The following is a 71,406-nucleotide window of genomic DNA, read 5'->3' on the forward strand; positions in this document are numbered from 1 at the left end:
ACTTTTTGTAGTATTAATAGTATTATTGTTTGAACTTCAATTTTTATACATCTAGGTGACATAGTCAGTTCACTAGACAGCTCCTAGCACAGTACGTGCTTCCCTACCGGTGGGTCGCGACCCATTGGTGGGTCGCGAAGCATTTCTTAATGTTACTGAATGTTAAAATTTTTTAAAAAATACTGACATTACTATGGATCTCACAAGCCGCAGTTTGGTCTTGAACAGTACTGCGCCTTCGCCAACGCTAGTACGCTACTTTTATCTTCACTTCATTTGTTGACTTTCTATTTTCATAAATTGTGCACCCTGTTTTCTATTAGATCGGGAAATTATTGCATTATCATTACGTTACGTCGGCTGCATAGCCGAGTGGTGAGAACCCTGGAACGGCAATCGAAAGGGCACTGGTTTGACACCGCTCAAGAGCATGCGGCTGTGTCTTTGGCAGGACACTTAAAGGCATGCCTGAAGGTGGACACGAAGATTGGCTTCCTTGCCTTCCCGTCCACTTAATCTAAATCTTCAACCACCGGGTGTAAGCCTGGATACGACAAACAAAAACAAACATCATTACGTAACAATTATGCAACAATGTAAGAAATATGTAACAATTAGATGTGTTGTGTCGCATTAATTATTTCAGTACGTACGCCAGTAGTAAAGATGCCATAATGAAGATGTCATAACTCATTGTGGGTCGCGCAATAAAACTTGCATTAAAAGTGGGTCACAAACTGAAAAAGGTTGGGAAGCACTGTGACCGAGCATAAACAAGTTTAGTGTTGCATTGAAACGTTTTTAAACCAAAGTTTGGTTCAACAAAAAAATCTTTTGTCTTCTTTCATTTCAAGATCATAGTAATTTGTTTTTCGTTGTGTGCTTGAAAGGAGCCTGAAGCGCTGATGGATCTTACAATGCAGAGAGCGTCAAGAAAAATATGTTCGGACTTACGTCAAAAATCACTCAATTTGTTTGTTTTTTTTACGTGAAAAATTGGACATAAAAGAAATAATGTAACAAATAACTATCGCATATGTTGAATGCGAAGCTTGCAATCTGCAATTGCTGTAGAGCTTTGGCAGTTTTAAAGACTGACTTCTGACTTAAACCAACCTAGCTATTGATGGCTGGTTTCAGTTGTGAAACTTTATTTCCAACTTTATCGTTCTTATCTGAGCGATAAAATAGAAGCTTGTGTCTACCTTTGTTCTGGTTTCTTAATATTATTGAGAATGAAAAGTTATACAAGATTCATTCATTTAGATTTTAGAATACAACAACCGAACAATTAGACATAATAAACAGATCTAAATAAAATCAATCAAATTTGTAAACGGTTAAAACCCTCCTTGAGCTTGATATTTGAAATTGTTGAATTGTTTTATAGATTATTCTATTTTTCTTATATATTTTTTTTGTAAATTCAGTTTAGTAGAAACGTATTTGTGTTATGATAAAGCAATTATAGGCAAGAAATCAACTGCAACGAAACAAAAAATTGAAAAATTGTGTGCCTGGCATCGAAATTTCAAATTTTTTTGCTTGTGTTTGTTCTTGATAAGTTTAGTACAACAGCTGCTAACTGTAGACTATTGTAGACCCAGGCTCACCACCAGCTTGAATAACCGGTCTACTTTTTGGTGGTGGCTAGCTTGTTGTTTAGTCGGCAACAGTTTCCACCGTTCGATTGGACATCTCCTAGGTCCTAGCATGAGCAACTTTAATGTAACGTTAAAACGTTTTTAAAACAATGTTTTGTTTCATTTTGACGTAAAATTCCTTTATCTTCTTTGATTTCGAGATCTCAGCAACTTGGTTTCCTAATGCGCTGAAAAGAAATATGAAATGCCAATGCATAAGAATCGTAGGCTGCAAGGTAGAAAGCGACAAGACGAAAATGCGTGAGATTGCGTAAACAGTGTTCAAGATAAACTGACTACTTTCACTCAGGGGGTTTTCAAACAAGACACAACCCATTTCAAAATTTTGTTTTGTTTGATAAATGAATGATAATTAATCCCAGGTTTGTAGAGATTTTTATCATCTTTAACCAACATTTTTCTGTCCCAAAGTAAAAGCAAAGCACTGCAACGAGTATTTTGTAATTCCTTTTTGCTACAAAATGCGATCATAACGTAACTCAAATGAAAAGCGTCTCAGGAAAGATTGGCCAAGGCAAATTATGAATCGACAGTGGATTGCATTTACGATTTACATCGCATATTTGCATTAACCAACAAATTTTTAACAAAAAAGTTCTTCAAGCTTTCTCGACCATCTCGTAGCCCTGTAGCCCTAATCATCAGTAAATGACAAGTGCACGTTTAGTGACCTGTTTATAACCCACTTTCGTTTCTGCCGTGATCTAAATGTTGGTTAAGGTTAAAATGGTCAACAATTTTTCTAAACCCCTATGAAAAATTTCTGGATACGCCACTGTCGTCACGTCATTACGTGGGTTTACGTCACTTGAAAACGCGAGTGAGGTTTAGCGGAAATGCCGAACTACGGACAATTTCCTTAAACGACCACAAACGATTAAACATTAAAGTTCTGATTCTGAAATGCAACTTCACATCACACGCAATAAACCGATCACTTTGTGAACCAAATAAAAACAGGATCTTCACAAAGCTACATGTGCTGCACGAAAAACATCACGATCACCAAACCTGATATTCCGTCGCAAATTAGAACAACCAGAAATTGAAGAAAACATTTAGCTGCTAACTTGTTGGAATTTCATTCTTTTCAACCAACACTTGTTTGCCTTGATTTCGTTTCGGATTATCATTGCCATGAACGAAAATAAAAAATTAAAAAATTGCGAAATAAATTTGATTGATTGATTGGTTGAACCCACCAATTTGCTTCTGCTTTTGATGTCTTCAGGAAGTTGCCAGCAAACTTACTTTTGTGAGTGAATAATCCACTTTATGTATACAACAAAGGTATCATTTACTAAACAATGTGTGGCAGAGAAAATAATGCACCGCGGATAATAATCAGTTAAAATTTATCGTCGCGTGACTCCTAGGCAGTTACCTCCTGAGGCGCCAGGCGAGGTCTCGCGTATTTGCGCTGTCGGCTCGTTAGGCTGTGAAAGAAATTGAATCACGTGATCTACAAATCTTTTATTTGACTCGTATTGGACAGTTTTTGGACAGTTTTTAATTGACTGGTAAGATATCTTTTCATATCATGAGGACAGTGACGTGTTGCTATTTAGAGACGTGTTGCTATGGAAGTAGTGACGTGTTGCCTGTTATGACGTAAGCTGTTTATCAGTAAAAATACAAAGTCAACCGAGTACCTGTTGACCATGAACCTGCTGACCATGAACGTGCTTGTCAATTGGTGTTTGCGCCCATTGCGACACCGCGATTACAGATGCAACACAACAAACATTTAGTCATCGATCCATCTGCTCCTATAGACCGTGCTCGTGTTGCTTGTGTGTTCTGCAGAAAAATCGAATCGCGTCTTTTCGAACATCCCGCCAATCACTCCGCCACTCATAGCGGCCTTTATATGCAAGCTTAACCCGGTAGATGAGTATTTAGATTAAGTGGACGGAAGGCAAGGAAGCCAGTTTTCGTGTCCACCTTTAGGTATGCCTTTAAGTGTCCTGCCAGAGACACTTCTGCATGCTCTTGAGCGGTGTCGAACCGGCGCCTTTCGAGTACTATATCAATGCTCTCGCCACTCGATTAAGCAGCCGGTGTGTCCTCGTCAAACCAAACTTGACGGTTGACACAAAGATTAGTTCGCTCTTCAAGTGCACGCGACCGTGTGTTTGACCAGGCACTCACATGATGTGCCTGAAGGTAGATACGAAGATTGGCTTTCTTGCCGTTCCGATTTAACATAAACCTCGACAGACCTAACGTGAACTAAAATTAATAAAAAGCAAAGAACTGGTATTAACCTCGACATTTTCACAATAAGATTTATAGTGCACGAGCCACCATGTCTTGTGATTGACCACGATTATTGTTCCCGCTTCGAGTTCCACTCGTTTGCACTTCTAATTATGACGTGCCTCACATTGTCGTGACGTCATCTCCGCAAAGTTGGTTTCAAATATTTCTAAGGAAACATGAGGAACCTCCCTCGTGAAATATTTTTCGCAAGTTCCGCTTTTTACCTTAGAGGTTTCTCTCTGCGCTCGGCACGCCCTAAATGACGTCTCGCTTCCACAATGATGAAACAAAACTGTCAGTGATTCATCATTGCAGCAACGCGCCATTGCTCTTTGTGAGCGAATAATGTTTCTTTTATATTCTGCCCAAACACATGTGAAGAAGTGATAAAGCAACGCAAAATCTTCTTCACTTGTTCATCGCTTCCAACTTCTTGTTCTCTGATGGGTTCTCGCGGGAAATATTCCATGCAAAAGGTCACGTAATTGTTAACAGCGCGAATTTGTTTTATGACGTCACCATTTTCGCTCGACCCTTCTTCTTCGAGGGCATTTTGTGGGCGACACCTTGTGGCCGGTACTTCCTTGCGAAGCCACAACTTAATCTGAAACGATTGAATCTTGGAATTTAATTCCAGAATATCTCAATACGTTGAGTGGCTGGTTAAGGTGAACAACAAGGACAGATCTAGCAGATAGCCTAGTCAGAGGGAGGATTTAGGGCAGATCGAGGCGAACTTTTGTAATGCTGTATGACCTCATAAAGTAGTAGAAGCTTAAATAATAAACCGCGTTTTTTGAAACTAAGTTCATTTCTTTTCATGTTGAGTTGGAAATCTGAAGAAATATTGACACAAACGCTTGATCAGGTACATGTGGTAGCTTGCGCCAACTGGTGGTCAAATAATATTTGAGCTTCACAAACTAAAAAGATACAGCCCACCCAGTGGAAGACTAAGAGGTGTATCAAGCACTCCATGAGTGGCTGGTTGGTAGAGAACTTGGGTAGATTCATATAAAAGGAATGCAAAGTAAGAAAAGTACCAAATTACTGAGCTGAGCAAACAAGTTGGTTGTTCATTATATATAGAATTATAAAGCTTTGCTAGAAAGTTTGCTTTGTTGCACCATAGACAAACAAAGGGAAGTAACTTTAGTGGGTTTAACGTGTTTTATTACAAAGAAATATAACATAATTAAAAATTCAAACGTTTTCGACAGGTACGTGTGTCCTCATCAGGAATTACTTAAATCTGTAATTTTAATTATGTAATATTTCTTTGTAATAAAACGTTAAACCCACCAAAGTTACTTTGTTCTATTTGTCTGTACTTTAAATTACTTACTTTAAGGTTAGCCTATATGTAAACTGCAACTTATTTATTTCAAAATCATTCACGAATTTTTGTGGCGACAAATATCAACATCAAGGTACGGAAATTAGTTTAAACATTTATTTCAAAATTGTTTTGACAATAAACTTCAGTCAGTTTTAGTTTTACAAACGTTCAAATATTCGATTATTTTGCAGCGTTTTTAGTCCTTGCCGAAAACTTCGATGGTCAAATCCCACCTGATAAGAAAGTAACCGCCCGATTGTAAACGAATGAGAGAAGATCGTGTGTTAGTTTGAACAAATACTTGTTTGTTAGTGCGAGGCTTCAATGTTAGGCCTACTTGGCATTTCAAAGGCATGGACTTAAAAGTATGGAAGTTTATTCGAAGAGATTATGCATTTGGAAGATATTTGAGTTATTTGTTTATTCTTCCTTGAAAATTCGTATCCATCAGTGATGCTCTGTGACGTGATAATAATTAATCAGTCAAGCATAATATTTTCCCTTTCATCGGAAGACGAACTGCACCTGAAAAAGATCATGATCAACTATCGGAAAAATATTTCTTTTTTAATTTTGACTTTTTATTTTGAAGCGGTACTTCTAATTGTTATTGGAAAAATTTATTAAATCCTCCTGCACGAAATTGAAATAAAATATTGCACAAATTGCTCCTGAACTTGGAATGCTTTGATTGTGATTGTTGCATCACTGAAGCCAAGAAGCAATCACATTATCGGCTACTTCCAAATCCTTTTATCCATGATGAATTTCTTTTGAAAGCTTTGCTGAAAGGGCTGGGTCAGGGGTCGGAAATTAATGTAACTCAGGGGTGATTGTGAGTACCCAGTGGCTTGATGAGGCCCACGTCTTAAGGAACTTCATTTAAAAATAAATTAGAAAAAACAACAATGGCAGACAACAAAGTCCGTCTGCAGACGTTGAATCAATGTAAAATGACAGATATTGCTATCTGGTATGGTACGGATAAAACTGTGCATTATAATTGTTCTTTTTCAAGTGCACTGACCCAGCGCATGCAAATCATGGAAGAAATGTATTTTTCTTCACTTCCCAACAAATAAATTTCACTAAGTTTGCTTGCAGAGATCTTCGTCAATTTCTTCAGCTTATGTCAGGCGCAGTTCATAGGTGCAGTTCATAGGTGCAATTAACAATGTGGCCATCGAGCGCTGGCATTAGTGGAGGACGAGGTGGTCTATGGCCTTGGTGATGCTACCGAGGCCAGACCAAAGGCTGAAAGACATAATGTCTATCGCTATTCTTTGCGTACTCGCTGATTTGCACAACACAAAGATATGTTTTGAGCCAACGTAATGGTTTACTAAACTCTTAAAATCTAGAATATTTTTAATTGTTTCAATGTACTGTACTTCAGATGCTTCGACATAAAATATGAAACAAGTTGAAATAACTTTATAAAGCTTTCAATGCAGACTCCCTAACCCAAACAACAAATAAACCTTTTTTCCATTGATTCTACGTCTACAGAAATTGAGGGCGAAATTCAGATTTGCGCCTCAAAATAAGTCAGGCTTATGCTTAAGTCAGACTTATATAGGCCAGGCTTATACGAGAAGCTTATTTGCGATGCAGAAACTCGACTTACGCATGACTTATTTAAGACCATATTAAGCCTCTGTATTTTCGCGAGAAAAGAAACTGCTATAGCAACTCTTTGGTTGAGGTAATGAAGCGCGAAACTGAAGGCTGTAAAGCTGAGCTACATTCCTGTTGAAGCACCAAATAAGGCAATGTTGTGCTTTAAACTCACAACTAGAAAAAAGTACTTTTTTATGATGTTGAATTACGTTATAGTTGCATCAGTAAGTCGTTCGTTAACTAACGTAAATGCCAAGTAATCCATGACGCAACAGATCTAACACATGAAGTACATTCACAAGCAAGGAATACTCATGTAATATTGAAACAACGTAAAACAACGTTATGCCAATATGCACATGGCTTTCGTTTACAATAATTCATAAATTTGAAAGAATCAGGTAACTCAAGTTATTTTTGATGCCTAAATAGGAAAGTTTTGACTTTGCTTGCACAATTTTATATTTACAAAAGTGATGTTACAAGCAATATTAACCTGAAACTTCCTGAAGTCCAAACAATATCATGTTGAGGCAAAAATGAAAGATTATAATTAGGCTAAAAGCGAATAGCAGAAATTGTTATATTGCAAAATGTACAGTATAGCTTACATGACCTTAAAAAGGCACCATTACCCCCTGCCTCCCCCCCTATCCACACAAAAATTGAAGGCAGGGGGCATCCATCCCATAGGCGCCGACTTTTTAAAAAAATTTAAGGGCGAGAAAGGTGATGACGTCATAACCATAACCCTATTTTACTCAATTAAAATAGTCTTTGATTAAGCTTACTGTCTTGTTTATATTGACACCTGGCCTAGGTCGCAAACCGGATTTTATTAGAACCGCTGCTCGATTGGGTTTAGGTATGCAGTACGTTTAGTCGTAAAAATTTTGATATTGTTAGCTCATAATTGGAACAGTTGGAAAACAAGCCGATTCATTTCCTTTTCGTGCGAGTGAATAACAACGATCAAGACAGTAAAGTCATCCAAATAAAGCGCAAAAATCATGATCTCAAGCAGATTGGAAACTCGCTATCAGTTTTATTAACCTCGTTTCGCTCGTTTTGCTAATTACTTACCTTCAAAGCGTTAACAACGGCGAAGTGCTTTCTCTTCTGTTTTTTATCGAAAGTCTTTAAGTCTTTTAATCGAATACCGTATACCCGAGTATAGGTCGAGATGTTCGCTAGTGATTTTCACCTCAACACAGCTTCAACTTATACACGGGACAAGCTGTTGTCTCCAGCTCGCAGTTTTCTAAATGAACGCATTGCATTTTTGGTGTGGCTAAACCATTGCCGTCTGCCGACGTAGATTACGGAGTGTGAAATGGCGTCGGCCGAAATAAAAGTTTTGAATACGTTTATTTAATAATTTTTTGTCACTTCTAAACTTTATGCACTTGTTGAGCAATATACAAAGCTCACGAGACAAAACAGCAGAAAGAGCTGTTTTAAGAGATCAATTTTTTTATTTTTGCGTGTAGGATATAATTTGTTCTTGTTACGTAACATGCGATGATCGTTGAAGTCGATGTCAAACCTTAGCGGCCGCATGAAACAATGATGTCAGGTTGGCTGGGTGATAATAGTGGTAAGAGACGTCGTTAATGCAAGCAATATCTGCCACCTTTTCTTTTATGGGTTTTCGATTTAATCCTCACACATTGCAAACAAAACAATGCGTTCTGTTGTTAATCTCACAGAGGGAAGACCTCGTTGAAAATAACGCGTCTAATTTAGCTGGTTTACTTATTATTGCCGTGAATAGTTATTACGTAACTATTCCAGCAGCGTAAGTTAGAGAGATTTTTGTTTATTTGCCTTTCTAATACGAGTCGAGAAAAAGAAACACAATTACATACAAATCAAAATATAGCAATAGAAAGGTCTGGCAGCACCGAACAACCTTGCGGTTAACCAGTCAAGGTGCTGCCTGACTTCAGTCATCATACATTGCAGCGTCAGACATTACAACTGAATCAATAAACAGTTACGTTTCTACGATCTACTTACGTCTCTACGATCTACTTTGCAATTTCCAAACCGTATGTCAATGCCAATACTTAGATGAACTATCGAATGGTAGTGTTGGGAGTAAGCTATTCGATTTATACACCGGAGAAGGAAATATCGCTGATTTATGGTAGAGAATGGAAGGGATGGTATGGAAGTATCACTGATTCAGTATATGGTAGCGCAGGAGCGTATATAGATAAGTGTATATTGATGAGTGTATACATCAATACAGTAAAAACAATCAAAAACGTCTCCAACTTCTGCACCAGATGGTCTATTTAGAAAAAAAACATGTAACAAAACTCCTACTTTTAATACCTCCTGAATTAGCCAGACACTTTTTCCTTCAGCAGAGGCTTAAACCACCTCCGCAGGTGGCTTATATCTTTCGGCTTTTAAGCCGAGTATAAGCCTTGCTAAAGTGTAAGTCTGCTTTCTGAATCGCAAAATCGACGCTTGAGACAGACTTTCGTTCAGACAGACTTAAGCCGCTTAAGTCTGGTTTCTAAATTCCGCCCTGAGTCAATGTAAAAAAGGACTGATTTGCTGTCTGGGTAGAGATCAAATAAAATATAGTTTAGATAGGCTACCTTAAGTTTATCTTTCTTATCACACACTATGACATCACAGTCGTCACCTTTATTCGTTGGCTGCACTGAAAGCGATAGCCCCACCAGCCATCCCGTGGAATGCAGACACCCAGGCAAACCAAAAACTGAAGCTGAAAGGCGCACGAGTAAAAATCCCAGCAAAGACAGCTACTCCAATAAGAACTGCAACTCCTTAAACACAACATTGATTGATTGAGAAAATCTTAATCCTTGGACTAAAAAAGATTTTGATGGATTATTCCAGGTAAGTTTAGCATTGGCAACTAGTAGAGGCTTTAAACCATTGACCGAGGCTCTATCACCACGTTTGACAGAGTGAAGTTTCCTTTTGTTGTTCAAGTGCAGTCGTCAGTGAATTATTCCATCTAAATGCCGTTGAATGGAAATCAGTCTTTGTTGCTCAAGCGCACACCCCGAGAATCGAACCAGCGTTACTTGATGTGAGCTACCAGGGCAAAGCGTCCGAGTTTTCAAATATTTATTTTGAGTTCAAAAGATTTTTATACACACTTTTATGTTCGGAAAAATACAGTCACAAAATTTAACAACATTTTTTTTTTTTTATAATTATAATTGAAGTTTGATTGTTTAACTATTTTTGCTTTATGACGTCGCCTTTCTTTTTGTTGTTAATCGCTCAAGGGAGCATCTGAAGGTAGTGAGCTTTCTCATTTTGTGGCTACCTCCAATCACGGTGACTATTCCTCCATTTTTAAGCTTGGAGGAATCTGAGTCCTTTGCTCCCAACAAGATGAGGATGAATCCAGCGAGAAGAACAAAAGTTCCGATGATCATGAAAGCGCCACTGGCTTTTGTTCCACTAGACAAAGTCGAAAAATCATTTGCTGGAAAGAAACATTCCGATTTGAATAGGAAGAAATTTTAAAACCATGATACGTTCTTCCTATGTTAATAAGCAAATGCATCACAAGATGTTGCAAATAGACCATGATATGAAGACAGTGCACTGGAAGTAGCTGGTTGTTGATTTATTGTTGATTGATGGTGATCTGTGGTTATTTATTGATCCATTTTTTTCTTTTTATAAACAATTTTGTGTCTGTTATCTCGTGCTCGTTTGGTGCGTTCTGATGATCAGTTGTTTCAGAAAGAAATCAAGGAATTGAAAAACATGTTTTATTTAAATGGATATCCTTCCCACTTTTTCAATAAAGTCTTAAACACCTTCATGGCTGATGAACCAAAAGACACGCCTGAAGAAGTAGATTTTAGTTATATTATTAGTATACCTTTTCTAGGAAAAGATTCAACAAGTTTTGCGAAAAACCTAGCTAAACTTATAAAAAAGAAATTTTCATGTGACATTCATCCTGTGTATAAAACATTTAAAGTGCACCAATATTTTCAACTGAAGTCGCCTACCCCCTTCGCTCTTTTTTTGAATGTTGTGTATAAATTTAGTTGTTTGCCTGACGCAAACTAGACATACATTGGTATGTCAACCAGACCTTTGTTGACAAGGGCCGGGAGCATTTAAACCCAAACCTATAACAATTAAAAGTGCAATTAAAAAGCACATCGCCTCTTGTGAAACGTGCACTGACAATGTCTCGATCGACCAATTTAAAATCATCTCTCGAGGCAGATCTGAATTTCAGACTAAGATCATGGAAGCCTTAAGAATCAAACGTAACAATCCATCTCTCAACCGGCAGTTATTCGCCTGTGGCTCATCGTTGCTTTTGTGTGTGTTCTAATTGTTTGACACATGCCTGTACTTTACACCTCATGTGATGTTTCCGCCGTATAATTTACTTGTAATCATTCTTGTATCACTTGGTCAGTTTATGCTTTTCAGTCCGGAGTGTCGTTAGTATACAGTTACAATAGTGCAAAGTCAAATTTATCTTAAAATTTTCATTTTATGTACAGTATATTACATATATGTAATTCCTGATGAGGACACACGTACGTGTCGAAAATGTTAGAGTTTATTTTTAATTGTGTTATATTTTTGTATGTAATACATCATGTTAAACCAGGGGTCACCAACCTTTTTTGCATGCGGGCCACTTTGGCACTAAGGAGAGCTGTGGCGGGCCGCACTAATAAAATGTTAGGTAGGTTGACTCTTATGCTAGAAAAGAACGCATTTCGTACCCAGTATCCAGCGTTACATGTTGTTCATATTTATGTTAGAATACCACAGCAACAAAATTAATCGAACAATTAACGCTACTGCCAGGCCAAGCTCCTTTAACAACACTTTTGACTTCTTTAACAATGCCTAATAAACGAGGCCACTTGTTTTACGCACTTATAGCGAGGCGAGCGGTTTCATCAGAATATTCATCGCCAAGCAAGAGTGGTGTTGTTACTTCGCTTCGTAAAAGATATATTGCAATTAACAGTTTCAGTAAACAAGGAAATGTTTGACGCAACAATAGTGACCTGCAAACATATCAGCGAAAAATAGGCTCTAATAACAGGGAAAAAGAAACCAGGTACCATGAAACAAACGCTTGTGGAAATCACCGAAAAATCCTAATTCTAACGGAACTTATGAACAGTCTTCCCTCTAAAGAAGCAATGAGTTGGTGTTTCATCCTTTTTGTGAGAGTCTATAAAACCGTCTTTCTTTTATTATAGACAACTGTCACTTGCGATGCTCTTCAACGTGGCAAGAATTTGTTGATTAACTACGTTTTGCAGTACATGCTTCGGCAGTACATATGAAGAGCTTGTTTCCAAAACCGCTTACATCCACTTTCGGTGATTTCGAGAAAACCACGAAAAACGTTTATGACAGTTTCGCTTGGTAAATGTAATGCGTTTTTGATTTCTAACGATGTATAACTACCTACTGAATTGAGCCATGACGTTTGTCCAGATCTAAGGAATATTAGAGGGCTTAGAATCGCCTTTTTATAAAATTAAAAATGTGGATATAAGCGGTTTTGGAAATAAACTGGAGAATAAAAATTGCCAGAATGAAAGAAACCAATTTTTGAAACCATTTTTCCAAGCTGACCACCACTAATTCATCACCACAATCCAAATCCACTTTAAACAAAGCAAAAAAACACAGTTATAAAGCTCAAATAGGCTACTAAGCACCGTTGGTAACTGCAACAATAGGCTACAAGCCTACAACAGTGCTTATCAGTGTTGCCAGATAGTAGATGCTTCAAACTACCAAACACATTTCAAATTTTGCCAAACTGACCAGAGACTGACTGTCAACTCACCAAAAATGTTGGCCAAAATTCTGCCAACTCAAAATTTTACTGCTAAACAACGTAAAATTCTGCCAAATCTCGAATTTGGTAGTGAAATTTGCCAAATGGTAACACTGCTGCTTATCACGAAACGATGACGAAAACGGTTTAACAATCAGCGATATGTCACGTGATACAATGGCTTAATATGATTGGTTAATTGTGGATACAAGTGGTTTTGGAAACAAAGTGTGATGGCGCGTAAGCGGTTTTGGAAGAAAACGCAATTTTTAGTGTCGAATTTGAAGCAGAAAAAGAAGGTTTTGGAAAAAAAGGAATGGATAGTAGGTACCTATGGTAATACTCTACCTAATGACACTCTAAACTCAATTTTGGTAAAAGTGGCGCCTAAGCGGTTTTGGAACTGGGCTCTTCATATACTATAATTGGAACGATACAGAGAGTATTAGCATGGCCCTGCGCAAAGATGACACGCAAAATCGTGAAGCGTTTCATATTTTTTAAAAAATACGTTTTGCAGTACTAAGCTAAATATTTTCATAATACAATCAGAAAAAGTCTCTAAATTTATATGTAATATTTTGCCAATTTATTATAAATTGAGTTGACACGCCGACCCATTTTGCCAACAATAACTTGCATAAAGGGAACACTGCTCGTGAAACACAATAACGGTGAAAGTCGCACTAGTGTTTACATGACATTTGCAAACTTAAAATCAGCAACCCTGTGCTCACAGACAATTTCGAAATTCGAAAACAAACGTTTTAATCAACCACTGGGACAGTGTGGCTGGACATCGCATTGGAATAACTTTAAGCAACCCCCACCTAGAACTATAATCTGATTGGTCGGAATCGTATGCAATGCGAAAATATGCTTCCCGGAAAGTATTTTTTGCTTTCGTGCTCTTTCATTTCTCAAGAAAAGTATTTTTGGTTGTACTTGTACGCTGATACCTTCCGCGGGCCGCAGCGATACAGCGTGGCGGGCCGCATGCGGCCCGCGGGCCGCCATTTGGTGACCCCTGTGTTAAACCATAGAGAAATAAAACATAGTAACTTTAGTAGGTTTAGCATACTTCATGACACACAAAAATAACATAATTAAAATAAAATAAACTCAAACGTTTTCGACACGTACGTGTGTCCTCATCAGGAATTAAATTTGTAATACATAAAATGAAAAATCGTAAGATGAATTTGACTTTGCACTGTAACTGTAACGACATTCTGGACTGAAAAGCACAAACTTAACAAATGACACAAGAATCATTGCGAGTAAATTATGCGGTAGGAAACAGATCACGTGAGGCATTGGACAAACAATTAGATCACACACAAAAGAAACGATGAGCCATAGGCGAATAACTGTCAGTTGAGAGATGGATTGTTACGTTTGATTCTTAAAGGGATACTAAAGGAAAAACTTGACTTGGCGATTTTCCACGTTCTTTGTGTTTAACATGCTACCATAAAACGATTTTCAATAAAATTTTGCCCCATTGCGGTCTGACCACCATAGCGCGCGTGGTTTTGTCAGAGCTTTCAAAGCCAGAATCGGCCTGAGCAGCGAAGCGTGCGTCTATACAGTCTACGTAACAAAAAACGAGCAATCAACCGATCACGCAATAATTGTTACTGCGGGCGATTTGACTATAGGCTATGTATGTATGTACATCAAAAAATCAGATTTCAACATCAAAACAGCAGAAAGTTTGCTCAAAACATCAGATGTGGTAACGTGGTTTTTGTTATTGCTGGCTTTTATTACGTATTCTCGAGCAGTGTTTGCAAGTTTTGGTCATTTTGAAAAAAATGAAAATAAATGAAACATTAGACTTTGGGCCTTGCCAGCGCCATTGAAAACAATTTTTTTTTCGGTAATTGTTTTTGAAATGTATTCTTGAATGTTCAGTTTACTCATTTTAATGCTTAATTTCGATTTGAAATTTTTATTTAGTATGCTTTTAAGGCTTCCATGATCTTAGTCTGAAAATCAGATCTGCCTCGAGAGATGATTTTAAATTGGTCGATGAGACATTGTCAGTGCGCGTTTCACAAGAGGCGATGTGCTCTTTAATGCACTTTTAATTGTTTATAGGTTTGGGTTTAAATGCTCCCGGCCCTTGTCAACAAACGTCTGGTTGACATACCAATGTATGTGTTGTTTGCGTCAGGCAAACAACTAAATTTATACACATCATTCGAAGAAAGAGCGAAGGGGGTAGGCGACTTCAGTTGAAAATATTGGTGCACTTTAAATGTTTTATACACAGGATTTCTTGGACTGAAAAGAAGAGTAATGACGAAGTTATGAAATTGGCAAATGCAGAAAGGAGAATAATAACAACAGTTAGAAGGCGTCAGATGCCATTTGTAGGTCATATTCACAGACATAGAGATTTGGAAAAATTAGCACTATTGGGGATGATACAGGGAAAAAGAAGCAGAGGTCGACAAAGATTAACTTATTTAAACAGCTTGAATCAATGGGCCACAAACACAACAGTCAAAACGAATGATTTTATACGAATGGCAAATGACAGAGAAGTTTGGAAGACCATGATCGCCAACGTCTGTATCAGATCAGGCACATAATCATCATCATACACAGGATGAATGTCGCATGAAAATTTCTTTTTTATAAGTTTAGCTAGGTTTTTCGCAAAACTTGTTGAATCTTTTCCTAGAAAAGGTATACTAACAATATAAATAAAATCTACTTCTTCAGGCGTGTCTTTTGGTTCATCAGCCATGAAGGTGTTTAAGACTTTATTGAAAAAGTGAAAAGGATATCCATTTAAATAAAACATGTTTTTCAATTCCTTGATTTCTTTCTGAAACAACTGATTGTCAGAACGCACCAAACGAGCACGAGATAACAGACACAAAATTAAACCAGATTTCCATTTGCTAGGGCATAAAATGTTATAATTTAAATTTTTAAAGCAAGCCTGTGTTGATAGGTTTTCGCCAAATCTATGCATTGTTCAACCCGTTGAAGTTACTTTGTTTTATTTCTGTATGGTTCAACAAAGCAAACTCTCTACCAAAGCTTTATCATTTTTTATTAACATTAGGCAAAAAACGAGCATCGACAAATTGGAATGGTGTGCGACTGTACATCGTGCAGTCTCCGGCTTAAAAACCCTAGAGTCTAGAGCAGTGGTTCTTAACCGGTGTTGGGGGGGGGGGGGCGTGAAGCATCTCTCAGGGGGGCGCGAGCTCTACAACAATTTCAACCTTTTTTAATTACTTTTAACGATAGACAAACAAAACAAAGCAACTTTAACGCTTTTAACATAATATATTACCCGAAAAAGTATAACATATTAAAGTAAAATAAGCTCAAACGTTTTCGACACGTACGTGTGTCCTCATCAGGAATTACAAATTTGCAGTAGACATAAAATGAAAATTATAAGATAAATCTGACTATCCACTATAACTGTAACGACACTTCGGACTGAAAAGCACAAACTCAACAAGTGATACAAGAATGATTACAAGTAAATAACATGGCGGGTAACAGATTACGTTAGGTGTAGACTACACGCATGGGACAACAACACAGAAGTACACAGAAGTTAGAACACACACAGAAGGAAAGAAAGAAAAAATAAAAGAAAAATATTTGAAGTTTATCGTGATATTTATCCCAAACTATATTTTCACCATTTTTGTTGATGATGAGTCTTGTTCAACATTTTATAACTTCCTAAACTCGCAGCATGAAAATATCAAGTTTACCATTGAAACATCCAGTGATACCATCGCTTTTTTAGATGTTGAAATGGAAATTAAACACAATTCTTTTGACACCTGGATTTGGCGATAACTTATACCAGCACTGGCTTGCTTTTAAATTATAATGCTCTGTGCCCTAGCAAATGAAAATCTGGTTTAGTCTTGTGTCTGTTATCTCGTGCTCGTTTAGTGTGTTCTGATGATCAGTTGTTTCAGAAAGAAATCCAGTAGGCTAATTGAAAAACATGTTTTATTTAAATGGATATCTTTCTAATTTTTTAACACCTTTATGGCGGATAAATCAAAGGACACGCCTGAAGAAGTAGATTTCAGTTATTTTATTAGTATATCCATTTTAGGAAAAGATTCAACAAGTTTTGCGAAAAATCTAGCTGAACTTGTAAAACAAAATTCGTGTGACATTCATCCTGTATATAAAACATTTAAATTGCACCAATGTTTTCAACTGAAGTCGCCTACTCCCTTTGCTCTTTCTTCGAATGTTGTTTATAAATTTAGTTGTTTGCCAGACGCCGCAAACCAGACATTCATTGGTGTCTTCACAATGTAGATATTATCGACCTGTTATAGCCTGATGCTTCGAGTTCGCTATGATAGTAGCGGTTTGCACTAGCTTTCGAAACACAGTTGCCTGGTCATGTGCTATGACGAATGGTATTGAAATCAGTGATTCGTTGTTTGATGTTTAATTTGGCTGGAGGCTGCTGTCTGTTGAGTATGACCCAGCGCATCAAAATGTAACTGAAGATGTTGAAATTTAGTATTTTGGCCTCTCTATGTGCATTTGTGTAACATGTGGGATCTGTAGCGATGACAGATGGGTTGGTCTATCATACAATCTGGCTTGGCAACATCTGGACTCCAGGTCGCACAGATGTGATGCTTTCACTTGTGATTTAAGATGAGATATCCTTTGATGTGATCTTGTGATCATTAATGAAAGGGCAGCTATTGAAGGATAGTGGGAGGAAAGAGGTGCAAGGTAAAAAGGAGACGAACTTGGAGAGATGATAAAAAACAGAAGGCTGACTTGCAATGCATCGGAGAAGCAAAAAGCGTAGCGGAAGAACGTGACGCGTGGAAGCAAATGACAACCATCCTTCGGCTCGGAGACGGCACATGATGGTGATGATGATGATGATAATGAAGATGATGATGATGATGATGATGATGATGATGATGATGATGATGATGATGATGATGATGATGACGATGACGTCGACGACGACGACGACGATGACGACGGCGACGATGAACTGTTATCTTAATTATCATGATATTTTTAGGGTATGTTTGACTTGAAATTATTATTATATCAACCTAGTCTTTAACACCAGTTAAGGTCACACCGCCATGCAAGGGATCAAATCAAAGACGTTTAGTTTGTTTTTCTTTGACATCGTCTTACTTGATACGCATGAGCCGTTAAAGCATCCTCCAAAGAATCCTTGGAATGCACCGCCACCTCCAATCCATCCAGGAGCGAAGGTACCCACCAGCGCAAGTAGGAATGCCAGGAAGGAAAGAACAATGGCAGCTTTCTTCTTGAAATCCATCGCGTTTCACTTCAACACAATTGTCACAAACTATTCTGTGAAGATTAACGTTGTGGCAGTTAGTTACAAAAGTCTCTAAGAAACAATCAGTTCGAGAACTCAATTCAATTTTTGACAGTCGACACGACAGGACCACGACAATACCACGCGGTTGTGTCTTTGGCAAGACACTTAAAGGCATCCCTGAATGTGGACACGATTGGCTTCCTTGCCTTCCCATCTACTTCATTTAAGGGAACACTCCTGATAGAAATACTTTTTCATCAAAACAATAAATTTTTTGTATCTAAAAAGCAGTAGGCTTAATTTCATCAGGGTTCTGAATACGGTAAAATTTTGACTTCATTCTATGTCTTTGTGTGTCAATACTTGCAGTGATAATTGTGAGTAATAGCTTGTGTTTAATGGGTGTTTTTCAAATGCTGTTTTCTTTGAAAGTCACTTTTTGATGTTTTCAACTAATTTACTCATTTATTTCTTCTCAGAATGGTATGAAATTTTGCAGCCATAATCAATATTTACTTGAGAAGTCATCTATGAAAGGATTTTGCTATTTCCGTGTAGTTGCACGCAAAATTGAAATTATCAAAGTTAAAAGTTAAGTTAAAAATTACAAGTATATCAAGTTTTTCCAGTACCTTAATTCAAAATTCATTCATTGTTTAACCCTATCTTAATACGAGCTGTTTTCGTACGCGGAAAGTCCGACACGGGCTATTTTAGCCCCGTGCTAATTAATCGCTAATAACGGGAGCTATGAAAATCACAGAGCCACAATATTTTGCAAGATAATAGCCATGTGTATTGTGCGTACAGAAATTAAAATTTTACCCCACAAAATTATTGAAATAAAGTGTTTGAGATGAAAAAACGATAGAAAGTCGGTTTTTATTCTAATTTCCCGAAAATAGCTTCAAAATTGACCGTTCGAACGCATATTTTTGAATTGCAACATGGAGTAATGCTAAAATAAACAAAAATTTACTTTTCCTCATAAATATACAGCATTTTTGGGCGTTTTTACATTACAAAGCAATTGCACTAATATTTATAATCTACCATATAATTTGTTTGCTCAAATATCAAGCTGCGAAAGGTCAACTCTGGTTTACCGCTCTTGTCCTGACCCAATTCTCATCGTAGAGAAATAAGCACAGCTTGATATGTCCTATCGTGTGATTGTGAGTGCTAACAGCTTACAGATACTTTGCTTATGTCGATACAACGTTCAGCGGTGTTGCGATACAACCTAAGAAAGTCATGCGTTTGTTTCAAATTGCATTCCTCTTGAATGAATGCTTTTTTGTTACGCAAAACTTTCGCAGGAAATATGGGCCGCTTTACAGCGATTCACCGTCGTTAGACGTTGAAACAGTACAAACATTTGATCTGTGAAAGTAATGCCTATCAGCGAAAATGGAAACACATAATGTCATCCAGGCACTGTTTATTGAAAATGAAGACATGCAGCTCGTCATTGCATTGAGAAAAACTGACTTATCAAAATTCTTCGAAGACAAGAAATTTCAGTCACAAAAAAAAATATGACTTGTGCGAAATGCTGTACAAAACAGACCGTATTGCAAGTGTAGTAAATTAGCATCGTCAAGTATAATGGTAATGAAATTGAACCGCACAGCTTTATAAGTAATATTTCGATCAATTTATAGATAGAAAAATACCCTGCTTTTGAATACAACGGTGATGACCAAATACTGTGATTAAAATATCTAATCCCATAATCAACGATAACATGATAAGAACAAATCTTATGATAGCCCGCTATTTCATTATGAAAACCACTGGTAATAGCAAATTTGAGTTTGCTGTTAATCTATGGTTTCGTCCCAAAAATATCGACATTGTATGGCGGAGTGACCCACTTAGAATAGGTACATCATCCAATCGTCTAGACATGTGTGGTTTGACTAATGACATGGCTGGCTGCCACTCCTCCACAAAACTTTCGTCTCTACTGGCTTGTGAAAAGGACAACTCGCGGTTCAAGTAACTAATGGTCATCGCATTGACCCGCGTAACGTCTAAAATGTAAGAAAATGCAGACACAGTCCATTTTGCTGACTTCGGCTTGGCGCTATAATATGGCATCTTCTGGTCGACGACATCAGTCCCACCCTTGGTAAAATCGTAGAGCTTGATTATTGCAGGTTTTTTCTTTCCGTCATCTTTGGTTACTCCAAGGATTGGCTGCATAGTTGATAAGACCAGAACATTGCGTTTACCGGTAGATTTTGGTTTGACTGCGTACGACGTAACGGTAATGTGGTTTCTCGACTCCTCCCAGTAAATTTTGGTACTGAAGGCTTCCCAATCAGTGAGAGATTTTAACTCGCTAACCCCTTTTCTCTTGCTTTGCCATTTTCCAACTAAAGTTATGTTTTTGTTCCAAAGCCATTCTGCCTAATCAAGTGAAGTGTAAAATCGATCAAGGGATATGTTTCGTCCTTGAAGCGAAGAAACTCTGTTCAAATTGTGTACCAACGTTTCCACATATTCCATAGTGGAAGTCAGATAGTGTGGTCCTGGTACACCTACTGGCTTACCCGCATAAGCTATGGCGGTATAGGTGAATGACATACGCGCACTATTTATGCTTCTTAGTAACAAATCATATTTAGCAGGCTTATTTTTTGCCTGAAGCTTATTGCCTGAAGGACACACCAACGCGAGATGGAAACAGTCTCATCCAGTGAAAGGAAGTCTTCTGGTACTATTAAAATCTTTTCACAATTTCCAGTAAATTATTGGAAAAGTTCTCTGATTGCTGTAGATCGGTCACTTTGCCAGCGATTGGCCCTTGTGCTTTTATCATCAAAACGAATATTTGCAGACAGAAATTTGAATCGGTTCAATGACATTGTCGCACTAAAGGATGTCCATATAAATGTGAAAAGCAATGTTAATTCTGTGAAATGTTCGCTTGAGTAGTCCACTAATACACCACAATCCAATGAATGCTTCTAGTTCCGTGGCATCAGTTTGCTGAAAATGTGAAGCATGCCAAGAAGTTCGTTGAGCCTCCGATATTCGCGATAGCCTCTCTCGTATACATGTGCTGGTGCTTGAAACAATGATGTAGATCATCTCTGCTGTAAATAAGAAATGCCATGCATCATACGACGTCGTTGCATATTGATAATCGCGCTTTACTCCTGGTAAACTGTGCACCACATTAGCAGAGTTTTGTCTTCCTCTTATTGATGGTTGCTTGGTACTCCAAACAACTTTCTCTCTACTTCTTTGGTCAACAACCACCGAGATTCCCTCCTCTTCCCGGTCAGGCAATGTATGGTAATTTTCCTCATCCAAGGCGCTATCTAATGATTTGACGGCATGGCTCCTACGACGTTGGGACTGCCTATGTCTGACGGTTACGACCTCATCTTCGTTACTCTTGTCAGATGTTAGCGGACTACCTTTACCATCAGATAAAGGCAAATCAACATCACTTTGCATCTCTTTCATCTTCGGTTGCTAATAAATCTGCCGTTTGCCTTGTATCATGATACACATTCGAAACCATAATTTTGATCTGTGGTATAAGGTACACACGGGCCACTTGCTGAAACAAAATGACTTCATTTTGCAAGAAAAATAAATCCAACATAGGGTGTGAGAAGATTGTTTTCTTCAACTGTTCGTGTTTTGAGCAATTAAGAAGTTAAATTTAATAATACAATAATTGGAGGAAAGAGCACACATTCGTTACAATTATTATTCAGACGCTATACTATCCCTTGCTGGCAGAGCCAGCCATTTGCATTGATTCAACGTTGGCAGATGTTGAATCGTTGTTGAGTGACTGATTTTGATAGCCGAGGTGACTCAACTACTATATCGCATTTTTCGCTCGATTTTGCCATTGTAAAAACATAGCTTCATTCTTACTTTTGACTGACGATGAAAACAGCAGTTTTCGAAACGTTTGAATAAAATGTTCGCTAATGTGTTAGCTTTGATATTTATAGTCCGAATTTCCTCTAAATCCTACGGTTATGCTCCGAAGTTTATTACTTTACTTCTGGCCTTTTCAATATCAAATTAATTGGGCCATAAAACATATTTTTTTCATGTAGCCTAATGACTACCTGACTTGTAATATCGCCATGGTATTATGTGCATTTCTACATTACTTATGTACGCAACGTTGGTCTTTAGCATACTAACATATCGTAGATGTCGTTTTATTTGGACAGTTGCTCATAGTACTCTCAGAGCTAAATATACTGTCGGATAATCTATATCGCACCTTTAGAGGAATTCATCAGTACGATTTTACATAATTCAAGAGTTTGCCGCAATAATCAGGAATGCTTTGTGTCTTATTCAAAGTATTCTTCATCTCATAAATAACAAAGTGCCATGAGACATCAAAATGACGTAGAATAGCTGTAAAGTTTATAAGTTTTGCGCAAAGAAATTAAAATTAGCCAGGATACTTTGTTTTTTGTCCGATATAAACTCATCTATATTTGTCTAAATAGGTTGAATGACAGTAAATTGGCATAATTTGACGGTTACAACCGATTACACAAATATGTGAAACGTATAATGATTTTTAGCATTGATGGGACCGCTTGAAGTACCTCTCATTCTTCATTGTAGGGACGCTATGAACTCATAACATAAATCAATGACCTAGAATTCATTACACCGTGGTGCTGACAAAACACGTTATGCATGTAGCATGACAGGTGTTATATTATATTGTATCGACGCTCTACGAGATAAATATAAGTGAATATACTTACAAGAATCTAAAGTACGATAAGGCGTTGTGAAATCAATAATCGGGTAATTTTGTTATGATTATGGGAATACAACATGCATCAAAAAGAATCAAATCAAAAATAATTAAATTTGGGCTTCAGCATCTTCTAAGAAACAAGCGTATTTATGACTTCGGCAATGTCGTCGAACAAGGGTAGAGCACATAAAAAGAAAAATCGTAATGTTTGATTTGTAGTTTGTGCGATAGGCTACAACCAAAGTAAGCAACATATTGTTACAATAATGATCAAGCATTTTACGTTGATTCAACGTAGAAATGTGTTGACGAAATATCAGGGACAGACTTTCTGTAACGGAATAGAACTTGTTTATTCTATCTGGAAAGCAGCGAAATGTGGAAAGCAGTCGCAATTCTAAGGGCATTGTTCGAACACACACAAGATTGTAATTAAAACCCCACAATCCTATTTTACGCTTTTGCGGCAAAGCAATGCCTCGGGGTAGGATTAGAACGAATGTCCTGAAACGATATATTGGATAATTGGATCACACAGCGGGAGAAAAACTTCCCACGACAATTAACTGCTGTAATGTAGGCAGTTGCATGAAAATGTCTAGCCACCTGGGACAAAATGCTTATTGTGAAGGGCAGGAAGGTAGAAAAACGACCAGTGTAGGTTTAAAAAATTCGCAAAGAATAAAAACTAAAAGTCAAGAAATTTCACATTTCTAGCACATTTCCTTCTGTGAAATATTTCACTACTAGAGAGGGGCGTCCTCATTTGACCCCGTGTCGTATTAAGATAGGGTTAAATATACACATGTTGCAGAAAATAGCGACAATGCCAGCAAAAGTTAGGAATAATATAAGTTCTCCCTTGAGACTTATTAAATTGTTTACTGGTGGTAAAACTTAAAAAAAAAATGGAAAAAAACATTTGCATTTGTTTGTCAAGAAATGAGATATCTTCTGGCAGGTGTCAAACCCACAACAACAATGCTTGATATGAACGACTCGGTTACATGTATTGTAATGTAAACAAGTTTATTTTCACACGAGTCAGTTCAATCATAAACAGCTAAAAATCGATTTCGATCAGCTAGGGGCTAAATCATCTTCAGTTAACTTGATTACAAATAGATATTTATTTGTAATCAAGCTTAACTGAAGATGATCTAGCTTCTAACTGATCGAAATCGATTTTAGCTATGTATGATTGAACTGACCCTTTTGAAAATAAATTTCTTTGCATGTTATTGGCATTTTTTAACAGAAACCTTTTTCATCTATTTAAGTGCCATCTTTTAATTGCGATTTTCCCTTTATATTTTCAACCACAGGGTATGAGCGTGGTCACAGGAAAAACATAAATTGTATCGCACCATTCTCACAACAGACCGTATAAAAGTTTTATCTCTCTTATCTATCTTCTCTTATCTCTCAAAAGCTTTTCAAACAAGACTTCTCTTTGTGTACTGTGCTGTATTGCCTCATTCTAGCAACAGCCAGTTTATTGTTGTGTATACGACATAACATATATGCGACATAGCTTTGTATACGACATAATTGGTCTATGATTGCTTAGTTTAATATCTTTATGACATCATATAAGCTCTCGAACAACCTCTGTTTAACCTTGAACCAGGAAATGCTGCTGAGCTTTAATTAGTTTCTTATGTGAAAACATCGACAAATTCAATCATCCACGTGGCCACCTTCGCAAGTACCAACTTGCTACGACTGCCGCAATAAAATTATAAGCAATTGAAAACATAATCAAACAACAATTCAACTTCATCAAAACCTATCTTCATCAGTTGATGGAAGACCTACAATGCTTGTAAGCTAAACGACAGATCTTTGCGCATTCTCTTCAACGCAACAACGTCTTCTTGCTTTGGCTCATTGGGGCGTGGGGCGGCTCTGGAGATGATATGCGCTGTTTGTGTTACGTCATAAACATTCCTTGAATGTCAGTAACTCAATCAAGAGTGAAGAAAAACTCCATCAACTTCTTCCACCAGTTTATACTATAGGCCTAACCTTCAAACAGTTTCTCTTGCATTCTTTGAAATTGAGTTGTTCTATTGAGCAGTCATGCCTAACAAAGGATGTTGTTGCTTCTTTACAACGATGGAGTTGCACACTGACAGGTCATAATGATCCTCGATTTAACTCGAATTTTACACTCCACTGCCTTTGTTCAGATTCATCCTGTCCCCTCATACGCAGCCAACAAAATCTATTGGAGATTTGTATCGGGCTATGAGCGAAAGGCGGCGATATTAATTCATTCTTTTGTGCTTAATCCCTTTCCATTCGTTTGTTTACAATTGACTAGATATGAATGTGGATGCTGTCGAATAAAACTTTATTACTTGGTTTTGATATAATCGATTTTTCTCGAATGAAGATTTTCCATTTTACAACATAACCTCATTATTATTCGTCGCTCACTTAGCAAAAGGGCCCACTCAGCATTGGGGCTTGCCTCTTTCAAGAAAGGGCGCTGAACGCTTTTCACATTGACTTTTTTTACAAAGATCATTCAGATCATTGACTTTTTTCACAGAACTTGTTTTTAAAGACTTCATGGCGAGCAACTGAACTTCATTACGTCATCTTTCCTTGTCTGTTTAATGCTTTTAAACCTATGCGAGCTCCCGATGTTGGGTTAAGTCATCCTTGCTATTCGTGCTGCCACCTAGCGGTTTTTCATGTCAGAAACTTAAACCATATTTCCATCATTGTACGTAAAAGTCTTGTGACTTCTTGCGAAAGTACAGTCTTTATTTCTTTGACATACCTGTCGTGTTTCCACAATGCCCAACGCTTCAACAAGGCCAAAAGAATCTCTTGCTTTTATGAAGCTGAACATGACTCTCCCGTATAGACAACGTCCACTCTTTCTCACCAACCGCTCTCTTCGTGGCTGCGTTTGCTATGCTGGCCTTGCTCAGGTAACATACTGGAATTAGCGTAGATTGTGATGACCTAGGTGTAACGAATAGAATTAAGTAACAAAAGTAGATGACACCATTTAATGGCTTTAATAAACTAAATAGGCACTGCGTCTGTAAAACATAGCAGAACATAAATATACCTTCACGTAACAGCAACAGAAAACTATACTAGCACCACCCTACTTCAACCCAAGCAGCGTGTTAATGGTAACTCAACAAAGGTGTAAAGGAAGACGCGACCTTACACGTCAGCGGCGCCGCTGCAATCAACACAAAGCTTTAAGCAACAGAACAGAACTTCACGACATTCACCCCCGGTTAAATGGAAAACTCGACACTACATAAATTACATCACGGCATTATAACAAGTACAAGGATTCAAGCCAAACCCAGTAAATAAATACATAAATTGCAAAAACTAAGTCACGTATCAAAGCCATAGCGCACAACAGGACGGCGTGTTCGTGTGGAGCGACGTAACGATGAGTTTTGTTCAGGATTGGTAGGACCAGCTTCTGAAGATTCGACATTTTGTAAAATTGGAGCAGGATCCAAGCGAGGTTGAGCTGATTCCAACATTCCAAAATCAATTTCTAATGGCTCCGTTAGCGTTTCGTCGTCATGAGTGGTGGTAATCTGTTTAGGATTAGGTGCTAAGTCACGCAATGATACAGTAGTTTCACGTCCATCATTGAGGCGTACGTGAGCGTATTGGGGGTTAGCTTCAATAAGCTCGGCATCTTCAACAAATAAGTCGCTCTTGTTTCGTACATGACGTTTTACATACACCGGTCCTGGTTTTAGCCAGGCAGGCATCGATACCCCACTTGAAGACTTACGAGAATGATAAAACATACGCTCGTGGGGAGTGCAGTTTGTAGCAGTACATAAAAGTGAACGTAACGAATGTAATACATCGGGTAACACGTTTTCCCACAAAGTCTCGGGTAGTTTTTTGACTCGCAGTCCCAAAAGAATAGCTTTCCACACTATGCCGTTGTATCGTTCCACTTGGCTATTGCCTCGAGGGTTGTATCTAGTAGACCGACTGGTCGGAATACCCTTTCCATGCAGCCACTCTTTCAGTTCGCTCGACATAAAATTTGCACCCTGGTCGGTGTGGACATACGACGGAAATCCAAACACGGAAAATAAATCACATAATTTTTCGATAACAGTAGATGCCTTCATGTCGGCACACGGATATACAAAGGGAAATCTAGAAAATTCGTCCACGATCACCAACAAGTATCTGTTCTTAGTGGCAGATGCTACAGGACCTTTAAAATCCATACTGATTCTTTCGAAAGGTTGGGTTGCTTTGATGAGGTGTTGTTGCTCTTTGGGCTTATAAAAAGCTGCTTTAATTTCGGCGCAGTCTTTGCATTGCATTGCGACGGCTTTCACGGCTTCCAAGGAATAAGGAAGGTTTTTCGTTTTTATATAATGCCACAATCGTGTAATACCAGGATGGCAAAGTGATTCATGTAGCAATTTTAAAGCGGCTTCTGATGTTGTTGTCACAGATGCCGATGTTGCTCTAGAGAAGGTGTCAGGTGCAGTGTTTTTATTTCCTGGTCTGTAAACGGTCGAGAAGTTATAAGGGGAAAGTTCCAAACGCCAACGTTGTATTTTATCATTTTTTACCTTGGAAGGATGTTTTAAATCGAACATAAAGGAAACGCTTCTTTGGTCCGTAATTAAGTTAAAGTGTCTTCCCAGCAGTAAATGCTTCCACTTTCTTAATGCTTCTACAATTGCGTAGGCTTCCTTTTCAATTGCTGAATGCATTTGCTCCGAAGTTGATAAGGTTCGCGCGTGAAATGCTACAGGACGGCCGTTTTGATTTAATGTTGCGGCAATGGCAAAGTCTGAAGCATCTGTTTCTACAGTAAAAGGAATAGATTCGTCGATTGGTTGTAAAGAAGCATGGGTTAACTTCGTTTTCAGTTTGTTCAAGGCAGCCAAAGCCTCACAGCTTAAAGGCAATTTTTCTGTTTGTACGAGTGGCCTAACTGTTGCAGAGAAGTTAGAGATCCATTTGGCGTAGTAGGCGAACAATCCCATGATTCGCTGCAATTCTTTCTTTGTTGTTGGTACCGGCAAATCTTGCAATGCTTTGATACGTTGGGGATCTGGTTTTATAATTCCAGCTCCAACTTGGTAACCCAACAAACAAACTTCAGTGCGGTTGTACAAACTTTTTGCTTCATTAAATGTAAAGTGATCTTCTTTAGCAGCTTTGAGTAGTGCTGCGAGATTGTTATCATGCTCTTGTTGTGTCATTCCTCCCACGGTGATATTATCCAAGTAGGCATTCACGCATTTTAATTTGTGTTTTGCGATAAAGTTGTTAATTACTCGTTGAAACGCGGGTACCGCGTTTGTCAATCCAAATGGTAAGTATTTCCATTGGTACAGCTCGTGTGACGACTGAAATGCGGTATAACGGCGATCTTTGGGGCAAATTGGTATTTGATGGTACGCAGATTTTAAGTCTAATGTGGATATATACTTCCACTTGGCAACTTCATTTACTATGGATTCAATGGATGGCAAAGGGTAAGCGTCCAGCAAGGTATACAAGTTGATTGTCTGGCTGTAATCAATGCACATCCTCTTCTTTCCATTACCATTGTCGACGATCAAGGGCTGGGCCCTCCATGGGGAATTGCTTTTCTCTATGCGGCCTTCGCGTAATAATCGTTCCGTTTCGATTCGAATTAGTTCTTGGTCAGCCGCTGAGAATTTACGAGTTTTAACAGCCATTGATTTGCATGTAGGTAGCAAGTGTGAAAACAACTCAGGATGTTCGACTTGTGCGCAGGCATAACAGATGACACAAAAAGTTCAGGCAAATTACCATTAAATTGAAAAGTTACACTTTTATGGCGTTCGAGTAAATCATCGCCTATGATTGCGTCAGAAACCAATTCCGGCATAATAAGAAATTCTGCCTGTTCATAAAAGTGATTGGCAAATTTCAGTTTAACATTACAAATACCATAAATGTCGGTTTTTAACGAAGTGTTAGCCATGTTTGCAACGAAACGAAGAGACGTATATTTAATGTGGTTTTTGTCCACAAAGGTCTTGCTTAAATAACTGTTTGTACTTCCAGTATCGATTAAAGCGTTAGCGAAGGCATCGTTAATTTTCACTTCACTTACAACATGTTTAGAAAATGTAGAATGCAGTGTAGACATTGAAGCTAGACGAGGTGAGTTTATGCAATTGCTTGTAACAACACCCTTGAGTTACCATTAACACGCTGCTTGGGTTGAAGTAGGGTGGTGCTAGTATAGTTTTCTGTTGCTGTTACGTGAAGGTATATTTATGTTCTGCTATGTTTTACAGACGCAGTGCCTATTTAGTTTATTAAAGCCATTAAATGGTGTCATCTACTTTTGTTACTTAATTCTATTCGTTACAATTTAATAAACTACATAGAAATCGAAGCTAGAAGAGTTGATAGAAAGTGCAAGTCCTGAAAGCAATCGGAGATGGCCAATAATAACTGGAAATGTCTTCAACCAGAAAAGCTATCCGTAGATCCAAATTCACCAACAGCAGAAGACGATTGGAAGTTTTGGTTCAAGACTTTTACAAACTTTGTGGAAGCCATGCCTCGTGCTGAAGGAGAGGAACCAGTCAACAAGCTCAACATATTGACAGCTTTCCTTACTGCAAACACTTACAAAACTGTGTCTGAAGCCGACAATTTTGACGATGCAATTACAGCTCTCAAAAACTTGTACGTCAAGCCAAGGAACGAGATCTATTTGCGACATCTGCTTGCTACTGCACAACAAAAAGACGGTGAGTCAATTGACGAATTTGTTTCACGTCTAAATAATCTGAGCCGAAATTGCAACTTTGTCCCCGTCAATGCAGTAGCTTATAGAGACGACATGAAGAGAGACTCCTTAATCAGTGGGATTTCGTCCACACTCATAAGACAGCGTCTTCTCGAAAATCAGACTTTAACTTTTGATCAAGCTTACGCCAAGGCTCGAGCTCTAGAATTGGCAAAAAGCACGTCCGAAACGTATTCTCACCACAACATGTGTGCTGTGCAAAGTTGTTCAACTGAGCTGCCGACAGTTCGACATGAGTACACTCAAAGTAAACGCGAAGATTCGTCCAGCCAGGATCGCACAACCGCAGCAATAAGACAAACTAAATAGGCACTGCGTCTGTAAAACATAGCAGAACATAAATATACCTTCACGTAACAGCAACAGAAAACTATACTAGCACCACCCTACTTCAACCCAAGCAGCGTGTTAATGGTAACTCAACAAAGGTGTAAAGGAAGACGCGACCTTACACGTCAGCGGCGCCGCTGCAATCAACACAAAGCTTTAAGCAACAGAACAGAACTTCACGACACTAGGTATTTTGTTTGTTGTATCCAGGCCTACCTTAGCAGTTCAAGATTTAGATTATGTGGACGGGAAGGCAAGGAAGCCAATCTTCGTGTTTGTTTGTTTGTTTGTTTATTGGCCGCTGCGAAAAAATATGAACAATAAATCAAAACACAATGTACAGTAAAACTGTTGAAAAGTTTACAATAAAAAAAAAACGAGTAAAAAAAATGATGGTAGCATCACAGCAGCGGGAGGCTGCAAAGTGACCGTTCAAGGTCTTCAAGTCAAGCAGCCACCCTTAACTCATCAATGATAATTATAATTGAATAATTGAGACAAAGACATAATAGTACATAAATAACGGTGAAGATGTCCAAGATGATAAGAAATCAAAAAACTGATTAGTAGGTTAATTTAGCATTTGTTTAATATGAGTCAATAATTTTCTTTTTGTACATTCTTTTAAAAGTTGAGAATGAGGATTTGCGAATTTCATCTGATATATTGTTCCAAATTTTTGCGCCAGAGTATTTTATTGAGCGTTGTAGTTTTGTGGTTGTGTATCGATAATAATAGTAATCTAGGTTGGTCGAGTTTCGAGTAGAAAAGTTGTGAATTTGGTTACATTTTTTAAAGTAGTTTTGAAAAGTGTCGGGTAATAAATTAAAACTAAACTGATACATAAACTTAGCAATTTCAAAGTTGTACAGATCTTTTAACTTTAGGATATTTAGTTGTTTATAAAAGGGTGTGACATGGTCAGCCCATTTGCCTTTCACAACAGCTTTGACTGCCTTATTTTGCAAAACACCAAGCTTTCCAATATGTGTTTTGTATGACGACCCCCAAATTGTCAGTCCGTATATGAGGTAAGGCTGCACAAGAGAATAGTAAAGCTGAAGCATAGCTTTGGTAGATAAACAATGTTTTAATTTAGAGAGTATGCCAATAGATTTGGAGAGTTTGGAAGATATAGCATCAATATGAGGAAGAAAAGATAGATTTTTGTCAATTAAGATACCAAGGTATTTAGCAGTTTGAACATCTTTTAGTTGGGTATTGCCGTAAAATACTTCAACATTAGTTGATTTTTGGTTGGTCTTGGGTGCAATTATTAAAAAGTTAGACTTAGAAGCATTTATCGTAAGTGAATTGGCTGTGATCCAACGTTTGATTCCTTTCAGTTCAAGATTAATTAAACTTTGAAGACTTAATAAATTATCGTCTTTAATAACAAGACAAGTGTCATCAGCAAATAATCTAGGAACAGAAGAAACACAGTTAGATATATCATTTATATAAAGTAAAAAGAGAAGCGGTCCTAATATGGACCCTTGAGGGACACCAAATTTTATTTCTTTTAATGAAGAATTTTCTTGACCAATAGACACAAATTGTTTACGATTTTTCAAGTAGGAAGTAAGTAAGACATTGGCAACTCCTCGAATTCCATAATGATCAAGTTTATGCAAAAGTTTTTCATGATGAACTGTGTCAAAGGCTTTTTTAAGATCTAGTAAAACAAGTCCAGTCAGTTCATTGTTCTGCATTTGCTCGTATAAGGAGGTAATAATGTCTAAAGCAGCATGACTTGTTGAATGGTTGGCACGAAAGCCATACTGAGTAGGCGAGATCGAATGCTTATTTATAAACGACGTCAAACGTTTGAACATTAACTTTTCTAGAATCTTTGAAAAGCATGAGAGTAGAGAAATTGGTCTATAATTATTTGTTTCGAGTTTGCTTCCAGATTTATAAATTGGAATGACTTTAGTAATTTTGAGAACATCTGGAAATATGCCATTCGAAAATGCGTGGTCGAAAAGGATGGATAGAGGCAAGGCTATAATAGTCGAAGAGATTCGAAGGAAATAAGGCGAGATACCATCACTCCCTGCTGATTTATTTAACTTTAGCTGATGTATTTCTTCTATTATTTCGTACACGTCTGGTGGTTCAAGGAAAATAGAAGAGGAAACACGGTTGCTTAAAAAGTCTTTAAAATTATTTGTTTTATCAGTTTCGACTTGTTCTGCGAGGTGGCTTCCGATATTGGCAAAAAAGGAATTAAAACTCTCAGCTATTATTTTTGGATCGCTTTCCAGTTTATCATCAACGCGAACACAATCAACATTTTGGGTTGTTTTCTTTTTATTGGGCAAAAGAGAATTTATAATACTCCAGATTTTTTTTGGTTCATTACTATTAATGTTCAGTTGGTTTTGAAAGTACTGCTTTTTTGCTATACTTTTAATCTTTGTTAATTTATTTGAGTATTTTTTGTAAATGTATTTTCCTGTTTCGCCTCCTGTTAGAAAGTGAGTTTTGTACATTTTTTGTTTGTTTCGTATGGAAACATGCAATCCTCGAGTCAGCCAGGGTTTACTTTTTAATTTAGTTTGTCTACGAGAGAGTTGTTTAAGTGGAGCATGTTTATCAATTACGCTAGTGATTATTTTCACAAAGCGAGCAAACTTCAAGTTTAAATTATCAGATGTCAATTCAGACAATACTGGTAGTAATTCAGACATATGATTACTAAGGTGTCCACCTTCAGGCGTGTCTTTAAGTGTCCTGCCAAAGACGCAGCCGCATGCTCTTGAGCGGTGTCCAACTGGCGCCCTTTCGAGTGCTGTACCAGTGCTCTCACCACTCGGTTACGAAATTTGTCATGATGCGAGTTGTCACGATCGACATTTTCGCTTTCGTGACTTTTTCAGGGGCGACCCAAACCTGAACTATGTTCTCATGCCGCTCAAAATATTTCTTTAATTTATTTTGTCGAGATTTCAAACAAAGAAACTAAAGTGTGACGTGGCTTGTTTGGAAAAGAACCCACGCGAGGGGCAACATTGCCTATTTGTATATTTGTGAAATCCCAAGGACCGTTTCCTGGAACCCAGGTTAAGTGATATCCGAAAACAAAAACAAAAACAAAAATTGTACAAACACAAATAGTTTGTACAAGGATGGAAGACTAAAATGTCACCAAAGCCAGGTGCCATCTAACGGAAGCGGTTTATTGTTTTTAGCTAGCCTAATACAAACAGGCTATAAGCTTACACTGTATATATACTATACAGTATAAGCGGGTAGGCTATTGTCGGCGGTATGTTGCATCGCTGTGGTTTAGAAATTTAGATTGAGATAGTCAAACTTTTGAAGCCATCTTTGCTTAGGAGGTTTGTGTGGTGTTCACTTGAACCTGGGTTGGTTTCGAATCTTTATGCTCGGACTGACAAACGCTTGATAGGTTATTCCTGGTAATTTCGCATACTTGTTGAGGCTCTTGACGCAGAGCCGGTTAACGAGATTGTAAGAGTGAAGTTTTCCGATTGTTAAAGTGTTGTTGCCGGGGAATTATTCCATTTACTAACTGCCGCACAATGGAGAGCAGTCCTTAGAATGCGTTGCTTAAGCGCACACCCCAGGAATCGAACTTGCGCCGGGTAATCTTGAGCCGGGTAATCTTGAGCCGGGCGCGTAACCACTTTGCTAATGGGACGGACTGGGAATTCCAACATCAAACTATCCACGGTTAGGCTCGGGGCTTTTCAAACAGTTAGTCTGAGTTGCCATCCAGTGAGTAAATGTTGGATTTCTATCTAGATTCAAACTCGTACTTAGAAATTCCTTTCTGACCTTGCAAGTCTTGTGAAGCCTTTTTATGCGATTTCACTAAAAACTTGTCAACTCAAACTTGGCCAAACATTAATATGATCAAATCAAAAATTGTTTATTGTACAATAAAACCATAAAAACAATAAAACCAAACAACAAAATAATATGAAAAAATACTTAGAGGAAGTTTTTAACTACAAACTCGTGAAACAGTCTTTGTCTTTCATGTGGTTTCCATATGAATTGCGATGACTCATCAAGAAAGTGTAATAAAACAGCAATGACAAACAGGCAAGCAAATTACTTATTGCAAAGCAAACAACTTTGAGGATTCGAATTGTGGTACAAAACGTCACAAACAATTTGTTTTGTTACAACAGTTTTCAATAATTGTGAGTCATAATCCTCATGTGATTCGAGTTTGCAAAGCCGCGGGATGCTTTTCCCACCGATGGGAGGAATGATCTGCATCGCGTGACATCATGATGATCCATGTATCGTTTTACCTCCTCCGATCTAGGTCAATATCCAAGCGACCCACGCCAGGTAGAATTTTTTCAATTTATTTGCAGTAACCACTTTCCCCAATAAACGCCCGGAGATTGGCTTCCTTGCCTTCCCGGTTTAATATAAACCTCTACAGACCTGACGTGAACTTGGATGACGTATGTTTGGATAACGTGAACTTGGGCACGATAAAATAAAATTATTCACATCGAACTAAATTAATAAAAAGTAAAGAACTGGGATTGACCTCGACATTTTCACAATAAGATTTATAGTACACGAGCCACAATGTCAACTGTCTTGTGATTGATTACGTTTATTGTTCCCTCTGCGAGCTCCACACTTTTGCACTTCTAATTATGACGTGACTCACATTGTCATGACATCATCTCACGCAAAGTTGGCTTTAAATATTTGTAAGCAAACACAAGGAATCTCTCTCGTGAAATATTTCTCGCAAGTTCCGCTTTTTACCTTCGAGGTTTCTCTCTGCGCTCGGCACGCCCTAAATGACGTCTCGCTTCCACAATGATGAAACAAAACTGTCAGTGACTCATCATTGCAGCAACGCGCCATTGCTCTTTGTGAGCGAATAATGTTTGAGCTTCATAAACTAAAAGATACAACCCATCCAGTGGAAGACTATGAGAGGTACCAAGCACTTCATGGGTGGCTGGTTGGTAGAGAATTTGAGTAATTTGATATAAAAGGAATGCAAAGTAAGTAAAGTACCAAGTTACTGAGCTGGAGAAACAAGTTGGTTGTTCATTATATATAGAATTATAAAGCTTTGGTGGAGAGTTTGCTTTGTTGCACCATAGACAAACAAAACAAAGTAACTTTAGTGGGTTTAACATGTTTTATTACAAAGAGATATAACATAATTAAAAAATCAACTCGAATGTTTTCGACAGGTACATGTGTCCTCATCAGGAATTACTTAAATCTGTAATTTTAATTATGTTATATTTCTTAACATAATCCATTAAAATTGAACATAAACTATAAGCTACAAACGTTTTCGGCTATACTCACGTTAGCCCTTATCAAGTAACAAAAAAATAACTGCTTATCATATCTACACTGAAAATGAATAACTGATCCAAACACTGAATTTAAAAACGATATGCAAAATGAAACGGCAGAGCATAGGAGAAAGGCACATCACATGGCGTTTCAATTACACGAGGCAAAGACGCATCATATGACGCATCAAGAAAAGACGTTGAATAAATAAGAAGCGCCTGAGGCAAACAACTGTGTATTGAGGCAAGGATTGTATAATTTTATTAGCAAAGCCTCGTGGATTTTAGTGTCGAATTCGGTGAAATATTTACGCATAATTATAAACCACTCCAAGGATGGTTTGTTATTTGAACAGGTTTGGCAATCGAATATGTGATCTTTAATGGCACTTTGCTTGTTTAAATTAGTTAAATCTAAGTGCTCCCTCACTCTCGTGGCCAAATGCCGCGTAGATATACCGATGTATGTACGATTCGCGTCATGCGAACAAGTGAACTTGTACACGACATTTCAACACAAGTAGGAGGGAGTCCTAGATTCAAGCTGAAAATAATAGCCAACTTTGAACGTTTTATACACAGGAACAATATCCACGTTGAACTTCATTTTGATAAAACTTGACATATTACTGACAAAGCGTCTCGATGCTTTACCCACAAAGGGAACTGTAAGAAAGTTTTTCCATTCACATTCGTCCGCTTGAGAGTGCGTAGAACGTGAATCCAAAAACCCCCTCAGCACCTTATTGAAAAACCATGTGGGGTAGTTGCTCGCAATAAAATAAGACCGTAAACGATTGACTTCAATATTAAAATTATCAAAATTAGAGCAAACATCTTGTGCTCGCTTGAGCAGGCATTTAATTAATCCAGATTTGTAGGTAGAAGGACATACAGCATTAAAATTGAGAAGGAAGTTGGTATTGGTTGGTTTTCGCTTATAGTTTATGTTCAATTTTAATGGATTATGTTAAATGCCGTGTGGTTGCTTGGTTGTATATGTCTGTGGTTGAAGAAAGTGACCTCTTTACCAAAATTGTTATATTTCTTTGTAATAAAAATGTTAAACTCGCTAAAGTTACTTTGTTTTGTTTGTCTATACTTTAAATTACTTACTTTAAGGTTAGCCTATATGTAAACTACAACTTATTTATTTCAAAATCATTCACGAATTTTCGTGACGACAAATATCAACATCAAGGTACGGAAATTAGTTTAAACATTTATTTCAAAATTGTTTTGACAATAAACTTCAATCAGTTTTAGTTTTACAAACATTCAAATATTCGATTATTTTGCAGCGTTTTTAGTCCTTGCCGAAAACTTCGATGGTCAAATCCCACCTGATAAGAAAGTAACCGCCCGATTGTAAACGAATGAGAGAAGATCGTGTGTTAGTTTGAACAAATACTTGTTTGTTAGTGCGAGGCTTCAATGTTAGGCCTACTTGGCATTTCAAAGGCATGGTCTTTAAAGTATGGAAGTTTATTCGAAGAGATCATGCGTTTGGAAGATGTTCGAGTTATTTGTTAATTTTTCTTCCTTGAAAGGTCTTATCATCAGTGATGCTCTGTGACGTCATAATAGTCAGTCATGCATAATCTTTTCTCTTTCATCGGAGGACGAACTACACCTGAAAAAGATCATGATGAACTATCGGAAAAGTAGTTTTTTTTTAATTTTTGACATTTTATTTAGAAGCAGTACTTCTAATTGTTTTTGGTAAAATTGTATAAAATTATCCTGCACGAAATTGAAATAAAATATCACACAATTTGCCTCTGAGCTTGGAATGTTTGTGATTGTGATTGTTGCATCACTGCAGCCAATAACCAATCACATTATCGGCTACTTCCAAATCCTTCTGTCCATGATGAATTTCTTTTGAAAGCTTTGCTGAAAGGGCTGGGTCAGGGGTGGGCGATTAATGTAGCCAATGGGTGATTGTGAGTAGTCTACCCAGCGGCTAGGGGAGGCCCACGTCTTAAGGAACTTCATTTCAAAATAAATTAGCAAAACCAACAATCACAGACAAAAAAATCCGTCTGCAGACGTTGAATCAATGTAAAATGACGGATATTGCTGTTTGGTATGGTACGGGTAAAACTGTGCATTGTAATTTGTTCTTTTCCAAGTGCACTGACCCAGCGCATACAAATCAATGGAAGAAATGTATTTTCCTTCACTTCCCAACAAGTAAATCCCACTAAGTTTGCTTGCAGAGATCTTCGTCAATTTCTTCAGTTTATGTCAGGCACAGTTCATAGGTGTCTGGGTAGATCCAAACACAGAACAAGTAGAAAACGAGAGTCAGCTCTTGGGTGTGAGCACCAAGCTGTACTAGCAGCGAGCAATTTGTTGTCATATTCTGTATCGCCAGGTGAATCATGAGACGTTCAATCACCAATGTGGCCATCGAGCGCTGGCATTAGTGGCGGACGACGTGGTCTGTGGCCTCGGCGATGCTACCGAGGCCAGCCCAATGGCTGAAAGACATAATTATGTCTATCGCTACACTTGGTTGATTTGCACAATACAAAGATATGTTTTGAGCTAAACCAACAGTTTACCAAACTCTTAAAATCTAGAGTATTTTTAATTGTTTCAACCCACTTCAGATTCTTCGACGTAGAATATGAAACAATTTGAAACAACTTCATAAAGCTTTTTATGCAGATGACTCTCTGCCCAGACAACAAATAAACCTTTATTACATTGATTCTACGTCTGCATACGTTGAGTCAATGTTAAAACGACTGATTTGCAGTCTGGGTAAGGATTAAAGATAATATAGTTTAGGTAAGCTACCTTAAATTTATCTTTCTTATGACACACTATGACATCACAATCGTCACCTTTATTCGTTGGCTGTCCTGATGGCGAGAGCGCCACCAGCAATCCCGAAGAATGCAGACATCCAGGCAAACCCAAAACTGAAGCTGAAAGAAGCCCTAGGAAAGATCCCAGCAAAGACAGCTACTCCAATAAGAACTGCAACTCCTTAACCATAACATTGATTGATTGAGAAAATCTTTATCCTTAGACTGAAAAAGCTTTTGGTGGATTATTCCCGGTAACCATAGACAGATAAAACCAACCAAACGCACAGCATTTCACATCAAACATTAGAGTGAACATAAAACTATAAACTACGAACTACGAACGTTTTCGTCCATACTCAAGTTAGCTCTTCTCAAGTAACGAAAATAACTGATTTTGCAATAACATCTACATTGAAAATAACTGATCTACACAATGAATCGAAAAACGTATTCCTGGTAAGTTCAGCATAGGCTACTTGTAGAGGCTTCGAACCATTGACTCAGGCTCTATCACCACGTTTGACAGAGTGAAGTTTCCGTTTGTTGTTCAAGTGTAGTTGTCAGTGAATTATTCCATCTAAGTGCCGTTGAATAGGAAACAGTCTTTGTTGCTCAAGCGCACACCCCGAGAATCGAACCAACGCTACTTGATGTGAGCTACTTCTTCTACACAACTTTAGTTCGGAAAAAATACAGTCACAAAATTTAACAACAATTTTGTTTATTTCGATAATTAGAATTAAAGGTTGATACTGTAGTTTTAAGACGCTCTTTCTTTAAGACGTCGCTTTTATTTTTGTTGTTAATCGCTCAAGGGGGCATCAGGTTTAGAAAGATGTTTACAAACAGAAAGATTGCACACAATTCCAAGAAACTGAAGGAAGTGAGCTTTCTCATTTTGTGGCTACCTCCAATCACCGTGACTATTCCTCCATTTTTAAGCTTGAAGGAATCTGAGTTCTTTCCTCCCAACAAGACGAGAATGAATCCAGCAAGAAGAACAAACGTCCCGATGATCATGAAAGCGCCGCTGGCTTCCGTTCCACTGGACAAAGTCAAAAAAGCAGTTGCTGAAAAGAAAACATACAGATTTGAATAGGAAGAAATTTTACAAACCATGATATGTTCTTCTTATGTTAATAAGCAAATGCATCACAAGATGTTGCAAATGACAGTTAGTATTTACTGCGCCAATCAAACATCTATTTGATTTCTTCAAAGACAAATATTACGTCTAACATAATGTGGAGTGATAATGTAACACAGGGGTTACCAACCTTTTTTAAACCGTGGCCCCCTTTCAATGGCGTAGCTAGAGAATGTACCGGAATGTGCCACCCGGGGCGGATTCAGATTTTTCCGCCTCTTCAAGAAAAAAGCATGTGAAAATGAAATGCGCTTTTTATCAGATTATAATCAAAAATCGTAGTCTGAAATTTCTGCCCCCGGACTTGCCGCCAGGGGGGGTCCGCCCCCCCCCCTAGCTACGCCACTGCCCCTTTTAAAAGTTTTGAAAAATCAATGGCCCCCCCTATTTTTTCACCTTTTGAAAAAATTAAGAAACGTCATTTTAATTAAAAAAAACTTGTTTATTTCATGAAGATTTGGGCAAAATGTAGCCTACTAGTGTTTTTATTAAATTTTAATTTATTTTTTTTGTTATATAGTGTTGGAGTGGACTTAAGAGATGATAAATTAAAAAAATTATTATTTTTCAAATATTTTCATGTTTCCTTGAAAAAGGTTCATGGCCCACTAGGGAGCCATGGCCTCCAGGTTGGGAACCCCTGATGTAACAATTAGCAAGTCATGACCGTAATATGAAGACAGTGCACTGGAAGCAGCTGATTGTTGATGTTGATCTATGCTAATTTCTTGATCTATTTTTTCTTTTTTGTAAACATTAGGCAAAAAACGAGCATCGACAAATTGGAATGTTTACATCGTGCAATCTCCGGTTCAAAGACTCAAAAGAAAAAGAAAATTTTGCTTATAGCCAAGTACAATTTCTCATTAGCAATAAGTTAGTAGTAGAATTTCGTTTGGCGTTTTCACACTTGAAGCTCGTTGTCTTTTATCCAGTTTTTAAAAATATCTTAGCATTGGTAAACTGTGTTGAAACCACCGGTAGTGGAGTTCATCGACAATCTAACATCAAATGATCAACAGTTTGTCTGCTTTTTTCGCGACTTGGACAGAAAGCCGTGTTTTGGTTGCGAAGAAGCTTTGGTAGAGATTTCGTTTTGTTGAACGATAGACAGACAAAACAAATCAACATAATGTATTACACAAAAAGCATAACATACAGTAATTAAAATAAAATAAACTTAAACGTTTTTGACACGTACTTGTGACCTCATCAGGAATTACAAATTTGCAATATACATAAAATGAAAATTATAAGATAAATCTGATTTTGCACTACAACTGTAACGACACTCCGGACTGAAAAGCACAAACTGAACAAATGATACAGGAATGATTACAAGTAAATTATACGGTGGGAAACAGATCACATGAGGTGTAAACTACAAGCATGCGACAACAATTAGAACACACACAAGAGGAAACAAAGAGAAAAAAATATTTGAATGTTATCGTGATTTTATCTCAAACTGAAATTTTACGTTATGTCGATAATATTTTTGAATGGAAATTAAACACAATTCGTTTGACACCTGGATTTGGCGAAAACCTACCAACACTGGCTTGCTTTTAAATTATAACGATCTATGACAAGGAGAAATCTGGTTTAACTCGACCTGTTATCAGACGTGGTCAAATGGCCATGCCCTTCACTAGTTTTGAAATTTTACATAGAAGGAATTTTTTTAAAACGCTGATATTTCTTGACTTTTAGTTTTTATCATTTGAGCATCGTTTAAACCTAATTTGATTATTTTTGGAACACTAAGTGGTTCACAATAACCATTTTGTCACAGGTTGTTCAGAAATTTTGTTTAAATTCCTAGATTTTGGCAATCGGCATCGAAATGACTCATCGCTTTTACTATTGTATACACAGTGGCCGCAGTCAACCGCGAATCAAGTCATCAATCACACATTAAAACTAAGAACGAAACGCAATGGGACTCATAGTACAATTTATCGTTTTAGCTCAATTCAGGCAGTTTTTGTTGCGTCATTGGAAGGCAAGTAAAGTTGACCAGTTTTTACAAAGATAAGACGTGTTCATAACATGAAAAGCAAACTTTGACAACTAGGAATGATCCGTTACTTTAGTTTAGTATTTACAATTTGCTACTTCTGAAAAGAAAAATTGAGCTAATCACAACCAAATCATCAACCACAGCCATCCACAAAGCGTTTTGTACCATATGTGTAGACGACATCAGAGGAACAGATTATTCAAAAAAAAGAAATAATCTCGGCAAAATTCCTCATCGTAGCTTCAAATGCAACATGCCTTTTTGCACAAAGCACATGTTGAAATTATGTATGTTATTGCCATTCATGACATGATGTACAGTTGAGAAGGAGCGATCTTCCTGGCGTCAGCACTGCCTGACTGCTCACGACAGAACAGCGAGCATTGTGTTTCGCTAAACTGATTTTTCATAACCCACTAATCATTCGACGTGTGTTGATCCAGAATTGTGGTACATTTCATTTTGAATCTTGAAAAGTAAAATTAACTTTTCTTACATTGTCTCGACATTGCTAGACTCAAGTTAAACAACCCAGACAGACAAACCCGTCATTTTTACATTGATTCAACGTCTGAAAAATGACGGGTTTTGCTGTCTGGGAAATTTAGCAAAAAGCAGGCAGAAAAGGCAGAAAAGTTGACTTTTATATCGTTTCAACGTTTAGCTACATTGAAAATTATCAAAAAGAAGTTTTTTTTTCTTTTGATTCTAAAACATTTTGGCAGGTTAAAATGAAAGCTACACTCTATCAAAAGAAACGCCTGACAAAACAGCTGACTGGAAATCGTGTTAGCCTACCTATACTTCTAACCCAGCCAGTAAATCAACCACTTTCAACAAAGATTCGACCTCTGAAGACGTTAAATAAATGGAAAAAGGACCAATTTTGCTGGCTGGGAAAGAATGTGATAAACCAGAGTTATTTCAACCAGAAAATCAATCTGCCAACGTTGAATCAATGTAAAAAAAATGATTTGCTGGCTGGGATCGCTACAACTATTTTATGCTTTCATTCATCTTGATTTGTCATGAGAGATACTACGATGCTAAGCAGCCATGACCACATGTGGAGAAGCAATTCATCACAATAACCTCAAAACCGCTTGATGTAGTATGAATATGAAAAATACTGCATTTATTATAGGAAAAAATAATTTGTTTCAAAGTATTTTTTGAATGCTCACAAATCATCAAAATTAAAATTCGAACGAAGAAAATCGGACATAAAATGACTAAATGCCAGCAAAATTCGCGTTTTTAGAGCTTGTTTGCAACATATGTTTTCAGAATACACAAACTAAGCATTTATTTCGAAAACAAATAATTACAATATAAAATAAAAGCATTTGACTATGTGCATGCCAATTTTCTCAAATGTGCGATATTTAGCGGCTGAGTTATAAGCCATTAATCAGGGCGTGGCCAAACGGCCACGTCTCGTGCTTTTCGCGTGTCTTTGATACGAATACCAGATAGGGTTAATCTTGTGTCTTTTATCTCGTGCTCGTTTGATGTGTTCTGATAATCAGTTGTTTCAGAAAGAAATCAAGAAATTAAAAATCATGTTTTGTTTATATGGATATCCTTCTCCTTTTTTCAATAAAGTCTGAAACACTTCATGGCTGATGAACCAAAAGACACGGCTGAAGAAGTAGATTCTATAGTTATTTTATTAGTATATCCTTTTTAGGAAAAAATTCAGCAAGGTTTGCGAAAAATCTAGCTGAACTTGTAAAAAAGAATTTTTCACGTGACATTTATCCTGTGTATAAAATGTTTAAATTTCACCAATAATTTCAACTGAATTTGCCTACCCCCTTTGCTCTTTCTTCCAATGTTGTCTATGAATTTAGTTGTTTGCGTGACGCCGAAAACCAGACATACATTGCTTACTTCACAATGTAGATATTAACGACCTGTTTTAGCCTGATGCTGCGAGTTCGCTGTGGTAATAGCGAATTACGCTAGCTTTGGGAACACAGTTCCCTAGTCATGTGCTATGACGAATAGTGTTGTCAGTGTGTCGTTGTTTAATGTTTAATTTGGTTTGACGCTGCTGTCTGTTGAGTATGATCCAGCGCATCAAAATGTAATTGAAGATGTTGAAATTTAGTATTTGGACCTCTCTGTGTGCATTTGTGTAACATGTAGCATTGGTAGCGATGACGGAGGGGTTGGTCTATCATACAATCTGTCTTGGCAACATCCGGACTCCAGGTCGCACTGATGTGATGATTTCACTTGTGGTTTAAGATGAGATATCCTTTGATATGATTTGTGATCATTAGTTGGCTATTGAAGGATAGTGGGAAGAAAGAGACACAGGGTAAGAAGGAGACGAACTTGGAGAGATGATAAAAAACAGAAGGTTGACTTGTCAAGCATCGAAGAAACAAAAAGAGTAGCGCAAGAACGTGACGTGTGGAAGCAAATGGCAGCCAACCTTCGGCTCGGAGCAGGCACATGATGATGATGATGATGATGATCTTAACTATCATGATCTTTTTAGGGTAGCCTATGTTAATTGACTTGAAATTTTTTTATATCAACTTATTCTGTAACACTGCAAACTCGTAGGCTACTAAAAATACAAGTGATAATTTTAAGGAAGTGGCTACATTTGCGGCGCCGTAAATACAGCCGTTTTATGCCTTTTTTTAATCTTTACGTCGCTTTTACTGCGCATGCGCGCTGGTGCGTATTTTTCTTCTTTCTCGAAAGAACAAATGAAAAAAAGTGCATAGCTTATATAACTTCTAAATTCAACCGCTTTTGTCAAGTGAATCTGTGGCGCGTGCGATTTTTGTCTGGCGCGTGCGATCTTTGTCTGGCTCTTATTCTCAAGGATATGAGTTCGATACCACCAAGAAGTGTTTCTTTTTTTAAGCTAAATTCTAACCCGAAGTGACTCAATCGTTAGGCTACGCATTTTTGTGGCCGTTCAGTTTAGTTTGTTTTTAGTTCTGACCATCACAACGAAAAAACAGTATATGACAAACATAGCAGAGGTTTAGAAAAAGGTAGAAGCGACAAAACGCGGACGTTATAGCGTGCATGATACCAAAGCTGGACAATCAGTTTAAAATATGGCACGGTCGTAAATTTTGTTGCAAATTTTGTTGACAAATTCTGTTGCAAGGTTTTTCTTCTTCAGTATTTTCTGGACAAAGTGATCCGTCACATTTGGGGGACACAGCAATGGAGCGCGATCGTGTCTCGATGCCGTTTGGTCCACAACTAGATGAACAATTAGACCATTCCGTCCATTGAGTCATTTCGCAATCAACTAAATAAGAAATTTTGTGCTTTAATAATTCCCTCAACAACAAACAGTTTTTGTCAATTTATACAAATCTTTGCAAAGGTGCCTAGTAGAAAATTTTACTGGAAGAACTGTTGGTCGTTTGACGTAAATTATAAGAAGACTTGAGTTGAAGAACTATTGTCCAAAAACGACTTTTGAGATAAAACAAGTTAAAGTTCTTTAAACGTTTTTTAATCTCTTCTTTCTATGCAAAACCCATATCGTGTAATAGCGAAATTAAGCCGTTTTATAAATGAAATTTTGCGCGGGACATATATTAACCATCTTGCAACATATTTTTGGTAATAATTAAATTTTAGCAAAATGTGACTTGAAGTAGTTTTACAACTCAGGTCTTCAAATGTGAAAATTGGAACAAATAAAGAACAACTATCGCTGAAATGGCCAAACCTGGACAGCATCTTAGGTTGCAATCTTGAGCTTCCACCGTTTCTCCTCTGCAAATATTTCCGCCACATGAAGCGTCTGTTGTAATTCGACGTTGTCTGGATTGACTTCCATCACCACACGATTTGCTACAACTACAACATAATAAAAGTAAAGTAGCTTGTTTGTAATGTTGTTGCATTTTATACAAAACATCTGAAACCAGTTTAATTTAAAGTCAAAACAATATTGATTTCTTTTATTGTAAAGCCGTGGTGTTTTCCCGGTGACCTGGCAAACGAAAAAGAGACATTTTTCTTTCTAAAACTTGAAAAAATCTTAAGGTTATATTAGTTTTATGTCTAAACACTAATATTATTTTTCCCCGGTGGCGCTAATTTAGCACCAGGCCCTTTAATTTTGCTAATGTGGCTTAAGACCTCTCATGTAAAACAAACGGAATGCATAATGCCTTCTTCAGACATTGACTAAACACATTTTTAATTTACCTTTCCCATTTCGACCACTGAGAAAATTCGCAATCCACAGGACAACAAACATCGCTACATGTTCTGTAAACAAAAGTTGCTGTTAGTTAATAATTTTCACTCTTACAGTTCTACACAAAAAATATTCAATTTTTTAAGTCAACAAAACACGATCGAAGTTCAGTGATAAGAAACACAACACCTCTAATGACCACTATGACCTTTCCTGATAGTTTCAAAAAAAAGAAATCAACAAACCTACTGTATCAAAAAAACATTTTACAATGAAATCAAACATTTGCAAATATTCACCTGATTTCCGTATTACTTCCAAAACACGTTTTTCCTCCATATTGTTCTCGAACGTCAATCGTTCTTCCTCGTGATTGTGACCCCCCTCCACAAGTCACAGAACATTCTTCCCATGCAGTCCATTCAGACCAAGAACAATCAATAGGACATTTTTGGTCATTGCAAGTTTCTGTTTCTGCATCTTCACCTACACAATTCTCTCCACCGCACGTGGCAGCAGTTTGTATGGTTCTTGATCTTTCCATTTCTCCACCTCCACATGTTGCTGAACAGGAAGTAAAAGCACTCCATGATCCCCATCGACAATCCACAGGACAACATCTTGTATTGCAATTTCTTGACTCTTGAGCTTGTCTTGTACACTTAGAACCACCACAACTATCTTTTAAAGCAACACTCCTCGATCTTGTTTGAGTTCCACCTCCACATGTAGCTGAACATGTACCGTAGTTACTCCAAGATTCCCATTTGCAATTCACTGGACAGCATTGTGAGTTGCAAGATCGACGTGAAATAGAAGAACCACTGCACGAACCTCCACATCTTGCACTTGTTACTACAGATCGTGACCTGCTTTGAGTTCCTCCTCCACATGTGGCAGAACACGTACCATAACTGCCCCAAGCTGCCCATCTGCAATTCACTGGACAGCATTGTGTACTACAAGATCGAGATATAGTAGAAGAACCACTGCACGAACCTCTACATCTTGCACTTCTTACTACAAATCGTGACTTCCTTTCAGTTCCGCCTCCACATGACGCTGAACATGAACCATAACTGCTCCAAGAACTCCATAGACAATTTACAAGACAGCATTGTGTGTTACAAGATCGAGACGAACTAGAAGAGCCTGAACATCCAGAACCTCCACAACTTGCTGCTCTGGCTACTGATCGTGATCTTGATTGGCTGCCTCCTCCACATATAGCTGAACAAGATCCATAGCTTCTCCAACTTCTCCACTGACAATCAACTCGACTGCAGCGCCTCCGCCTGTTTAAATCAAAATATAATATCGCAAAGTCTGAAAAGCTGAGAGTTGAAAGAACAATTTGGGCCCGGTACTAATTACATTCTCAGACCCAAACTTAAGACACTTAAGAAAATCTCACGATATCCGAAGAATGCACGGTGCTTTTTCAAGCTTTGCGACCCCTTGGATAGATTGTAGGCTCTTGTCCTAAAATACTTAGTAGACCCCTTGTCATCGCTGCTAGTTGAGAGGGTCTCTGTGCAACGCTCGAGACGATGTTGGCTTGACATCGCTTTAAAACACGCGGTTCTGCATTGGCAAGACACTTATTGACACACCAAATTAATGAGATGAGCTTACGCGATACTTTAATGTCGGTTTGCTCCTTCTAACTATCTTCTGCATAATTAGCAATGGACAGTGCTATCACAATAGCAGCAAAACCAGTGCTGTGGTGTTTGAGTTGTAGAGATTGTGGCGTATTTGGTGTCAGAGTCGTTCAGGGATACCTAAACATTCAGGGATGCGAAACTACAAATACGAGGCGCCAACTGAAGGTACGACGTTGTCGCAATAAAAGCCATTGCTTTTCTAAGCTATTTGCAAAGCCTGCAGTTACCATATAAGCACAATGATGATTAACGTTTTGCAATATACAAGTGACTGACATCTTCTCTGTTTTATTTCCAACGTTTCGCATGTGTAAACGACTTGCATCTTCAGTTACGTTGTTAAAAAACAATTGTAAAATCAAGAAATATGTAAAGTTCTATGATAAAATAACGCCAGCACATTAAATACAACGCATATCGACCAAATAAATTAGTTATTTCTAACGTTATGCAAATTCAAACGATTTCTATCTTTTCAAGTACTTTGTCAAAATTAATTGCAAACAACAAGGAATAAGTAGGAGCTTGCTAGTGTAATGTTACACAGACTTCGACAACTACAACATGACTCCGACACTAAGTCGATTGAACTTATAATTATAATAACGTAATAAATGTCAGAATGTAAAAAGAATGGTGCAACACTGTCAAGGAAGCCTAAAGGCGACCAATTATGACGTCATGAAAAGCGCGCAAAGTAAAATGCGAGACACTGGTAAGGGCGAATTCCCACACACAATTATGAGTGCAACGGTGCGGTTCCAATACATTACATTCCCCTTTGTCTGAAGAAAGAAAGGAACTATCTATCGATACACAAACAGATTAAAATTATGGAGTGGAGTACACTATTAACTGCAGATGCAATAACGATGTCACGTTTACTACACAATTTTCCAGTGACTCAAAGTGAACAGCAAGCATTAAACTTATAGTTCGTATACTCTCGTTGTGCAAACTCCGATAACAGCACAAGTCTACATTGTATGCATGATGCACAACACGAAATCTCCACGTATCACTATACATACAAAACGATTCAAGTTACACAAACACCATATCTATCAGGCGGCTTCACTATCCGGCCAGAACGGGTAGTACACGGTGCTGGCATATTATTTTTACATGGCACATTGGGCTCGTCGTTAAAATCATCTACAGCAACGTTTTCATCAGCATTCAGCAATAACGTTTTCATCAGCAGCAACGCTTTTATCAGCAATAACATTTTTATCAGCAGCAACGCTTTCATCAGCAATAGCGTTTTCATCAGCAGCAACAAGTAGCTGCATTCTTCTAGATTTGACTGCGGGTATAATGGCCTAGACGTTCGGTGATTAGTTTTCCTACTATCACAAAAATTCGCAAATTTGAACGTTAACTCGACCATCTGCCTCCACTTTTTAAAATTATCTGCAACATTTCCTTGTTGGAAATTCATCTCTGACTTTGTTGCTTGCATCGAATCCATCTCTGACACCATGTAATGTTGCACAGACTTCGACAACTACAACATGACTCCGACACTAAGTCGATTGAACTTATAATTGTAATAATGTAATAAATGTCAGAATGTAAGAAGAAATAGCACAACACTGTCAAGAAAGCCTAAAGGCGACCAATTATGACGTCATGAAAAGGGGTCCACGTCTTTTAGGCGCAGACAGTTAGGCGTCTGGATATTTAGGTGCGGAGCACTGTGGCGCCCGTTCATTTAGGTGCTATTCCTAGTAAAGTTTGCAGATTGTATCAGCTTGGCATGTAGGGCAATGCTTTTCACATATAATGTTACATTGGTTAGAAACATATGTTGTTTTGTTAATGCGCGTGTGGAGATGAGGTGCCAGACAACGCTCTACTACTCTTGGTGTTAGCACATCTCCACAGGACATTTGCAATGCATCCTGAACACAGGTTGCAGCCAGATGGAACTTTACTTAATCTGTTATCTTTCGCAATTACTTTTACTCGGGATGGATTGGTCGACTGGTCGTATTGCGAGTAGGCTACGTATGAGACAACGCTTTACAACATGAATAATAATACATTTCCATAGAGCATTATGAACCCTGCCTACAAGTTGCAAGCATAATGGTGCGACTTTGCTCGTTATTAAACCTAGTCGGGGTTTTGATGGAAAACTAAGTTAGGCTACTCTTCACTCAAGCCTACCACCCGCTTGAATATAGACTACGGTATATTTTTTACTGATGTTTAGTGTACCGGTAGTTATTATTTGACTCACTAAAAGTGAACTCAGTTATGTTCGCAAACTTGAATAATTTATTGATAAAGCTTTCGCCGCCGCAAACCTGGACTAACAACAAATAAGTGCCGAACACGCGCATTAAAAAACATTATGTTTTTCTGTTCAATACAACATTTTGTGTGAAAAGCATTGCCCTACATGCCAAGCTGATACAATCTGCAGACTTTACTAGGAATAGCACCTAAATGAACGGGCGCCACAGTGCTCCGCACCTAAATATCCAGACGCCACAGACCACAGTGTGCGCGCCTATTTGACTGGCGCCTAACTGTCTGCGCCTAAAAGACTTGCTCTCATGAAAAGCGCGTAAAGCAAAACGCGGGACACTGGCAAGGGCGAATTCCCACACAAAATTAAGAGTGCAACGGTGCGGTTCCAATACATTACAACTAGTACCGGTAAAATAACCATAGACGTAGCAGGGGGGCTAAAGGGTCCGTGGCTTTCCTAAATTTCTAATTAATGTAAGTCATGATGCAGTTTTTGTACCACTGCCACTGGTAAGTTTTCGTACTTTCCGGGCCGTTTTCTCTGGTTCCTCACGTCCAGGTGCATTAAAACGTTTCAACTCATTTTTAGCAAAACAATTAAATGCTGTTTGAAGAATAAGTTCGAAATTTGAGTGGCCTGCAGAACACATCTGTTTGAATGCACCTCTGTAAACGTTCGACGCCTCCACTATCTTTTTCAGGGCTCGTATAAACACGGAGCGCTGGTTTGGTGCAGTCCACAACTTCTCTTTTGCATTATAATCAGATATCACTGCACTGTAATAGTGAACAGCCAATGTTGTTGCAGAAAAACAAAATTCTGTTGGGACAGACAGACCACCTCGATTGGCAATTTCAAACAATTTCACATGCTCTTCAGATTCACATGTTGGGGCTGGGCAGTCATCACTTTTTACCAACAGAACTTTACAGGGCGAACACCGTCGTCTTCGGGATATACTTCTTGCAATGTAGCCACTCACAAAATATGCCACATTTGCATCTGTCTCCGACAAATCATCAAGTGTTACCTCTGAGAAAAACCTTTCGAGCCAAGAAACAATGGAGCTGTCTGCATTAATAAGCTTTCCGCTTCCCAGAGAAATAGAGTCAAGCGAACATAATTTGGATGCAGCCAGTATGCCATGTTGTTGAAGCAAACTCAACTTGCGTATTTTCTTTTCTGCCTCAAGCAGTTGCTTTATGGACATAAAAAAGTTTCCTCCACTAACCTGGCGGTACCACCCGAAACGGCCTTCGATTGGATCAGAGGTAAATTTTCCCGGTAACACATACTTCAATCCAATCTTGTCGTGCAAGTATTGAGCAAGTTCAGGCATTGCAGACATGGTTTGAATGCATGCTAGGAATGTTTGGTCTGTAAGCCCAGAAGTGCCGGATTGCTGCCATTTCACTAAAATATCCTTTGCTGACTTAAGAAAGCGTAAATTTGCAGGTTTTTCTTCTTCCGTTGAAGTGAACTTCATTGGCATGCACATCTCATCATTTTTTGCCATGCCTGAAATATATATATAAAAGTTGTTAAAAATAGTGAAGGCTGGTTAGAGTTTTAAAGTAAAGGTTCCCTGTATACCAAGTGCAAGGCCGTGTGCATTTTTGCATCTTTTAGTCTCAAAATTCAAAACATAATCAGATTGATTTTTCAATGAGCTTCTAAACTTACTCTGTAAGTAACAACTAGGTCATTTGTACAAAAAAGTAATAAAATTCTAGGAAAAAATCCAAATGTTTTACTTCAATTGCAAAAAATCTTTGTGCAGCTTTCTAAAAAGTTGTGCATAAACTGTACAGAAAATATGCCCAGAGAAAACTAGTAACCTGTGCCGACGTGCCGTAACGACTGGCTATATTTAAAAATATTAATCACACTTGGAAAATATACCTTTGAATGGTGTTTTGACAGACATCACCTTCCAAACATTGCAGATGAATTGGAGAAATTTGGCAGTTTCCTTAAAGCCCGGATTGGTGTCAGCATACATAAGAAGTCCATTTACGGTGGATTCACTAAACACACCTGCAAGTGAAAAACCAAAATTATATATATATATGAATTGCAACTGCTGCAATCAATTTCTGGATTATATATATATGATACAATAAATCAAATATAGTTATTATTATTTGAAGCCTTTACAAATTGTTTCACCTATCGGATCATCAGAAGGTCTTATTCAAATAGAATCTATTCGAATAAGACCTTCTGATGATCCGATAGGTGAAACAATTTGTAAAGGCTTCAAATAATAATAACTATATTTGATTTAATTCGCTCTGCTTTGCCTTTTTGCTTGGCATTGAGCACTTTTTGTAGTATTAATAGTTTTCATTGTTTTATGATACAATAAATATATAATGTAATTTTCTTATACAAACTAAAACAAGTTAGATGACTAAATAATGTGAAAATGTAGCCTGCATAGGGTTGAAGGATCAACTGAAGATCCCGTGACCATTTTCTGGGGGAGAGGGAAGTTAAGTTTGAGTCAACCTTTGTAGGGGCGATCATCATCACTCCAAAAGACCGGGGAGGATCTTCATTTGAGCCCTGCTTACAAAAGCTACTGTACTTACTTAAAGCGTGTAGAGGTGAGGTGCGGGCAATATTGCTTGGGTTAAGTGATGCCTTCTTCAGTGCAAATGCTACTTTCAGAGGTTTATGCTCTTCAAGAGTGTACAAGCGCTTTATATGTGCAAATTCAGCTGTGCATTGCTCTCCCAAAATATGTTCAGCACCAGAAATATGAGGAATGTGGAATCGCTTCTTATTCACAAAATTGTTAAAAATGTTTTTAAAGTTGTGGGTGAAGTCAAACAAGAGAAATAAACGCTCTCCATTCCTTGAAGGGTGTGCAATGCTGTTTGAGAGCTTATTGCTTCCACATAAATCCATAAACAACTTCCTGAAAATGCATAACCCATTATAAATCACACATAAATTTTAGCATGTAATATTAAACCAGTTTCATTCAATAGACAAGATGTTTCAAAAAACGTGACACCACTTCTTTCAATCGAGGTTGTTTCAGTTTTGTCAGCCAAAAAAAAAAACTGGCGAAAAACAGTTTGCAATAAACTTGTAACTTTTCTCCATATTGGGACTTTAGTGCAGAAATTGTTTGTATAAAAACTATTACATTTTAACCATTTGCAGTCCAATTTTTTTGCAAAAAATTTTCAGATATCATAAAACCGGTTGGACTTTGATTGAATGTGAAAACAATAGCCTAATGCTTTAGCATGTTATTATAAAGTGATAATCAAGGTTTAACAACAATTCTGAACAGCATTTCTTCTATTTTCACATTTTTAAAAATTCTGTTTTATGGACGGGTTGTGAAAAACAATATTGAAATAGGATTAAAATATAATACGTGACAGGGTGTTTAAAAAAATCTGACACCATTTACCTTTGAAATGTATTGAAATCATTGTTGTAAAAAAACCCATAAACATAGGATTTTTCACAACCTTGATTTTAATACATATTAAAGGTTAATGGTGTTAAATTTTTGAAACACCCTGTAATCCTATTAAATTTGCTATAGATAGTTGTCATCAAGCATATTATAAGCTTACCTATTGCACACATGATTGTCAACAGATATAGCAACAACAAAGAAAATTTCATCTAGAGATTGCATCACTTTGTTAAAGAAGGTTCGAAGCAGCTGTGTACTTATCTTTTCAATTGGCACCAGGCACACAACATCTTTATATTTTTTACATACTGATTGCACCATAAATGTCAACACGGTTTTCGCTCGTTGGCCTTCCTCTGTTAATCCAATGAAAGCGCCATTGCAATATTCAACCCTTTGTGCAGTGTATACCTCATCAATAAGCAAGGTTACCATTTTTTCTCCTTCAGATAAGTCGACAGTTCGTTGCTTCAGGTATTGCAAATCTATAGATTTAGTCTCTACATTACAATCACTCGAAACTTGCTGAAGTCTTCTGACTGATGGCAGTATAAAAAACTCACTAAGCTTTTTGTATAGTGAGTTGCTAGTGAGCTGCCACAGAAACAACATGGTTAGTAACCTGGGTGAATACCGTCGGCCATTTTTATCTATGTACAACAACTGAAGTTGCTCGGACACAAATTGAATTAGGGGTAAACCTTCATCTTGGCTTTCGTTTTCTTCCAGGTTTGCTTTGCATTGCTCAAGGGCTGCAACAGCCGACTTGGCAAAAGTCTTACTATTGTTACCACTTGGTGATTCTATAAGGTTTTTGCAGAATGCCAGAATATTGCAAAGCTCTGATACTTTGCTTAATGAATCGGAGCTCATCAGATGCTGAAATGTTTCTTGTGGCACAGAAATAGAACATACAAATGCATGCACATCTAAAGTTTCCCCTACCACCAAAGATGCCATTAACTGAGGAGAAATGTGGCTGCCATTGTTATATGTTATAAAGTGGAATTCCAAAGAAGATTCTTTTAACAATTTGATATATCCAGAAGGAATAACCACTTCATTGAGTTTATCTTTTAAAGAACCCAAATCACAACAAGAGTCTTGCAACAGAAATTCTTCATTTTGATCTTGAAGTTTAGCTTTGTCTTTTTTCAGTCTTTCTGTGGCAGTTGCAGCAGAAGTTGAGCGCTTTACTGGAGCCGGTTTTGTCAGATAGTGAGGCAGGCCAGCAAAAATGCGAGGCACAGCTGATGGCTTCAACCGTGGCTGATTAAGTTTCGCAGACTCTCTGCGTTGTTGGCGATCTAAGTGGCTATCGATTGATGTTGTTTCAAAATCATCTCCGTAGAAATGCTTACCACAAATTCTTGTGTGTGGTGTCACAGTTAAAATTTCCCTGGATATAGCTCTAATCCAAGCCTTACGCAATTCAGGATCTGCTGGAAATCGAAACATTGAAACTTTTTCCCCAGTTCTTTTAAACGCACGATTACCAACTTTGCACCCTGGAGCACAACAATAGTATCCCATATTGCATAAAAAATCTTATAATACTGGAGCAGAATTTCACCTTGAACTGTAATATTGTACAAGTAGAAAAGCTATAAATAAACAGAATTACTGTTTTAGGGAGTTACCGTACCGTACAATAGGGTAAGCAAAATTGTAATGTTGCAAAATTGTATGTTTTGGTTAATAAATAGCATTAATAATTTCTATTCTACAGCACATAACATAAATGTGTTTTGCAAAGAATGCAACCTATTTCGTCCCTGAACAATTCGTACTCTGATTTCGTCCTCTGAAATCGGGGTACGAAGTGTTCAAGGGACGAAATAGGTTGCACCCTTTTGCAAAGCTCTATATTTGGTTAGTTAGGCTATAGTATATAGGCCTACAGTATTACATAATGATTAAAATACAGTAGGCAATCATTTTTTAATACCAGATTAACCTCAATGTCTCTTTGCAAAATTGGACAGTTAGGCCTGACACCACTACACATCTGTTTTCATGTGCCACTTATCAGTAACTTTTAGAAAGGGTTAGGCTTCATGCATAAAATAGTCAGTTAGAGTCAGGTAATCTACTCCTTCTTGAATAATACTGATTTTAACACTAACCACACAGTGAACACCCTTAGTTATAAACCAATTGTAACATTAAAATATATTTCTACTCACGGGCTGCAATGTCTCTGTAAATTGGCCTTACAATTTAACTAAAATATACAGTAGCCCACAGATCAGGTTAATCACCGATAACCGTAGACTATTGATTTCCTGTGGTCACTGACTGCTAGTGCTGAGTAGGCTACTGTGCAAATGTGCCATCACTGATCACTCATCACTGCCATGTGTGAGTGTACCGTCAGTTGGCGTCAAAAATGATCACTAGGGGCGTAGTTGCGCATCCCGTACTGTTTTGGTATCCCTGGAGTCGTTAAAAAAAGTCGATTCCTACTCCGGCATGAAACAAAACGATGAACAATAAAACTTTGTTTAGCCTACAATTTTTTTCAAACTATTGTTTTTTGTTGTCCGCATTGTGCTCAAAAACTTCATCAGAAAATAGAAGTGTTTGTTCTTGTTAGTCTTGGAAAAAGTAGCTGTTTCAATTTTGATCACACCTTCAATAATTTAAAAAAATTAAATAAGACAAAAATTTAGAATAATCTGGCAACCCTCAAAATTTCATCAAAGCCGCAGCCGGAGCTGGAGTCGGAGTCGGACAGCCAATTATGAATCAAGAATTCGAAGTCGTATATTTTTCACCCGGCTCCACAGCCTTGCTCAAAACGAAATGACTATTAATTTTTATCTTTACTAGAACCATAGGTAATCAAATAATTTAAGTGCCTTAACTCTCTAACTTTTTGTAGTATAGGATACAAAAGTATATTATATACCTTAGAAATTATACAAAATGCATCGTAGTTTTAGAATTTATTGTTAATGCGTTTGACTGTTTGTCAGTCATCATCTTATGTCCTTTGCGTAAGACAATAAGTGCCCATGGAAGTATAATAAACTAAAGCTATTTTCCACACAAAGCATGAGCATTTGTAATTCAGAGCGATTTGTGGCGACTTCGGTTATTTCTTAATTTTTTAGCAGAAAAGCGTTGTTGGCTTGCTCAAAAGTAGACTGACGCTAAACCGTTAAATCTAGAATTTGCAAAACCATGCAAACTCATAGGAATTTTTGTTACCTCGTCTAAGAATAACATGGTCTACTGTGCTGTAGTGTATTTATAAATTAAGATAAAAAGATCTTATTGTGCAGTGACGATCGGTGAGGGAAAGCAAGGAAAGCAGTGCTTAGCCTACCTTAGCAAAAACTATGCAAAATATAATGACTGAATTCTAGGTTTCACTTATTATTTTCATCACGTCTATTTTAACTTGAAAATTACTGTGAAAATACTGTTGAAAATAACTTGAAAATTACTGTCGTAACACCTAAAACTTTTATGAATTTAGAATCTTTTTTTTACTCATATTAATTGTCAAAGAAAAAAACTCATTAGCCTTTTTTTTCTCTTTGTTCTCAATTTATAAAAATTTTATTAAAGGTGTTACGACCGTGCCATATTTTGAACTGATTGTCCTGCTTTGGTATCATGCACGCTAGCCTATAACGTCCGCGTTTTGTCGCTTCTACCTTACTCTGCTATGTTTGTCATATACTGTTTTTTCATTGTGATGGTCAGAACTAAAAACAAACTAAACTGAACGGCCACAAAAATGCGTAGCCTAACGATTGAGTCACTTCGGGTTAGAATTTAGCTTAAAAAAAAAACACTTCTTGGTGGCATGGAACTCATATCCTTTGGGAGTAGGCTACGAGCCAGACAAAGATCTCACGCCACAGATTCACTTGGCAAAAGTGGTTGAATTTAGAAGTTATATATGCACTTTTTTTCATTTGTTATTTCGAGAAAGAAGAAAAATACGCACCAGCGCGCATGCGCAGTAAAAGCGACGAAACGATTAAAAAAAAGGCATGGAACGGCTGTATTTACGGCGCAGTAACTGTAGCCACTTCCTAATTTTAAACATTATCTGACAAAGTAAAAATTCCAACTGTAAAGGCCACACCGCCTTTGAAGGCATCAAATCAATGATATTTAGTTTGTTTTCATTTCATATCGCCTCACTTGATACACATGTGCCACTGAAGCAACCTTCAAAGAATCCTGTAAATTCATCGCCAGATGAAATCCATCCAGGAGCGAAGGTGCCGACCAGCGCAAGTAGGAATGCTAGGAAGGAAAGAACAATGGCAGCAGTCTTCTTGGAATCCATCGCGATTCACTTTAACACAATTGTCACAAACTATTCTGTGAAGAGTCTAATTTTGTTGTGGCAGTTAGTTACAAAAGTCTCTCAGAAAGAATCAGTTTGAACACTCAATTCAATTTTTGACCTTAGTCGATGCTTTTAGTCTGCTGATAAGCTGCTTGGCCGAGTGGTGAGAGCAATGGTAGAAAAGTTCGAAAGGTCCCGGTTCGATATCATTCAAGACCACGTGGCTATGCCTTTGGCAGGACACTTAATTGTATGCCTGAATGTGGACACGATTGGCTTCCTTGCCTTCCCATCTACTTCATTTAAGAGAACACTCCTAATAGAAATAATTTTTTTTCAAAACAATAAATTTTTTGTACGTAAAAAGCAGTAAATTTCATCAGGATTCTGAATATAGTTAAATTTTGACTCCATTCAATGTCTTTGTGTGTCAAGAGTTACAGTGATATTTGTGAGTAATGTAGCTTGTGTTTTAAAGGGTGTTTTTCAAATGTTGTTTTGTTTAAAAGTCATTTTTTGATGTTTTCAACTGGTATTCATTTATTTCTTGTCAGCATAACATGAAATGTTGCAGGCATAATCAATATATACTGGAGAATCAATCATCAATCAATCAATGATTTTATTTTTTGTCATTAACGCGTCCGGGACGAAAAATATACTAACTACAAAAATCGATATAAACCTACCAGCACGTTAACAAACGGGAAAAGGTGGCAAAACCTTGAAAGGTTTAAAACGTGCCTGAATGAAAAATTATGTAGTAGGCTATATATCAGTAGTTAGCACGGCCACAAAACCCAAAAAACAAATAGCAAAAAATAAAACAAAAACAGAGAGAAGCACACATGTAGTAATGAATGACAGCCTAATGAAAAGTGTTGTGGATTGAATTTGCCAGTTCCAATATTGATGTGGATGAGCAGTCATAATAATAATAATAATAGGATGGAGAAAGAAAACCGGACATAAAAGAAACCCATCCTCAGGCAAAAGCCCGTTTCAATGTGGCCCAGGAGAGCAGGTGTTGAGCTCTTTCTATGGTTAGACTGCACATCACACTGCAGCCTAAGACGATTGAGGTTTGATATCCAGAGAAGTGATCTATGAGAGGATTTTTACTATTTCCGTGTAGTTGCACGTAAAACTAAAAAACAATTAGCCTACAAATACAGTATATCAAGTTTTTCCAGTACCTAAATTCAAAATTCATTTATTGTTTAAATATACACCTGTTGAAGAAAATCTCTCATCATTACATGATGAGGGATGACGACCATGCCGGAAAAAAGTTAGGAATGATATAAATTCTCCCTTGAGACTTATTAAATTGTTTAGGCTACTGGTGGTAAAAGTTAAAAAATTAAACAAAATGGAAAAAACATTTGCATTTCTTTGTCAAGAAATGAAGTATCTTCTGACAGGTGTCAAACCCACAACAATGCTTGATGTGAACGACTCGGTTACATGTCTTGCAATGCAAAGAAATTTATTTTCACACCAGTCAGTTCAATCATAAATAGCTAAAAATCGATTTCCATCAGCTAGAAGCTAGATCATCTTCAGTTAAGCTTGATTACAAATAGATATTTATTTGTAATATTTGCTTAGTTTAATATCAAACAGAGATTTATTTGTAATCAAGCTTAACTGAAGATGATCTAGCTTCTAGCTGATCGAAATCGATTTTTAGGTATATATGATTGCACTGACTCGTGTGAAAATAAATTTCTTTGCATGTCTTTAGCATTTTTTTCAGAAACTTTTTTCATCTATTTAAGTGCAATCTTTTGATTGCAATTTTCATACTCTTTCCAAAGATATATAATATGTAAGGTTTTCTACAAGTTAAGCACATTTTTTGACCAGTTTATTAAGGGCGGTTTGGAAATTGATATTCCATCAGGAACATTTCCTTTATATCTTCAACCACAGGGCATAAGCGTGGTCACGAGAAAAGCAGAAATTGTATCGTACCATTCTCACAACAGACCGTATAAAAGTTTTATCTCTCCTGCTACAAAAGCTTTTCAAACAAGACTTCTCTTTGTGAACTGTGCTGTATAGCCTCATTCTAGCAACAGTCAGTTTATTGTTGTGTGTGTATACGACGTATCATATATGCGACATAGCTTGTATACGACATAATTGGTCTATGGTTGCTTAGTTTAATATCTTTATGACATCATATAAGCTCTCGAACAACCTCTGTTTAACCTTGAACCAGGAAAAGCTGCTGAGCTTTAATTAGCTTATGTGAAAACATCGACAAATCCAATAAAACCTCCACGTGATGGCCCTCATAAGTACCAACTTGCTACGGCTGTCCCATCATAAGCAATTGAAAACATAATCAATCAACAATTCAACCTCATCAAAACCTATCTCCATCAATTTATTGAAAACCTACATCTTAGAATACTTGCAAGCTAAACCACGGATCTTTTGCGCATTCTCTTCAACGCAACAACGTCTTCTGCTTCGGCTCATTGGAGCGTTGGGCGGCTCTGGAGATGATATGCGCTGTTTGTGTTACGTCATAAACATTCCTTGAAGGTCGGTAACTCAATCAAGAGTGAAGCAAACTTCATTAACTTCTTCCACAACTAGTACAACCTTTAAACAGTTTCTCTTGCATTCTTTGAAATTGAGTTGTTCTGTTGAGCAGTCATGCCTAACAAAAGATGTTGTTACTTCTTTACAACGATGGAGTTGCACACTCACAGGTTATAGTGATCCTCGGTTTAATCCAAATTTTACACTCCACTGCGCTTGTTCACATTCATCAGGTTCCCTCATACGCAGCCAACAAAATCTATTGGAGATTTGTACCTGGCCATGAGCGAAAGGCGGCGATATTAATTCATTCTTTTGTGCTTAAAGGTGCACTGCAACGAAAATACATAGCTTTTGTATTTGTAGATCTTTCTGAAATAAAACGTTTTTCAACAATTTTTTTATTTTTTGTGTTACCATTAATTGAAAAACCTAAAAAAACCTTTTTTGAATTGAATGATTCTGATTGGTCAAAATTTTTGATGACGTCATTGGCTGGCAAAGCGGCATCCAAGGTCTATTCTATTGTTTTGCGTACAAACACAAGGAACAAATCGCGTAGGCTACCGAAACAGCGAACAATTATGTGCTAAGGGAGTTTTTACACCCTTAAAATGGTGGCTACTTGTATGGCTCCCGGTTGTACTAACCGGGAAATCGTCAAATCTTTCATCGTTTACCTCTGAATAATGACGACAAGCTGAAGAAATGGATCTCAGCGATGAAACTCAAAAACCCACCTGTAAACAAGTACTGCCGTGTGTGCACCAATCATTTTCTGGCCAGCGATTACCAACGCGATCTACAGGCAGAGCTACAAGGCACCAAGTCCAAACACCTGCTCATCCCTGAAGCTGTTTCTTCTGTCTTTGATTTTTCAAGATATGTGAAAGCCACTGTCAATACAGTACAGTAGGCTACCCACAAAACTCGATCGACCTAGGTACAGGTCTGTGAGTACGATCGGGCGTTTGGATCGAATAGCAAAGCGAGAAAACAACAAGACTTTGAAACAGGTCAGTAGGACAGTAAAACAGTGGCAGGGTAGGCAAAGGCATATTAGGCAACTCTGAATACATAGGCTACTTTAAGTTGATATAAACCACTTGGTTCAAGCAAATTATTTTCCTGCATTTTTTTCAATGCAAATTTTCCATCCGACTGCTGTCTGAACTGGTGTTGTCAGAGCACGAATCAGAATGATGTTCTTTGCTGTCAAGTCGCCATCTTTTTGGTTCAAAGAGAAATCCTTGTCTTGTTTCAGACATCTTGTTTATGCTCAATATACAATGACCTATGCGACGTTTCTAAGGCAAATGCATGAAGCTGTTTACTTGGTTGCCAGCCGATGACGTCACAAGACACATAGCGCCATCAGGTGGCCGATTTTCATTTGGTTATATCTCCCAAACAAAAAGGCATATCAAAAAAATTTTTTAAAAAATTTAATACTTAAACACTAAAAAATCACCAAAAAAATTTTAATTTTTCATTTCAGGTCCCCTTTAATCTCTTTCCATTCGTTTGTTTACAATTTACTGTGAATGTGTATGCTGTCGTTTAAAACTTTATAACTTGGTTTTTGATGTGCCGTATTTTAAATAGATATGATGTAATCGATTTTTCTCGAATGATGATTTTCCATTTTAAAACACATCCTCATTATTATTCGTCGCCCACTCAGCATTGGGACTTGCCTCTTTCAGTGCCGGTCTTTGGGGTGTGCAAACCGTGCGATCGCACAGGGCCCGCAAATTAGGGGGCCCGCAATTTACTCAGAAAATGCAGTAATTTTGTCATTTCCAATGGAAAAATTCAACAAAAGAATTAGCAACAATAAAACAGAGACTCAACGGGTGCAACCTATTTCATCCCCTGAACATTTCGTACCCTGAAAAGATGGAGAAAAAAAATCAACAGAGCCGAAGTCGCTGATCGGAGTTGCCGCAAACATTTCAAAATTTCTCTCGATTTTTTCAGGGGACGAAATAGGCCGAAATTTGGTTTTGTTACTCCGATTTCACGGGAACGAAATAGGTTGCATTTAGACTCAACATAGAGACATAGCTTTATTTCCAAAAAATGCCAAAGAAAGCATGTTATCCTTTTGCTATGCTACCGGACAGCACCATTTTACAGTAATATTTATACCCAAATTTTTGTTAAACATGCTCTCAGAATGCCTCAAATTCAAAGCAATTTTTCAAAATTTGCTGAGGGGGCCCCCAAACCCCCGGCCGCTGGGTGTCCGTCATGCTTCGCTCGCCGACCGTCAAACCAGCCCCTACCTCTTTCAAAATACCTAGCTACGCTACTGAATTGGATCATTGTCATTGCCTCATTGGGGCCCGCAAAGCACATTCCGCACAGGGCCTGAAATACCCTAAGACCGGCACTGCCTCTTTCAAGAAAGGGCGCTTCACTTTTTGCTCCTCAATTTTCACATTGACTTTTTTCACAGAACTTGTTTTTTAAAGATATCATGGTGAGCAACTTAACTTCATTACGTCACCTTTCCTTGTTTGTTTATTGCTTTTAAACCCATGCGAGCTCCCGATGTTGGGTTACGTCATCCTTGCTACTCGTGCTGCCACCTAGCGGTTTTTAATGTCAGAAATTTAAACCGTATTTTTCATCACTGTACATAAAAGTCTTAGTGACTGCTTGCGAATGCAGTCTTTGTTTCTTTGAGATACCTACCGCGTTTTCACAATTTCCCGCGCTTCAACAGGCCATACGAATCTCTTGCTTTTATGAAGTGGAACGTAATCCACCATACAGACAACGTCCCCTCTTTCTCACCAACCGTTGCCCAGGCAACATACCAGGATTAGTGTAGATTGTGATGACGTAGGCTGTTTGTTTGTCGTATCCAGGCTTACGCCCGGTGGTTGAAGATTTAGATTAAGTGGACGGGAAGGCAGGGAAGCCAATCTTCGTGACCACCTTTAGGCATGCCTTTAAGTGTCTTGCCAAAGACACAGTTGCATGCTCTTTAGCGGCGTCGAACCGGCGCCTTTCGAGTGCTGTACCAGTGATCTCACCACTCGGTTGTGCTAGTTGTGATGATACAAGTTGTCAAGATCGACATTTTCGCTTTCGTGACGCTTTCAGGGGCGACCCAAACCTGAACTATGTTCTCACGCCGATCAAAATATTTCTTTAATTTATTTTGTCGAGATTTCAAACAAAGAAACTAAAGTGTGACGTGGCTTGTTTGGAAAACAACCCCGTGAGAGATAACATAGCTTATTTGTGTATTTGTGAAGGCCCAAGGACCGTTTCCTGGAACCCAGGTTAAGTGATACCCGGTAGTTGAAGGTTAAGTCAGGGGCGTGCAAGTTTTTTCAGTAGAAGGCCTAGTATGCATATTTATTTTAGATCACGGATCACGGTGCATGCGCTTATTTGACATATAATAAGCCCTCTATCTGTTCAAAGGCATTCTATCTGTGGCTGTTGTGTCTTTAGTTGGATGTTACTTCATAATATTAAATGTCAGGCATTTTAATCAGTTACAAAAATATCTTTTATGAATAAATCTCACATTAAGATTCACAATTAATTAACTTACAAAGATTGTTGACCAGTTCTGACGAAGCCGCATATTCTGGGTTGTCATAACAACCTCGACCAGTCTGAAATGAGCAAGACCAACAATAAACGTCATAATACCAATAAGGGGGGTACGTTGATACAACGTTCGTGTGAGCTAACCAACAAGGAACTGTTGATTGTTTGTGTTGGTGAGAAAACAAAAATTATACAAACACAAATAGTTTGTGCAAGGATGGAAGACCAAAATGTCACCATAGCCAGGTGCCATCTAACGGAAGCAGTCTATTGTTTTTTAACTAGCCTAATGCAAAACAAGGCTATGCACAGTATAAGCGGATATCGTCGGCGGTGTGTTGCATCGCTGTGGTTTAGTAATTTAGATTGTGGACGAAAAGGCAAAAAGTCAATCATCATAATCAACTTGAGATAGTCACACTTTTGAAGCCACCTTTGCTAGAAGGTTCGTGTGATATTCACTTGAACCTGGATTACTGGGAATTCCAACATCAAACTATCCACGGTTTGGCTCGGGGCTTTTCAAACAGTTAGTCTGAGTTGCCATCCAGTGAGTAAATGTTGGATTTCCTTCTAGATTCAAACTCGTCCTTAGGAATTCCTTCTGTCCTTGCAAGTCTTGTGAAGCCTAAATCCTTTTACTAAAAACTTGTCAACTAAAAACTTGTTAAGGTGCTTTTACTAAAAACTTGTCAACCCAAACTTGGTCAAACATTAATATGATCAAATCAAAAATTGTTTATTGCACAAGGAAAACAATAAAATCAAACAACAAATATGGAAAACTATGTAGAAGAAGTTTTTAACTATAAAGTCGTGAAATGGCCTTTCACGTGGTTTCCGCAAGAATTGCGATGACACATCAAGAAAGCGTAATCAAACAGCAATGACAAACAGGCAAGCAAATTACTTATTGCAAAACAAACGACTTTGTGGTTTTGAATTGTGATACAAAACGCCATAAACAATTTGTTTGTTGCAACACTTTTCAATAATTATGAGTCATAATCCTCATGTGACTCTAGTTTGCAAAGCAGCGGGATGCTCCTCCCACCGATGAGAGGAATGATCTACATCGCGAGACATCATGATGATCCATGTATCGTTTTGCCTCCTCCGATGACGGCCAATATCCAGGCGATCCACGCCAGGTAGAAGGACACACTGAGATGTATTGACCCAGAGCGCGAGACAGGTGGATCGATGAATATCCCGGTAAAGATCGACACTCCAATGAGAACTGCTGTGCCTGGGTAATGTTGTTTCAATATTATTTGACGCTTTTTGCTGCTGTATGGACTTTGCCATTTTAAGTGTAAAACTGTTTTTTCACTGGAGACCGGAAATGGCGACTTGGCTAAACACCGAACAGACTTCGAGCAGTCATTGTTTTTGTGCATCACTGTAGTGATGACAGCATAAACATTAAACAGGATAGTGACATCATAGTGTGGCATCGGCAGATGTAAGAATTCGAAGCATGATTCGTTTTTTAGAGGATGCAATGTCGCAAGCTTTGACATCTTTAAAAAAAAAACTAAAATTTTTCAATGATTTTAATGAAGCCTCAGACTTCGATTAAAACTGTTGTTTAGCTTCACGCATGAGTGAGCAAACATCGTCTCAGTTCAGTTGGTTGGTTGGTTTGAATCTTTATTTCTGACCATCACAACAACGACAAAAAACACATGCCAAACATATCAGAGGTCTAGAAAAAAGGTAGAAGCGACAAAACGCGGACGTTATAACGTGCTTAATACAAAATAAAACTATAAGTTTGAAACTCGGTACATTTGCAGCACCTTCTTTCCTCCTAACAACCCGCCAACTTACCACCAGCCATGAGAATGTATCCACTGGGTCTGAGTTGTTTGTTGTCAGATTTTTTGACCGCGCGGCAAGCGGCAACAAATCCAGCCACAATGACGCAGGTACCGATTATCATGAACGCTGCTGAAGAGTTTATCGCGTCAGAGGTCCCGAGTAGGGATGGTGCTGTTGAGAAATAAATGAAGAGTTGTGGCATAATGCGGTAATCAAGCCTCACTGATCTACAATTGTTAGATCACAACTGACAACTCATAGCGCGGTAAACAAGTGTTAGGCCTACAAGCCTCTACCTTTTTCTCGACCTTTGCTAAGTTGACGTGTATTGTTTTTGCTGTGATGGTCAGAAATAAAAACAACTGAACTGAACTGAACAATATAGGCAGTTCACGCAAATTTTTCAACAACTAACAGAATGGAGATGGCGCTATAGAGCAACACTTACAAGACGTGCAGTATCCTGGAAAGCAGGTTCCAAAGAACCCGACAAATGTCAGTCTGGAATGATTTCCTTCTGATGGATCGTAGTGGAGCCAGGCCGGAGCGAACGTGGAAACGATTGAACAAATTGAAGACAACATGGAAGTTGTCAAAGCAAAAGTCTTTGTACAATCCATTGTTTCTTTGGCTTTCTTCAATTCAAAATTTCTATCTCTTTGCAACTTTAGAAAGTATTTCTGCAAAAAGACGTTTCAGTTATGTATTGAAACGAAAGTAAGAGGAAATGTTTATTTCGAGCTGGGATGTCTCTTATTTGAGCCAACACAACACGACGAACTGTTTTTCTATAGGTTTAAAATCTTTGAACATCGTTGATAACAAAAACATGGGAAGATCCGCTGAAAAATCTCTCTGACGTCATCACACAAATTTCTTGAGCTGCAAACTTTTGAGTGAAAGATATTTGTTGATCGTGACCAAAGATCGCCATGTTTCATTGGTGGCTTGCCACAGTGACGTTTAAATGGATCAACCTGAAGTCTTATGCCAGAGGGAGGGATCGCGTTCAGACATGAAGCTCTAGATATCTAAGGCAAATAGTTCTAGATATGCAAATACTGTACGGGCCTACCTTGCTGTATAAACTAAAATACGCTAAAATACGCAAGACTGGTTTGTCTGATTTTGCTGCGTGTTTTCTAGTTAACTTTGTTTTCTCAAAATTAACACTACAACTTCTTCTTCTATAATTGTTTTGGGCTCTTCACTTTTGTCACCCGTTACCGAATTGCGTCATTCTGTTTCAAAAGCGTTTTTTCAAATTTTAATGCTGCAAAATTGTTTCCGATTGTACGTTTTATTATAAATCCAACAGTCCCGGTGAGAGTTTCATGAAAGCTGAACGTTTGATTTTAGTTTTGCATTAAATATGATAATGTTTGTGACGTCACTTGGTCGTGTTTGTTGCACAACAAAGAAGTCGCTCTACCACTCCACAACACGCAAGAAGACAAACACTCCGAGGACAACATGTGGAAATCTATGTGAAATTATTTGGTACTGTAATACAATCTATAAAACTTTGATCTCTCTGTGACCTATAGAGATTCGCCCCAGCACCGGATTCAAATGAAGCCAAGTTATCGCGGCATCGCTTTTTATTTGCGACCAAACAATTATTTCGAAATTTTTAAGCTAATTTTAATTTAAGTTTTGCAAAATAATTTTCCAGTCATCAATGTTAGTTCCACTGCTTCGATGAAATGACAAATATAACAGATTGTCTCAAGGAACGAACGCTTCATTCATAGGATCAGAAATCGTGCGTGATTCATTATGACTCATATTGTGTAAGAAGCAGAACCAAAACTTCAAAAGTGCTTTCAGTTCTGCAACGTGCAATAACAAAATGAAGCCACAAAAAGGCTTTTACTTTAATGTTTAAGTTAAGAAGATTAATTGATGTCGTCATCAGATCGTCAACAGACTTGGAATCAACGTAAACAACTAATTTGCTAACTGGGAGAAGTTCTTAACCCAGTATTGCCCAGGTGTCGCTAGTTAAGCGCCTATGCACTTTACTTGACATCGCTGCTTATTCACTGGCTCTATACATCCAGAATGTTTTAACGTTTTTTAAATATTGTCGATTGAACATACACATTTTGAAATGCACTTGCTAAAATTCGTTTAATTGCTATTTTTGAAGAAGATTTATTGCTGAAATGGAGCGCAACACTTGCCGAGAACTAGCCTACATAAAAATGAAGCCACAAAATGTGCAGCTCATTGCCTCATTCTCTTGTTAGCAGTTTTCTTCTTGAAGTTTTATAGCTCCGACAAGCAGACATTTGTCAGGGACAATTTCACATTTAATATACCGCTTAAGACTCAGTGATTCCCAAACTCTTTCTATTCGCGTACCACTCAGCAGTTTCATACAGTGTTCGCGCACCACCTACATCCAGAAAATCTCCAAAATATACAATAAAAGGCAAGAAATTTTAACAAATTTTAGCACAACGTTTCAAGACTAAAAGATTTCAATATTAGACTAAATATAATTACTGTAAGCTGTAGTATTAGTAGAAGACCAATAAATAGGGTGCACTACTACTGCTACCATCAGTAGCAACATTGAAAACTGAAAAGTTTTGGCTTTGCTGTTGAACAACCTAGGTCAGAGGAATATTTTCGCTTTGACAGATCCCTTAACAATGATGGTGGAAACGTCATCAATCATCGCTTGTATGGCGGTTGGGGGCGTGTTTTCTTTCATCGGGCTGATTCTAACGGTGTCTAGCATCAGCAGTAAAGTGGATCACCTGACCACTGGAGGCGTGTGTACGTTTATTGGAGGTATAATTTCCTGCTTGGTTAAGTTTGATTTTGTAGAGGCTTCGAACATCTGACTCAGAACAGGTCACCGAGGTTGGCAAAGTGAAGTTATCGCCAGAAATGTACGGAGTCAGATTTGTGGACTCTAATTAAGACCTCAACCATATTTCCATACCTCATACCTTCCTTGTCCCTGTCATGAATAGATAAAATGGAACGAAAATGAATACTGCTTCAAAACACGTGAAAGTAGACAAAAACAACATCTGGGCCATACGCTGTTACTTTTACGTTTTGCCAGTAGTCTAACTGAGAGCAGTACCATACTTTTCGGCTGCATACACCATCTACGCATACACAATGAATACAACGTCATGTCCATCTTTGTGACGTGTACTTTGGAGTATGAAGAAACTTGCCCAAATATAATATTTTTTGCCGAAAAAAAAAACAATTTTGTATGTTTCTTCTTCTGCCAGTGGACTATAACCTAAGACTATTGTATATAAATGCAATTTGTCACATTTTTACAACAATGCACTATTTCCATTGTTATTTTATAATTTTAATAATTTTAATGTAGAATTTCCAAGCATTGTATCGTATGGATTCGTAATTAGGCTTCTATCTAGCACTAGTTTGATTGGGCGTGCAGTTGTTCTCAAATACGTTAAATTGACTAAAGCACATTTTTAGGTGAATGCACTAACTTTACAATGTACAGTATTTAAATAAATTGTTGGTAAATCACAACCAGGCGCGGATTACAACCCCCCCTTTGGCACGCGTGTGACGTCACGATATTGAGAATGATGCTTTCAGTCTCTATGTCTTTAAAACAAAGTTTGTCTAATTTTAAGCGAAACTGCATTAAAAGAGCGAGTTTTGCCAATACCAAACATTCAAACATCTCAGCCAGGAATTAGCAACAAGAAAACATAGAGAATTAACTTTATTACAGAAAAAATGCCGAAGAAAACATGATCTTATCCTTTTGCTATGCCACCGGACAGCACCATTTTACAGTAATATTTATACCCATATTTTTGTTGAAAATGCTCTCAGAATGCACCAAATTCAAAGTAATTTTTCAAAATTTTCTGGGGGAGGCCCCCCAGACCCCCCGACGCTGGGTGTCGCCTTTGGCGAACACGCCGTCAAAACCCCCCAAATTCCTGGCTACGCCACTGATTGTTCATATCTGTTTCATCTTTTTCTTACTTTTTAATTCATTTTCAAATTTTCTACCCCTCCCCAAAAAAACTCCTAGATTCACGCTTGATCACAACCTTGATTATGCAAACATACTGAAATTTCTTGCCCAAATTTGCATCATACTTGCGCGAAGCCTCAATAAATTGACAAGTTAAGAATTGGGATTGCACCTCTTTCACTTCCAACTCATACATTTAGGTTTCTGACAAATTCAACGTAAATATCGCTGCACTAAAAGTATCAACTTGAGTCAGACTTAAATTCCAACTCCGGTCTGAAACACGAAACTCCTGCTCCAATAGCCACAACTCTTGTCTTCATTTGTTATTGAAGTGTTTCATTTTTGAACCTTTTCATGGGCTAAGTGCCGCAGTATGGATAACTTTTGTTCAGACTTTTGTTGACCTTTCAATGTTCATGTAATTCGCTGTTTAAGTGACTGCTACACCGATATTCAAACCTTTGCTGATTTATTTTACCTTTTTTGTTCAATGAAAAATGTGTCATTTATTTAACGACGGCTGCAAAAGTTGGTTGGTTCTGTTTTGAGTGTTTGCCCACCTCCGTTTCATTTCATGTTGCATCTGTCTTCTACTGACATATTTAAAGGATGACTTTAAAAAACCATTAATAACGCAAGTTGGATTTGAACCGGTGAGTTTTCCGTCATTCAACAACTTAAAACAGAGGCTTGAAGATGAATGTTTTTTGTTTAGGATTAGGGTCGATGGCGGGTGTTTCAGTGTATATCTATTACACTCGGTTACCACTCACGATTTCATCGAAACCGGGTCGGCCAAGCCTTTACAGTAACTATGGCTACAGCTTTGCGTTCGCTTGGTTGGCTGCTGGATGTGGAGTACTTGGAGGCATTGTGACGTGCCACCAGTGCCGGTCTTAGAGTATTTCGGGCCCTGTGCGAAATATGCTTTGCGGGCCCCAATGACAATGATCCAATTCAGTAGCGTAGCTAGGTACTTTGAAAGGGGAGGGGCGGTGGTGGCAGCGTGATCGCTGAAGGCGACAACCAGCGGCGGGGGTCTGGGGGGCGTCCCCCAGAAAATTTTGAAAAATTACTTTGAATTTGAGGCATTCTGAGAACATGTTTAACAAAAATTTAGGTATGAATATTACTGTAAAATGGTGCTGTCCGGTGGCATAGCAAAAGAATAAGATCATGCTTTCTTTATTGGCATTTTTCGGAAACAAAGCTGTGTCTCTATGCTGTTGAGTCTGGATGCAACCTATTTCGTCCCCTGAAAAATTCGTACCCCAATTTCGTACCGTGAAATCGTATAACAAAATCAAATTTCGACCTATTTCGTCCCCTGAAAAGATCGAGAAATTTTGAAATGTTTGCGGCAACTCCGATCAGCGACTTCGGCTATGTCGTTTTTTTTTCTCGATCTTTTCAGGGTACGAAATGTTCAGGGGACAAAATAGGTTGAATTCGTTGAGTCTCTATGTTTTCTTGTTGCTAATTCCTTTGTTGAATTTTTCCATTGAAAATGACAAAATTACTGCATTTTTTGAGTAAATTGCGGGCCCCCTAATTTGCGGGCCCTGTGCGATCGCACGGTTTGCACACCCCAAAGACCGGCACTGCGTGCCACCACCTCAAACGAGGTCTGCGCAACCGCGCGGCTTAGGCTAGTCACTGATTGAAGTCGAACACTTTCCATAAACTGATGACGTCACAATAAATTGCTGGAATGCAGAATAGTGTGATTTTAGAACAGTGGTTCCTAACCTTTGTTTCATCACAGACTCCTTTTTACAAACTTTACAGATTGCGGTCCCTTATTTAAAATTAAAAAAAAATGATCAGAAAGCGTTCAATGCATAACCTACTACTGTATGCTACTGAGACATATTTATTATAATATTGTACGGGTTGTGCATAAACGCCTAAGTCTGAAACAGGCATGGTACACTAAGAAAGTGCACATGCATAGTACACTAAGAAGGTGCACAGGCATAGTACACTAAGACGGTGCACAGGCATAGTACACTAAGAAAGTGCACAGGCATAGTACACTAAGAAGGTGCACAGGCATAGTACACTAAGAAAGTGCGGACAGTAGCAGATCTAAAAAGTTTTTGAGGAGAACCAGATTTTCAACGACGTAAAAATTCCTATATATTTATATAAAGATTACAGCTGAAAACAAGCGATTCCTGTGCCGCTAGTGATAGGCCAATGAAATGTAACCGAGTGAGCAAACATTTTTTTTGCAAAAACAAGAAAGAAATCCTTACTTTTTCTCTGTTTTGGAGGGAGGTAAGTGCCCTTGCTACTGTATACACAC

General features: G+C 37.9%; 7 protein-coding genes and 1 pseudogene across 7 annotated transcripts in view; 2 read left to right on the top strand and 6 right to left on the bottom strand.

Moving 5' to 3' along the window:
- Nucleotides 1-3,976: 3,976 nt before the first annotated feature.
- LOC145777270 (uncharacterized) lies at nt 3,977-18,082 on the bottom strand. The gene is made up of 4 exons (XM_082588615.1): nt 17,897-18,082; nt 10,202-10,363; nt 9,545-9,689; nt 3,977-5,790 (listed from the first exon to the last, which is right to left on the bottom strand). The coding sequence occupies exons 1-3, from the start codon at nt 18,042-18,044 to the stop codon at nt 9,547-9,549; spliced, it is 453 nt and encodes a 150-aa protein (XP_082444741.1). The 5' UTR covers nt 18,045-18,082; the 3' UTR covers nt 3,977-5,790; nt 9,545-9,546.
- Nucleotides 13,119-13,219, top strand: LOC145777814 (U6 spliceosomal RNA; annotated as a pseudogene).
- Nucleotides 18,083-29,263: 11,181 nt separating the features above from the next.
- LOC145776900 (uncharacterized) lies at nt 29,264-29,947 on the top strand. The gene has a single exon (XM_082588119.1). The coding sequence runs from the start codon at nt 29,264-29,266 to the stop codon at nt 29,945-29,947; it is 684 nt and encodes a 227-aa protein (XP_082444245.1).
- A 6,100-nt stretch (nt 29,948-36,047) lies between these two features.
- On the bottom strand, nt 36,048-57,145 carry LOC145776901 (uncharacterized). The gene is made up of 4 exons (XM_082588120.1): nt 56,998-57,145; nt 39,014-39,175; nt 38,139-38,283; nt 36,048-36,916 (listed from the first exon to the last, which is right to left on the bottom strand). Exons 1-3 carry the CDS (start codon nt 57,143-57,145, stop codon nt 38,141-38,143), a joined length of 453 nt encoding a protein of 150 aa, XP_082444246.1. The 3' UTR covers nt 36,048-36,916; nt 38,139-38,140.
- On the bottom strand, nt 45,003-47,032 carry LOC145777416 (coadhesin-like). The gene is made up of 4 exons (XM_082588783.1): nt 46,959-47,032; nt 45,783-46,762; nt 45,476-45,538; nt 45,003-45,121 (listed from the first exon to the last, which is right to left on the bottom strand). The coding sequence occupies exons 1-4, from the start codon at nt 47,030-47,032 to the stop codon at nt 45,003-45,005; spliced, it is 1,236 nt and encodes a 411-aa protein (XP_082444909.1).
- LOC145777335 (uncharacterized) lies at nt 48,661-53,379 on the bottom strand. Its single transcript, XM_082588693.1, has 4 exons — nt 52,994-53,379; nt 51,989-52,317; nt 51,297-51,431; nt 48,661-50,912 (listed from the first exon to the last, which is right to left on the bottom strand). Exons 1-4 carry the CDS (start codon nt 53,269-53,271, stop codon nt 49,873-49,875), a joined length of 1,782 nt encoding a protein of 593 aa, XP_082444819.1. The 5' UTR covers nt 53,272-53,379; the 3' UTR covers nt 48,661-49,872.
- Nucleotides 57,146-63,995: 6,850 nt separating the features above from the next.
- On the bottom strand, nt 63,996-65,767 carry LOC145776919 (epithelial membrane protein 1-like). The gene is made up of 3 exons (XM_082588144.1): nt 65,550-65,767; nt 65,111-65,272; nt 63,996-64,526 (listed from the first exon to the last, which is right to left on the bottom strand). Exons 1-3 carry the CDS (start codon nt 65,719-65,721, stop codon nt 64,363-64,365), a joined length of 498 nt encoding a protein of 165 aa, XP_082444270.1. The 5' UTR covers nt 65,722-65,767; the 3' UTR covers nt 63,996-64,362.
- Nucleotides 65,768-70,955: 5,188 nt separating this feature from the next.
- LOC145777528 (uncharacterized) overlaps nt 70,956-71,406 on the bottom strand; it is a 5,683-nt gene continuing 5,232 nt past the window's right edge. The window contains exon 4 of the mRNA XM_082588931.1: nt 70,956-71,406. This exon is cut by the window's right edge and continues 1,097 nt beyond it. The gene's annotated coding sequence lies outside the window, so the exon portion shown is untranslated.

Source organism: Aplidium turbinatum, chromosome 9, assembly GCF_918807975.1.
Source record: "Aplidium turbinatum chromosome 9, kaAplTurb1.1, whole genome shotgun sequence".
Taxonomy (NCBI): domain Eukaryota; kingdom Metazoa; phylum Chordata; class Ascidiacea; order Aplousobranchia; family Polyclinidae; genus Aplidium; species Aplidium turbinatum.

Excerpts from the sequence above, each read along its gene's own strand:
- LOC145777270 (XM_082588615.1), bottom strand. The coding sequence starts at position 18,044 with ATGGATTTCAAGAAGAAAGCTGCCATTGTTCTTTCCTTCCTGGCATTC. Across the intron at positions 10,364-17,896 it reads TAACGGCTCATGCGTATCAA|CAAATGATTTTTCGACTTTG; the intron begins GTAAGACGATGT and ends GTTTCTTTCCAG. Across the intron at positions 9,690-10,201 it reads AATAGTCACCGTGATTGGAG|GAGTTGCAGTTCTTATTGGA; the intron begins GTAGCCACAAAA and ends GTTGTGTTTAAG.
- LOC145776900 (XM_082588119.1), top strand. The coding sequence starts at position 29,264 with ATGGCCAATAATAACTGGAAATGTCTTCAACCAGAAAAGCTATCCGTA.
- LOC145777416 (XM_082588783.1), bottom strand. The coding sequence starts at position 47,032 with ATGTCAAGCCAACATCGTCTCGAGCGTTGCACAGAGACCCTCTCAACT. Across the intron at positions 46,763-46,958 it reads GATGACAAGGGGTCTACTAA|GCGGAGGCGCTGCAGTCGAG; the intron begins GTATTTTAGGAC and ends TGATTTAAACAG. Across the intron at positions 45,122-45,475 it reads CAGTGGTCGAAATGGGAAAG|TTGTAGCAAATCGTGTGGTG; the intron begins GTAAATTAAAAA and ends ATTATGTTGTAG.
- LOC145777335 (XM_082588693.1), bottom strand. The coding sequence starts at position 53,271 with ATGGTAACCTTGCTTATTGATGAGGTATACACTGCACAAAGGGTTGAA. Across the intron at positions 52,318-52,993 it reads GACAATCATGTGTGCAATAG|GAAGTTGTTTATGGATTTAT; the intron begins GTAAGCTTATAA and ends ATGCATTTTCAG. Across the intron at positions 50,913-51,296 it reads TGTCAAAACACCATTCAAAG|GCATGGCAAAAAATGATGAG; the intron begins GTATATTTTCCA and ends TATATATTTCAG.
- LOC145776901 (XM_082588120.1), bottom strand. The coding sequence starts at position 57,145 with ATGGATTCCAAGAAGACTGCTGCCATTGTTCTTTCCTTCCTAGCATTC. Across the intron at positions 39,176-56,997 it reads CAGTGGCACATGTGTATCAA|CAACTGCTTTTTTGACTTTG; the intron begins GTGAGGCGATAT and ends TTTTCTTTTCAG. Across the intron at positions 38,284-39,013 it reads AATAGTCACGGTGATTGGAG|GAGTTGCAGTTCTTATTGGA; the intron begins GTAGCCACAAAA and ends GTTATGGTTAAG.
- LOC145776919 (XM_082588144.1), bottom strand. The coding sequence starts at position 65,721 with ATGGATTGTACAAAGACTTTTGCTTTGACAACTTCCATGTTGTCTTCA. Across the intron at positions 65,273-65,549 it reads TCCAGGATACTGCACGTCTT|CACCATCCCTACTCGGGACC; the intron begins GTAAGTGTTGCT and ends ATTTCTCAACAG. Across the intron at positions 64,527-65,110 it reads ATACATTCTCATGGCTGGTG|GCACAGCAGTTCTCATTGGA; the intron begins GTAAGTTGGCGG and ends AACATTACCCAG.